The following is a 72,089-nucleotide window of genomic DNA, read 5'->3' as shown; positions in this document are numbered from 1 at the left end:
CTAGTTCATCCTTTTGAGTGTTCTTGAGCTTAGAAGTGACATTTATGGCATTTTGGTGTGTTTTCAAGAAGAAGGAACTTGGAGACAAAGCATTTGTTTAGGTTGAGCTTCTAGATCCAGATTCTTCATCAACTTTGTAAGCTTTTGAAGGTAAAAAGTTCTTAACTTGATGATTTGTTTTCATTGTTAGATTTTAGGGCTTGTTTATGAGTTCATTTGGTCCCATGGGTTCCTTTTGTGAGTTTGGGCAACTCCAGAAGTTATAGGTCTTAGATCTCAGTCCCTTTGATGTTTTAGATGCATAAAAATGTCATCTTGTTGGTTAATATGAGTCCATGCATGAATTTAAGTCCTTAATGTGAGCTTTGCTGGAAATGGGCTTTTACCTTAGAATTCTAGATTTGGGATTTAGTCCTACGGTTATGTGTTATAACCTATTTCTGATTAGGATGATTTGTTTATGTTGAGTGTGGGATCTTCCGGTTTGTTAGCTGAGCAGTTAGTTATTATCAGCGGATTGAGGTGAGTTTTCTCACTGTATCAATGGGTCGAAGGTACCAAGGTCGGCTTATTATTTGTGATATAGGGTGATAGCTATATTTATGATATGTGTATAAACGACCAGGATTTGGCCCCTGGAAACTGTATGAAAGACCAGGATATGGCCCCTGACATCTGTATGAAAGACCAGGATCTGGCCCCTGGCATCTGTATGAAAGACCAGGATCTGGCCCCTGGCAACTATATGGAAGACCGAGATTTGGCCCTCGGCATGGAATTACTTATAATACTATGGTGTGGCCTATAGCACTAATTTATTTATGTAAGGTATGTGGTACTTGGGGAAACTCACTAAGCCTTTGCTTACAATTTGTATTTATGTTTTCAGGTACTTCCAGGACTAAGGGAAAGGGCCCAACATGATGGCACAACATTCTCCCCTCACCATTTTATGCACTTATGGATATTCTTATTCTAATGATTTGACATACTTATTATGTAATGGTTTTTTGAACAATTTAATGACTGTACTTCTTGTTTAAAAATGAAAATTTTGATGGGTTTTTGGTCATAAGAACATCCTATGTGCTCATACAAACCCTAATGCTTGGATCTAGGTTTCTCTATTGTACATGCAAGTTATCCAAGACTATAAACCCTAATTCTAGCATACAAGTAATCATATTAACATAAGAATGGGTTTAAGATATTACCTTGATTGTTATGTAGCAATAACAATCCCAATTCCTCCTTGTATTGACTTTAGAAAGCTTAGAGTCACAAATGTCACTCCTCTAATGGTTCACAAACACCAAGAGCAAGAGGATGAAGAGGAGAGAGGATGGAGGCTGCCCAAAAACATGTGAAACCCTAGAAGGATGCTTAGCCACGTTTTTGGGTTATAAGGGATGTATATATAGTTAGGCTATTAGGGTTATCTAACAAGGAAACCCTAATTTGGATGCTTAAGCCCTAAGCAACCCATGGATCCCTTTCCTTAAGGCCTTGGACGATTTCTTATGGGCTTCCCCCATAGAATTCGTTCACTCCTTAATATAAGGCAATCCATGGCCCAAATTGCAATTATCTTATAATTACAATTTCAGTCCCTTAAGTTTAATTAATCTCTTTTAGTCACAAAACTAATTACTAATTAATTATTGACCAATATTAATTAAACAATATGATTTCTCCTTTAATATATTATTCTCATAATATATTAATAAATCATATTTAATCCTTTCTCTCCATAATTCATCCTATCAAGTTGCTTTGGTGAAGGCAACCCAAAAGGACCATGCACCATCGGGTCAAGTACATACCAAAATAGTTATGGACTTAGACACTAATCCAACAGTCTCCCACTTGGATAAGTCTAATAACTATTATGCATATGACTTCAGATCCTGATCTGCAATCGTAGCTTTCCAAAGCCGCTATCAACTCTGATCCTATCAGATACGCGTGTCCTTTAGATAAGGGATCATATATTCCTCCATTCTAGATATCGTATGAGATGATTTCTAATCATTCTCTTTGTACTATTTCTCGACTTCCGATTTATGACGACTGACTAATTGAACAAATCAAATTAGCCCTAGCCCGGCCGAGCATTTAAGTTTGTCATCACTAAATCATCGAGGGGCCCAAAGATATCGCTTTATCCTACTTTGGATAAAAGGAACGGATAAACTTTGATTCAATGCTCGCTTGCACTTACTCACCGAATCACACACAACAATATGTTTTATGACACCAAGTTACTAGTGCGTTTACATATTATCAATGTGCAACCGATTCACAAGATACAACTCACACATCTCGGTTTCAAGAATATAAGATGTTATCGTCTCACCAATCACTCGTGATACAATCCATGGAGTGATCCAAGTGAGCGTGGGTTTAATCCAATGCTCAAATCATATTCTTAAGCACTCACGAACATTACAGCAAACCTTTGCTATGTCTAATACGCTCTAGACAATCTACAAACCAATTCATGACAGTCTTCATTCATACTTACTTCCAACGTATGACTAACTGTGGTCCGTTTGAATAATTCGATTATTCTTAATAAACTCAATTATTCTGGAAGTCAAAACATGCAAAGTGAAACACAATAATAATACTAATCCCATATGGCCTCAACCCTTTGAGCATAAATAAAACACCTTTTATTTATCACCATATCGATTACTCATTATTTGTCGTTTCGGGTAATCAACTTCTTACTTGAATTATTACACTTGTCCCATGCTCCTAGCATGCGCACAATGTTTACCTATGGTTCTTACTTTGTGAAATAGACCAAATTGAGCACATTTCCAATCATTCTCATTTCACAACTCCAAATCCTTTTTCCATAAGTGAAAGAATATCAAATTCTTTCTACTTATAGAATATGCTAGATTCTAACATTTTATGCAATGATCCTTTCGTAATATTACTGCACCAAAGTCACAAAAACTATTGCCAATGATATTACAAAGTTCTCTATCAGAGATTGTTACAATACAATTTCTTAGATATGATGTCTCTCACTCAAAGTACTTTCCTTTGAACATCCTTTTGCATAAAAGTTTCTAATCTAGTCATAGGTTTTCAATATTTAATTCCCAATATGGGCACGTTTCCATATTTTCCATATGACAACTCATTCTTAATAGAATCTTACCTATTCATAATAATGTCGATATGGTCCATCCAATATGGAAACATTTCCATATTTTCCAATACTATACTTCCAACTACTCATAAGCGACCAATCCTCGGCGAACTTTGGATTGTCCTTTGATAGTTGTTTATTTTAGCCAAAACCGATTCTTGTCCCTTTTCCCTCTAAATGCGCTAGACATTTGGAAAATTTTAGAATGGTCAAATATTATAGCATTTGCAATCGATCCCATGCCCGAAGCGTATGGGACACAATGCATAATGTCTTACATAAAGATTTGATACTTTATCAATCTTCCGCCATAATATTTCATTTGCTATGTTCTCAAAATTTGAATTGTGAAGAGGAATGCCGTAATCATAATCGAAATTTTAAGAACACACTATGTACCTTTGACTAAATTTATTAACATTCCACAACCTAAGCCTTTAGATTTGAAATGAAGCATAATATTCTCTCCCTTAATTATAGCAAAACAACTTTACAACCCTTACGACTTTTCAAGGTATAACTCTTGTTTTCTATAATTAATATTGCCAACTTGCAATACGTGCCTTAATAATCATACAATCATAACATTTATGCTCCCACTATCATGATGATTATTATAAACATAACACTTATGCTCCCAGTAGCTTCTACATGTATTCATAAACATCTTAACTTTCAGAAAAAACAATACCTATTGAATTTCATAAGTCCATGTTTCTAATACTTAATGCTTTGATAACCTTTTATCAAGGCCTTTTGAACTTATACACCTTTTCCTTAGATAGTTCATATGTGTGTCTAAACAATTAAGACTAATTGCCAAACCTCACAATTCAAATCATGGAAAGGGATACCGTAACCATGATCGAATTCGAGAATGCAATTTTACAATCACTATCTTCTTAAAATCTTTCTTAGTGAAAGCATTTCCTCACAATCATTTTCATGAAGGAGGAAATATTATGACACTTAGGTTTAAACAGTGTATGTGTTCCTATCCATGTGAATTTGTTAAAACCAAAGTTTATGACAAATTCAAACTCATATGGATCGAACTTTCTTAATTTCGATTTCTTGCCTTATGGTAGCACAGCTGCCCACCATGTCTTCCAAGTAGTTAAGCAGCTCACCTTTTCTTATCAATGTATTTTCCATTGATCAAGGTCCTTGCCTTTTATGCATTCAAATGAGAACTCATAGGACTCACATGCATAATTAACTCGATTGGATTGGCACATAAACAAAATAATGTCAACACGATAGGTTGTAAACCTCAACTCGTGTGCTAGTGATGATCGATAAGGTCTATTTTGATTTGTTCTTGAAACCTTTCAAGACCATTAAGACTCCCATTAACTCCTTGACATATAATATTCTCTTGTCAATAAACATTTCTTGACAAACAAATATTCAAGAGTTAGTGTAGTTTTTATCAAAACACTTCATAAATTGGTCCTAGTTGGTCTTTGTCTTATCCAAGACATCACAACTTTCCGCATTTGATGAATGTTATAAACCTTCTTAATACTTATCACTCAATGTCACAATCTTAACTCTAAGACTTGTTTTGGAACGAAGTATGATTGACTTCTTGATTTAACCATTTCTTCAATTCTTGAATCCTCTTCTTAGACATGCAATTGTACCAAGACTCTCTTAGAGGATAAATTGAGATATGGTTCTTAATCATTAAGACCTATCATAAAGCATAAAAGTTACTCTCCCTTCTTCTTAGAATGGAGAAACTTTTATCTTTCTGCCTACTTGATTCTTCTTATTCGTTTTGCTATTGATTTGAACCCTTTTAATCAATTCCGAATTATACTTAATCTTATAAGTATAATCATATTTACTAAACTTTTAGTAAATCATGACGAATATCTTGTTACTCTTATGGTGGACTTTTATCAACACACAACTTTGTGTACTTGATCTCCCAGTCCTTCACTTGACACTTTGTCAATGAATTAGTCTAATTTCCAAATATGAAATTTCTCATTCATCGTGCAACCAAGTTGCATGATTCCAAGTTTATGTCCAATTGAACCTTGGGCGATGAGAAACTCTCCCTATTTGGTAAATTCTTGACATTTCCATAATTAACATAAATAAGAATCATATCCATTCTTTGTAGAAATATGCAAACATCAATTTTCATAACGATTTCATTGCAAGGAATTAAACAAATAAATAAATAAGTCAAATCAAAATTTATTTTATTTATAAAAGCAGCGGAAAACATTTGTCCTTACAATGCAAAATCCATTGAAAACTATGTATTTCAAAAAGAAAATTTCTAACAACTCTATCATAACTATCTAAGCTCAAAATCTAATCTTCAAGTCCATGCGATCAAGATCCATTTCTTATGATTAGATTCATCTTGCTCTTTCATCAAGCTTCCTTTCTTTTCACCGATCCTGCAAAACATTCAAATGCAATCTTATCACATCATGTATTAAGAATCAACGAATAGGAACTTAACGAAGTTAGATAGTGGATTTTACCTGAAGCGCAGCCATACTCTTTGACTCTCCCATCTTCTGGACTCTTCAAGCTCCTTGGGCAGACTTGTATCCAACGCCCTTTCTTTTGGCAGCAAACGCAGGTCGGTTCTCTTAGAACGTCCTCGGAAGCATGGTCGGTTGACTTTCCCAACAAATACGCTCCATTGCTTCGCCAAATCATTTCTGATTCAGAAGCAATGAGCATGTAAGTTAGGTCAATGAGGTTGTCGTCATGATCCATCATATAATACTTTCTTTTGAACTCATTATACGATTCAGGAAGTGACTGCAAAACCCAATTCACATCCAACTCATCCGGGAATGACACATCCAATATTATCAACCTATCAATGTGTGATTTCATTCCTAGAACGTGGGCACACATGGGTTTACCATCTTCATGTTTCATTTCCAATAGGGCTTTAGTGATATTGAACCTTTCAATTCTTCGATCCTGTGGTTTAGGGAGAACAATTGGAGGAGGTGGAGGAAGTGAAGCATGATTTCTTGTTCCTCGATCGAATCGTGGAATACCATCCTCATGTGGAATGCTTGTTCCACGGGATTTGGGAAGACCATAGTTGTCGAACTTAGACATCTACAAAACGGGAGAAAACGAATTCAAGTTAGTTGATTGATTGAGTCCTTAGTAAATCACCCAAATGAGATACTAAGGCTAGGACCCAACACAATATTCTACAACTCGGGAGAGGGATGCCGTAACCCAAATTGCAGAACATTTGAAGGTAAGTGAATGATGATTCACTAATTTCCACCATGAAAAACGAAAAAGAAATTTAAGTTTTAAATCTATGAAAACTCCTAGATCCTATGAGATTCATTGAACATTTCAATGGCATGTTTAAATCTCGATATGCCCGCTTGTTTGTGAATAACCATGCAAACTACATGGTGCCCCCACATGTTACAGTCACCTATTCGATGTGCCGGTAAACCACACACGCTCCACCGAACTATGACAAACATTGAGTCGCCCTTTGCTACCTTTGCTTAGAACCATTTAGTGTGCCGGTAAACCACACACACTCCACTAACGTCTTCGCAAGGGCACAAAGTGTAATTTCATGGAATTGCATCAATTCACTTTGCCTAAGTAACTAAGATTGGGAATTTGTAAAACATTTAGTTACTTTTGTAATTCATTATACTTATAATGGAAGGTTTCGTCCTATCCTACCCGTTCGGCTAACGACCCTTCACTAGTCAAGAGTGCAGTGGGTAAGAGTGGATACCCATTCAATCGCCATTTTATAGGCAATTTCCTTAAACACCCCTTATAGACCAGCTTTGTGAATGAGGCCTACTAACGGTAAGACTGACTTTTATTCATACATATGTATAATGTTAGACTTTTAATGTTATATATAGTATAGGGTGTAATTTACACTTTTAAAATATTAGGTGGTCAAATTTAACAATTATACTTTTAATTCAATTAAATTGTAAACCAAAACTTTATGGATTTATTAAGCCTCTTTTAATTATACACCTTAATTAATTAATAAAACCATAAGGGTGTGATTTGAATCCTTTTCAAAACAATACTAGGGTTTTAGAATTTAACATTCCTAATTAAACTTTTAATCAACTTTTAAATTCCAAAACTTGAGGGCAAGTTTTGAAACATTTCAAAACATTAGGGTTTAGAATTTAAATATACATCAAAATTAAACAATTAATCAAAATTTAAATTCCAAAACTTGAGGGCAAGTTTTGAAACCTTTTTCAAAACATTAGGGTTTCAACTATTTAAATTTCAAAACAACAAAACTTTTGAGGTCAAATTTAAACTATAAAACCTAAAGGGGAAAATATGAAACTATTCATAACAACAAGGATCAAATAACAAATAATCTTAATTAACATTTAATCACATAATTATCCATATTTGATTTATTTAATGATTCTTGCAAAACAATTTACCAATTTAATCAAAATAATTAATCAATTATCACATAAGGAAACAAATATTTTATTAATTGATAAATATCTTCAATTAGATCAAGAATATACTCATATATATCAAAAAATCGGATTAATATTGATCTAATATGATAAGGCAAGTATCCTAAAGCAAAAACAGCAAGAAATCCCGGTTTTCCCTCTTACTGACCAGCCGACTCGTCGAGTCAGGCATGGACTCGTCGAGTTAGCATGAACTCGGCGAGTTCATCTAGAGACTCGGCGAGTTCAGCAAGCAGAACCACAAAAAACGGATTTTTTTTCAACATACAAGGCATCAATACAATAGAAACCAATCTAGGTTCTGATACCACTGATGGGTTTTTAGTCATAAGAACATCCTATGTGCTCATACAAACCCTAATACTAGGATCTAGGTTTCTCTATTGTACATGCAAGTTATCCAAGACTATAAACCCTAATTCTAGCATACAAGTAATCATATTAACATAAGAATGGGTTTAAGATATTACCTTGATTGTTATGTAGCAATAACAATCCCAATTCCTCCTTGTATTGACTTTAGAAAGCTTAGAGTCACAAATGTCACTCCTCTAATGGTTCACAAACACCAAGAGCAAGAGGATGAAGAGGAGAGAGGATGGAGGCTGCCCAAAAACGTGTGAAACCCTAGAAGGATGCTTAGCCACGTTTTTGGGTCATAAGGGATGTATATATAGTTAGGCTATTAGGGTTATCTAACAAGGAAACCCTAATTTGGATGCTTAAGCCCTAAGCAACCCATGGATCCCTTTCCTTAAGGCCTTGGACGATTTCTTATGGGCTTCCCCCATAGAATTCGTCCACTCCTTAATATAAGGCAATCCATGGCCCAAATTGCAATTATCTTATAATTACAATTTCAGTCCCTTAAGTTTAATTAATCTCTTTTAGTCACAAAACTAATTACTAATTAATTATTGACCAATATTAATTAAACAATATGATTTCTCCTTTAATATATTATTCTCATAATATATTAATAAATCATATTTAATCCTTTATCCCCATAATTCATCCTATCAAGTTGCTTTGGTGAAGGCAACCCAAAAGGACCATGCACCATCGGGTCAAGTACATACCAAAATAGTTATGGACTTAGACACTAATCCAACAAAATTTTATCCTGGTTTTTAGGCTATTACAAACCTGCCATATATATTACACAAAGCTATCCTAGTCTATCACAAAATTATATACTAACATAACTATAACACCTTTTTTCCAGAGTGGGTCGGTTTAGGTCATTAAGGAGTCTAAAGCATGATTTTTATGGAAAAATAGGTGTCACGACATGACCACAGGGAGGTCACGACATGACGAGTTAAATGAGAAGCGTGTTTCCAGGAAGCATGTCACGACGTGACATGAGTATGGTTACATTGGGAGGATGGTTGTATCCCAAGCCCATGATCTTTTAGGATTTCCTTCGTATTTAAACCCCCATTAACTCGAATTTAGGGTTCCTTATCAGCCTCTATCAATCTCAAACCTCAGAAACCCTAACCATAATCCCTATTGGTGATTCTTGGCTCACTTTGGTAGTTTTAATGCTCTTTGGAGGAAGCAAAAGGATATTTGGTGCAAAAATCAAGCAAGAAAAAACTTTTCATCCTTGATATCACCTTCTGGACCATTTTTAAGGATTTAAGTTTCTACCTTTATGGTTTATTTCTTAAATCTAAGTTGTTTTAGTCCTTTTTCGTTCATGGTTTTGATTTGAGTAAATGGATGGAATAAAGTTGGAAACTTTATGGCCTCCTAAGTCCTTAAAGCATCATCATATGGATCTAATAATTGGATGTACTTTGTAAGCCTTTCATGATAATTAGATCACTTTCTTGCCTTTTGACCTAGATTGGGTAGAGGACATGCATAGGGTAGCTTGTCCATAAAGTTGTCATTTGTATGAAGATTTGGAGTCCCCTAAAGCTTTTTGCCTCAGCCTGTGGTCACGACGTGACAATGGTGGATCTTTCTTCTATATTATCCTATTATGTTCACGACATGACCAAGGAGGGTTCACATCATGGTGCCTACTGAATGAGTTGTCCGTGAACGAGTTGGTTGAGTTGGTGTGTGACCGAGTTTGGAATCGGGTTAACTATGTTCTCACAATGTGACCAAGGGCTGGTCACCACGTGAGGTTCAATTGCTGGTAACATTGGTTATTGGCTTTGACCGTTGACCATTGACTTTGTGACCAGTTTGACTTTTTGACAAACTTGAACGAATTGAGTTATTGATTAAGGTCCTATCATGTTTTGGTGTAATTCGGCTCGCGACAGAAATCGGTGCATAGAGTGAGCATGTCACAGTGTTTCTTGGGTCTCCTATTCATGTGAGTTTCATCACTATACTATGTATTACAATGTATATCCTTGTATGTTATGATATAGTAGTAGTATGTTGGTTAGAGTACCAGTGGGTTGGTGATCGTCTAGTGGAGTGACCTAGGGGTTGTATGTAGTCACGTAGAATAGCCTAAGAACTCTTGATCTAGGATTTCTTGCTTGTTCCTTGCTTGGTTATGGATCTAGAGTGGGATCTCCTATTCGAATGTCTATCTAACCTATGGTTACATATAGTTATGAATTCCTTAGAGATCTAATAGTAGTGGTGCAGTATTGTATGAGGTCGGGTAGGTGGTAGTGAGCTGTTAAACACGAAGACTAGGGTAGTATGTGTTTTGTGCTTATGTGATTACTTGATTACTTACTTGTTTCATATTTTGATATATTATTATGGGGTGGGTTGAGGCAGTCATGCTTTGTGTTGTAGGCCAACAAACACGGGAGCAATCCGGTCATAGGTTGAGGGCCGTGAGCGCATTCTAGTCTTATGTTGTGGGCTCGAGGTAATCTGGTCTTCGTGTTGTGGGTCGGGGCAATCCAATCTACGTGTTGTAGGCCCGGTTTGCATGCATTTTATGTATAGTGTGGTGTTTGGTATTTTGAGAGAACTTATTAAGCTTTGGCTTACAGTTGTAGATTAAATATTTTTCAGGTACCAGTGATGATCGTGGGAAGTCAAGGGTGTGATTGTACACATTCATCAGCAGCATTAGAGATTCCACGTTTATTATATTACTATGATTTTTAAACAAATGTAGTTTGGAACAAATAGTTTTCTTAACTTGGATTCTATAAATGTGAAGTTTTAATTTAATTAAAAATGAAAATTTTTGTTGTGAAAATGGGATGTTACAGCAATCTCCGCAAAGAAAGGGCTAGCACAAACCACCTAGTAACATGTCGTGTGGACAATACTACAAAAGTGAGATAGATGAGCTTCTCCATCTCTAAAAACCTACATCATATACAAATAATACTTAGATCGTATCTTGAATCATTACTTGAATACGTATATCATACTATACTTTCAGAAACCTTCTTGTATCATCATGTTGTACACACACCTTTTCTTATATGATTATATAAGCATTAATTCATACATACATTTTCATTCATCTTTTCATAAATATATGAGGGTATGTATGATTCAAATATGTTATTAGGTTTACACAGACCAACCATACACATTACCCTAAACTAAAACTTATTTTGTGTTTTAAACACTCACACCCAACCATTCATTAAGTGCAGATCTTTATTTGGTGGGATTTTAGGGAAAAATCAAGTAAAAATGGTGTTTCTTAGTTCGAGGCACTAACACAATACTAAATAATTTGAGGGTGTCAAGTATTGTCCCAGCAACCTTCAGTCAGATCTAAAATAGATCGATACTCTTAGAAAAAGAAATAAACTCATTATTTACAAAAATCATGCTATATGTGTGCATCTGAAGACTTAATGCATTTTGAGGTTATATTTGTTGGAAAGAGTGTCCAAAGTCATTAACTAATTGTTGATATTTCTAATAATAATAAAGTCATCTTGGTTTTCCCTCAACACTCAAATTAAGTAGAATAAATAAAGGAGTAATTAGTTTATTAATTAAATGTGTTTAATAATTTATCATAAACTAATTGGAAAATATTTTTGGGAATTAATTAATAACTTAATTAATTAAAGGGTTGAATCTTAATTAACAAATAGTTATTTTTTTTTAAACGGCAAATCTAATAGATTTAAATTTAAATGTTTATCAATATTTTTCAGATACCGTGTCCTTGCAATTAATTAGAGTTAATAATAAAGTATTAAATATTTAAAGAGCTTTAAATTTACCTATATATATATATATATATATATATATATATATATATATATATATATATATATATATATATATATATATATGAACTTATCTATTATATGTATAAAACATTTAGAACATGTGTCTTCGTATGTTTAAGTATTGACATTGTCAGTCATACCATGACTAAGATCACTCACTATAATGTAGATGTTTAAGGAGATATCTTTGATTCCTAATAAGGTCGGCAATATACTTCGCTCTTACCTCCATTACCGCCTTATTCCATTTTAAGAATGGAGTTACTGGAAGGGTTTTATACTGATAATGGTCAAGTTAAAAGTATTAACGGGATCAAATTTTTAGTGGCTAAATTGAGTTAAAAGTAAGACTTCAATGATCAAATAAGTCAAAACTCCAAAAGTATATGTTTGCTTAACTTTTTGTTAGATTTGAGTAACAAACAAAAAACGAAAATTTTGAATTGTTCATCGGATTTCGGACTTGCATTGAAATCTGTAATGTTATCTTTTTCAAACTCCAAAATTTCAATCCCGAAACCAATCCAGAATGATAGCCTGAAATCCATAATGCCAATCTAAGTCCTAAGATATAATTACTTTTCGGATTATGAAAAAACAAAACAACCTTGGAAGTTTGGGGGAAAACTCAATTCAATCATCTTGGAAAACAAGGAAGGTGGGGGGAGAAGAGATGATATACAGGAACATAATTTACTCTTCTGTCCGGCGACACTATTCGGTAGAATCGTCGCCACTTTGTCGTCGCCAATCTCATCTTCCGTAAACAAGTAATTACTTTTCTACCATTTTTTAAAAACATTGGGCCAGTTCATTTGGAGTTTTTCTATCTTTTTCTGTAAACAATTAATTCCCTAATCTTTCCTCCTTTATTTCTTAATAAGTTTTTCTGTACATAGATCACTCAAAACAGTTTTTGTTAGACGATTAAATTAGATCAGAACCAACGCCTACGAATTGAAATTATATATCAAACAGAATGATTTTTATTTCATAATCGAATCTCTATAAATTATAGAACTATGTGCTTGATACCTTTTAGAATCAAGGTAGTTATCAAGCACTCAAATATTATAACCTTTGATTACCCGATTTCTAGGGTTTCTCTCGGTTACATGTTTAGCCTGTAAGTTTATATCTTTTACATGATCAGTTCAACAAACTACCCAAGAACAAGCAAGATCTTACACATGCTACAAATTAAAAGTGCAAGTGGTCTCAAATCTCAACTCACAATGATCAAACATCTTATGAATTAACTCATGCAATAAGTTTCATACTTTTTTTACTACTTATGACTTCTTAAGCTATATTGTTTCTCTTGCAAATAACTATCTTTATTCATTACAGTACAAATACACACTTAAATATACAACAATCCCCACAATTTGATATAAATGTCTTTAACTCTTAAATCTTAACAACCTTTTATTGACACATTCTCCTTCCTTGTCTATTTCCTGTGTCTTGTGAAATCCGAACTTAAATTAAATGGCTTCTAGTAGGTAGAGAATAGAGACCCTTTATTGTAAACTTGTATAAGTTCATAGTATAACAGATCTTTTAAGGGCTCTTGATGTTTAGAATCTTCTTGTATTCATCAGATAGCATCAATGTAGGGGTTGGTATTGTGGAAGGAGTGAATGTAGGGATTTCATCATTGCTTTCAAAAGTTGTTGATCGGCCTCTAATCATATCTGCTTCTCCTTTGTTGTTCATGACAAGAATGTTGCATGGTACTTTCTTTGCAATAATGTATTCTATGTGCTTCTTGTTGTGGTGCCTGTGAATGAAGCATTTCTACAAGTATTAGTAGATATTATGGCAAAAAGGTTTCATGTTTTTTTTATTTTATGTAACAAAGTAGCTTTTTAGATGAAATATGTGAGCATGTTTTGTTTTAAGACCAAAATATGGAACATTGTAACCGTAAATTGGTTACCTAATGATATTGCAATATGTTTGTTTGTGCAACAACGTTTCACTTCTTTTACAAATTTATGTAACAATGTTTCACCTATTCACTAATTTATACAACAATGTTTCACATTTTTACTGATTTATGTAACAATGTATAAATGTATCGCTTTTCTACCAATTTATGCTACAATATTTTGTAGTTTTAGTAGTTTATGCAACAATGTATCACCTTTTTACCAAATTATGCATCGATGTTTCATTTTTTATTAGTTTATGCCACAAAGTTTCACCTTTTTACCAATTTATGCTACAATGTTTCATTTTTTTTACTAATTTATGCAACAGACACGAATTATGCAACAATGCTTCAACTTGTTAAATATGTTGCTAGTAATATGATGTATTTTTTGGTTCTAAAACAAAATATTTGTGCCTGGTTCGTTGCATAAAATGAGGAAAAAATGAGACTTTGTTGCATAGAATGAGAAAAGTTAGAAATTTTTCTGAAAATCCTAAAATATGATTCCATGTACCTGTCAAAAACAACCCATGTTGCATAAGCGCTTGTGATTTCTTCAAGAACAAGTAACCGTTTTGGGAACCCTTGTCGAATCTCTATCCTTGGTGCAACCTTAATATTCAATGTGAGAGGACACTTTTAACCCTTGTATTTTCCCATTAAGTATCGACCGGATAAATGATGTTTTAAATAAATAAAAAAAATTAAGAAAATAACTACACTTGTGTGAAAACACGGAAGGGAGAGATAAATCATAGTAAATTAGTAAAAAAGTTATAGAAACATATCACTTTCTTAACTCTCTAAATCCGGGCATTCTTTCTTAATTAAGTCAAAAAGAAAAACATACATACAACTTATCAAATTAAGTCACGTCATATCAAGTCAATTAAGTTAAATAATAATAATAATAATTTTATTATTATTAAGAAGAAAAAAAAAAAAAAAAAAAAAAAAAAAAAAGAAACCTAGCTAGTGGTAAGCTCACCCCATATTCTATGCAAAGATCAACTAGTTGTTGAGCCTTTTGACACCTCACATCATTTTTCCACTCTTCCGTATCTTTCATACTCAATAGATCTTCAATATTCAATGTCCATATATCCGTATCCGTCTTGCAAGAAACTACAACCACCACAACATTTGTCAGATAACCTTAATATTCCATAACTTTGAAAAAAAAATACATCAATCTCGCAACCAACATGAGAAAAATAAATCAACATAACATTATATAAGGAAGAACATACTTACAAGCAAAAGTTAACCATGGCTTTACACCAAGAAGAGTAATTGTACAACAAGTGCGAAGTCCAATATTCTTGAGGACCCACTTAAGGGTCTCAACCGAAAACTCCTTGGTTGCGTCCATCACTATGACCACATGTTTCCTTTCAAATGGTTCTTGTGACTCTTTTGGACCGAAATCATGACCTAGACATGGCCGGTTGTTTGATGGTGGTTGTAGGCGGTGGCGGTGGCGGTGGCGGCGAGAACGGGAGTGGCGGTGAATGTGGTTTTGCCATTGCATGTTTATGGCGGCAATCATGTTTATTATTGAGGTAAGGCTAGAAAGATGAATTTAGGTTGTGAGTGTGGAGGTTATAGAGTGTAACTTTTGTTTTGATTGGAAATGTTAAAAACAAAATAAAAACAATTAGTTTGACATGAGCAAGAAAGATAACTTAGTTTTTAGTAATCAGAACATAGGTTTTAGTGGTCAAACCATGTAGTAATTTAGGAAAATGTACAAGAAATGTTCTTAGTAAAGGGAAAAATCCGATCTTGGGTTGTTTTTATCTAGGTTATATGATAAAAAGACAATTGTAAGCACTTGGCCATCTGGTTTTCGAAGAGTTAAATTAAATGTACGTCGACCTTCAAATTTATCATCGAAAAATACAATTTTTAACTTTATTGTGAGTAGAGAAGATAGACAAAATAAATGTTTTCTATTATTATTATAAAAATAAATTATTAACTAGTTTGATGGTTATGAATGTAAATTTGTAATACATTTTAAAAGCCGATAAAATCACAAAAATTTAATAATCTTTTCGCCTAAATTTGTCTTGATTTTTTGCATCGAAATTGACAAAAGATTGACAAGTGTAACCTCAGAAGGATCCAGTACATATAATATCTTAGTCGGGTTCCATTAGTTCGATTTGAAGACATATACTTCCGGGTTCGTTTTAGAGAATATGACTTATTAAGGTAATTAATTTAGAGAATATGACTTATTAAGGTAATTAATTTTTCGGTATGTTCACATCTGGGTAACTATCTTTTTTTTATACATATTTAAGTAACAAACTTGTTGGAAGTGTTCACATATGACCATTATGACCTGCTATAGCAGGTTAAATCCTAGATGTGAACAATTTCAACAAGTTCGTTACCTAGATGTGTACAAAAAAAATAGTTACCCAAATATTAACAACACGAAAAGTAAAAATTAAATTACACGAATGGTCCCTATGGTTTGGGGGAATTTGTGTTTTTTGTCCCTAACTTATTTTTTTAACTTGGATGGTCCTTACTGTTTATTTTTGTTGCGTGTTTGGTCCCTGTCTTACCTAAAAAGACTATTGTGCCCTTATTAATTTATTTTTTAATTAAATTTCTTATTTATGTATTTATTTTTTACATATTTTAAAAAATTAACAGACCACACATATTTGTATCTCCTCGGATGATCTCTACTGTTTATTTTTAATTAATTTATTTTTTTTAACTCGGATGGTCCCTACTGTTTATTTTTGTTACGCGTTTGGTCTCTGTTTTACCTAAAAATACTATCTTTCCTTTATTAATTTTTTTAATTAATTTTCTTATTAATGTATTTATTTTTTATATATTTAAAAAAATTAATATACCCCACATATTTGTATCTCCTCACCGTAAACCTGAAACCACATTTGAGAAATTTAATTTGGGTCTTACCGGTCACCATCTCATCTCTCAACCTCCCCAACTTCTATTTATTTTCCATCTTTAGTAACATCGACGTCTTCACCATCCTTCTTTTTTTGGTACTTCAACTCTGGCGAACCAACACCATAATCTACTGTCTCTTCATCTTTAGTGGGTTGTGGTGTTGATTCGACGAAGTTGAAGGACCGAAAAAAAAGTGATGATGAAGACGTCGATATCACTAAAGATGAAAAATAAATAGAAGTTGAGAAGGATGAAAGATGGGATGGTAAGGAGATACAGATATGTGGGGTCTACTAATTTTTTTTAAATATAAAAAGCATAAGTACATAAACAAGAAAATTAATAAGGGCACAATAGTCTTTTTAGGTAAGACAGAGACCAAGTTCTTAACAAAATTAAACAATAGGGACCATCCGAATTAAAAAAATAAATTTATTAAAAAAGAAACAATATGGATCATCCGAAGAGATACAAATATGTGTGGTCTATTAATTTTTTTAAATATGTAAAAAAATAAATACATAAATAAGAAAATTAATTAAAAAATAAATTAATAAGGGCACAATAGTCTTTTTATGTAAAACAGGGACCAAACGTGCAACAAAAATAAACACTAAGGACCATCCAAGTTAAAAAAAATAAGTTAGGGACCAAAAACATAAATTCCTCCAAACCACAGGGACCATTCATGTAATTTAATTTTTACTTTTCATTTTGTTCATATTTTGGTAACTATTTTTTTTGTACACATCTAGGTAACAAACTTGTTGAAAACGTTCACATCTAGGATTTAACCTGTTATAGCAGGTTATAATGGTCATATGTAAACACTTTCAACAAGTTGGTTACCTACATGTGTACAAAAAAAAAGATAGTTACCCAGATGTAAACATACCGAAAAGTTAATTACCTTAATAAGTCATATTCCTTATGTTTTATTGCTTTGAAGTTTTTTGGGGGTCTTATGTTTGATTTGAAGTTTTAAAATCTAGGTTTTTTGTTTAGATGTACATGTGTTTTATCATCTTCATAAAATAAAATAAAAAATCTTTGTTTCTTGCACTGTTGTAAAAATCCCGACTAACACCTGATTAATCTCCGATTAATCCCTAGGCGTTACTCGACTGATTAGAGGGCGTCTAGCGATTAATCTTTGCATACATAATAAATAGAACATTATAAAACGATGAAAATTTAACATTTTGAAGAAGTTTTATTTCAATGGAAACAATCTGAGACATGATTAGTTTTGTATTAATCATAATAACCTATTTTGTTATCATATTAGTGGTATTTACAAACTTTTATATGATATTAGTCATATTTAATTTTTTTAAATTCAATAAATTAGCAATTAATGGTTCCCGATTAATCTCCCGAGAAATCTCCACTTAGCCGATTAATCCCTTGACCCCAGTCCACAGACTAACTAACGTCGAGCGTTTTATACAACCTTGGTTTCTTGACATCTCTTTAACAAAATTTACTTGTAACTTGTGAGACATCAAATCTTATACTTGTATGTAGGATGAGCATCAGTCTACCATCAATAAATAAATGAAGGGACTTAAAACATTTAACAAATAATCAAACTTTTTTGTTTGTGATATCCTGTCCAATATAAAGTAAAGAAGAAAATAAAATGACTAGACACATTTATTATATGACATAAAAATATTAAAAAATGCAAAAAATGCCATCAACAATTTGAAATATAAAAATAGTCTTTCAACTCTCAAGGATGTAAATATATTTCCTGTTTTCATCATCACCTGCATACTTTTATATAAGAATAAATGTCCTTCACTTAAACGGAATCCAACCAACGACACTTTGCATATGTAGCTCTCTCTCTACATCTTAAAAACAACACGAAAAAGAAAAAGAAAAAAGAAAAAAAAAAACGATAGCAGACACACATGACAATATTTTTTAAAAGAATTTCCGGCTACAAAAATACGATTATAAAAGGAAGGTGACCCTCCAAACTCAAATAGAATAGGAGAGAAATTTTACCCTTTACATAATATATTTTATATTTATATTTATCAGAGGTATTTCTGTAATTAACACCACGCCTCCTTCCAATCTCAGTCTCAGAGGATCCGGTCTTGGAAATCGTTCATGAAAGTGGAGGCAATGGAGCTCAGCTTCTTTCCTGTTTCTCCTGCTATGTTCTTTAGCGATGACATATCCTGTTGTGCCTGATATTATCATAATAATCATAATCATTAAATAATTAAATAAATAAAACCATTTGTTCAATTTGTTCGTTTTTAAATAAAATAAATACCTGGAAAGAGAGGCGGTTGATGAGGTCACTAGCACTGAGATCGAGGTTAGAATTGTCGGAGTCATTACCAAATAAATCAGCACTTGAGATGGATGCGGACCCCTACAAACACCGATTAAAATTAATACTGAAATAATTTTTAATTAAATTAAGTTATTTTAAAAGTATTCATTAAAAAATAAAAAAGAATACCGAAAACTTTTGTAGGGAGACTTGAGTATCAGTTTCGGATCTGTTTTGGTCCCCAAAATATTGTGCGGATGAAATAGATTTGGCGTTAGAGAATTTCTTCCTTGCTTCATCACTTTCCTGTATCTATTATATAATAATTCAAAATTCAAAATTAAATATCATTGCTGACCTGGAATTATGATAAGAAGGAAAAAAAAAAGTAAAATAAAAAATTTAATATCATTGCTGACCTGGACTTTTGATGAGGAGCTGCTTTTCTTCGAAAAGCCACTCTCCATTCCATATTCAGCAAAGAAACTGGACGACTTAGGTGGCGCCACATGGCTCAGCTTATTCGTGCCACCTGGGCCCGCCTCCACGGATTCACTACTGTCCACATACTCAAACCGTGAAATCTGAGGTGTCATGTTCAAAGCTGATGACGATGCGTTGTTACTTGCTGACGTGGAGGACACTTGTACAACTGGCTCTTCTGGCTTCTGATCATACAAGCTCTCACTTGTCTGCATCAAATTCATCATCTCTAAAGTAAATCCCAAAACAAATTTAAAAAATCAAAAGTACTAGTAAGAGTAAATTACAAATTTGGTCCCTGTGCTTTACTCAAAATCATAAGTTTGGTGCAATGTTATTTCTTTTACAGTAAATTATATTTTTGGTCATTGAGTATAACCGACTTTTGCGATTTTCATTCCAAAAAATGTTTTCTATTGCAATTTTGGTCCTTATTTGAGGTTGTATCACTTTTTTGGGACCAAAATTGCAAAAACCAGTTATACTCGGGACCAAAATAATCAGTTTACTTAGGGCAGAGATAAAAATGTTACAAGAACCTCAAATGTGGACCTCAAATGCAAAAAAGTAGTTAAACTCAAGGACCAAAAATGTAATTTACTTTCTTTTAGGACTTGCATTTCCTTGTCAGGGGAACTAAATCCACACCCAGATTCAAACTTCGGGTAGATTTCAAAAAATGGACCAAACTTGTGATTTTGAGTAAAGCACATGGACCAAATTTGTAATTTACTAATAAATTTATTAAAAAAAAAACAAAAAATAGTCATAAGGGTAAATTACAAATTTGATCCCTCACAAGTCACAAGTTTGGTCCATTTGTTGAAATCTTCCCAAAGTCGTCCCTAAGTTCTTCACATTTTGTTGCAGATTTGGTCCCTGTGCTTTACTCAAAATTGCAAGTTTGGCCCAATGTCATTTCTTTCAAGACTTTCATTTCATTGTCTGAATCCACAACAAAGTGCAGAAATGACAAATTTGGAAAGATTTCAAAACAGGACCAAACTTGAAACTTTGAGTAAAGCACAGGGACCAAATTTGTAAATTACTCTATTATTAACTTTTTTACCTTGGTGCTAAGCTTTCTTGCACCTAGGCCCCCTGTCTTTCCAGTCTTTTTAGCACCACCACCAATGGGTTTCTTGACAGAAGGTGCACGGATTGATGATGGAGCTGGTTTCACTGGAGCAGAGCCATTGGTGTCAGGTTTTGATGCAGGTGTAGGTGTAGGGTTCTCTTTTAGGGTTTCAAAGGGCTTGAAATCAGTAGAAGGTTTATCAAGAGTTTCAACAGGTGATGATGGGAAGCTGTTGGCAGCATCTTCTGCATGACTTTTGGCAACTTCTTTTGAAAGTAATTGTTTATATAACTCAGCAGCTCTTGAGGTGTATTTGGCTTCAATTTTCCCTCCATCTGTCCAACCATGTTGCTTGAAGAACACTTGAGCTCGATTGTTGCCCCCAAAACTCATCATCTTTAATTGATCTGGTGTCCATGAATCTAAATTCGTTGACCTGTAATGTAAAACTTCAAGTTAGAATTCTTTTGATTGTAAGAAGTAGAAGATCTTTCCTAATTTACAATATTGACAACATCTTTTTCCAACTACAATACCCCCTTGCAAGTTTTGTTTTTTGTTTTGTTAATAGTTTAACAAACCAAAATTATCATCCAGCTTAAAAAAAGTAGCCTCCTGATGACAGTTAAAAGTCAACCAGAATAGATAGGATGGCCAAAGGAAAAGATCACAGCTTTCTTAGTCCCTAATTCTCAAGAGAGTTTTCCCACTAAACTAACAAGTCCTAAATTACTCATTGGTTATGCAACGTAATAAACTAGTGTGGAAGCCTTATGCTATTCAATTAAGCTAAAAACCTGCTATAAGAATTATGTAAGATGACTAAGATCCTGGATCGATTCATCATTTCTATAGCAGAGCAATCAAACACTCATACTTAGGCAATGTATGATGAGAATTGCTACATAATCAAACAGACCGATGGCAAATAACCTACAAATGTTGAATTTCAAAGACTCGAGATATGATTTAGTAACTTCATTTCAAATTCGCAAGACCTAGCTGGTGCGCCCAGTGATAACTTATGAATATAGTAAAGTTCAATTGAAATTAACTGATAATTTTGTACTTTTAAGATAAATCTGAGTTGCGTCCGCTGTAATTCATTCTAGAATCAGATTACCAATCGATCGCACAAGTGCACCCTACAAACATCAACTACATGGAGAAGGAGATCACCTAACGAAGCTGATATGAACACCGAGGCTACGATGTGTGGCAGAGCAATCAATACAGAGAAATATCCCGTAGGTTACCGATGCCCAAGTTGGATTCCTCGCGTTACAATCAAAACACATCTGATACAAACACGGCACAATAAAAACGAATCAGATCAATTCAAAACAAGATTTGGAGAAACCAAATCACAGATCTGAAGAAACCTAACATTAACAGACAAATCAAATCCAAACCTTATTCTCCGATTTGGCTTTCAGCTTCCTGAAAACGGCGTTTTTGTCGGTGAAGCTTTCGGAAGCCATTGGAGAAACTGAAAGCAAAATCTACAGTCCCCAGGAGGAGTTTACCGAATCTAGGGATTTTGGAACTCCTCGAGGAAACGATAATCGATGAAGGGGAAATTAAAGAACGTGAATGTGAGAGAAATGTGTATGTATTGAACCGCTGATTGTTGTTTTCTGCAATTTTACGTTTTAAAAGGGGAACAGGAAGGGTGAGGTGGTTATTACGGAAATGCCATTGGGATTGGTATTGCGTTGTTGTCTAGTTAGTTAGGTGGAATGGCATAAATGCCCCCACTGTTGTTGATGTCTAGACTTGAAGTGTTTTTCCACCCAAAATATGGGTTAATGGATAATAGTTATAAGTTTATGTCGTGGTTTGTAATTAGTTTTTAACTTTTTTATGTGTTCCATTTGTCATTAATTCTAAAAATACGTTCTAGTTAGTGAAGCGTGGCTTTATCAACATGTTGTTGCCCTGCGGTCGTTGATAACACATTTCAATTAAATGCATGTGTCTTTGAAAACCATCAAAATTCACCCTACAAAAATCACATTTTGCAAAACATGTGATTTTCATAGTGATTGAGAGGGTAAGAATAAGGTTTTCATAGTCTTTCCTCCAAGACTTCTTTGTTGCATGTAAGAAAAGTTATGTTAAACGCTTGGAATATTGAAACAAACTATAGTTGCAAGGTAACGTGTTCTTATTGTTGAACATGGTTGTACTTAAAACAAAGGATATAAAGGAAAACATAATACTAACTCCATCGTGATTTGTCGAGGAACCATGTATATTGATTTATTGCAACATAACAAACATATAGATCGGAAGAAAGATATCACACAATCTTGGATGATCTTGGGAACCTAAAGAAGGGTTCATCTATCATGTCTTCATACCAAAATAACAATCCACTTCTTGTGGATGCTATCCCACATAATTAACAAGCAGGAACATCAACTCGCATAACTTATAGCACACCATGAGATGTATGTGTGTGTGTTTATTTTCTTCAATTGACAGCGCCAGCCAAAAGAGGGAAAGAACTCGTGAATTTGGATTAGGGGTGAAAGAGTCAGAGTCGTGCTTTTATTCTTATCAGTTGACTTGCTAATTTGAGTATTACAAGATGAGTCTCCATTCATTCGAATATTAATTACAACTTAATCCCCAACTCTTTCTATTTTATGATTAAACAACCACACAATTGATGAATTAAACAACTAATCCATCATTTAATGGTTCTTACCATTTAGAAATTGATTCTACTTTATGTGTAACCTAATAGGCTCATTCATCGTTATCAATGTTATTGAATTTTTATGTTATTGGGTATATTCCCACAAACTCCCACTTGTACATGGCACAACAATTGTATAATATGAAATACCTTTCATACAGGCTAAAAGAATTAAAATTTTACTTTAAAAAAATCATTAAACCATTCTAAAAGTCATAAATGCGAAATTAGGGGAATCTCATCGTGATTTAATGAATTTTTTATTCGAAAATAGGTTTAAATCATTGGAACAAGTTTAATTTCATCATTATTTCCATGAAAATCGAATCACACATTATTTTCAACATTAATAGAGCTTTAAAACTTCAAATCATCACTAAAGTCCATAGTAAACGAACAATTGAAGATCTCATGGCGTTTAGGAATCTAGATGTTAAAAACATCACTAAAACTTATTAATAATTGTTGGTGATTTTAGTGTCACTGTGTCATTTTATGTAATTGGAACTAACATGTGAGCTAAGGGCTTCATAATTTGTACTCTAATATATGTATGGATATATGCGGAGTGCACGCATGTATAAAGTCGAATTAGAAGCTGGTTCGACGACAGGTTGGGGTCCGGGGGCAGCGCCCCTTTGGTGGGGTCGAGGGGCAGCGCCCCAAGAGGTCTCCAAATGTTACATATGGGAACACAGTGGGAAAATCGAATTCTTGATGGTGATTATGGTAAAACTAACGAATTCGTTAGTTTTGAAAACCCTTGATTTCCTCTTTAAATTCGGGATTTCCCTTATTTGCTTCAAAAGCAACCCATGACGGCCAACACTAAGAGGCAAACCCTAAATCTCATTTATTATATAAACGACTCTTCTCTTTGAGAAGATACACACAACCATTAGCTCTCTTTTCTTTAGACAAACGTAGAATCTTTCTAGCAATTTCGCTTACGATTTTTGTGCCTAGATTCGTAAGTATCCTCTTAGATTATGCTAGGTTGAGTTTCTTGCAACCCGGGCATAGGGTAGAAATATCAGTTTGAAAAGTGTTCACACGATCTAATGGGTATCCAAATCTCCAACATAAACCCTAATTCTTCCAACAATCGAACTGATATTTGGTGTTTCTGTAGATGGTAGAATCAATCCCCGAGATGACCATGAAGTTTACAAAGATGGAGAAGTTCGAAGGCATCGATTTTAGGCACTATAATAAGAAGATGCACTTCATCCTGACTACTATGAAAGCAGTATATGTGTTGACTACTCCAAGGCCAACAAAGGTTGAGGAAGGTGTTGTTGAGACGATTGGAGAGATAAGGAGGAGACAAAAGTGGGACAACGATGACTACATTTGCAAAGGTCACATTATGAATGGTATGTCTGATGCTCTATTTCATATCCATAGTGAACCCTTGTATGCCAAGGAGTTATGGGACACCCTTGAATTGAAATACATTACTGAGGATGTTTCTAGCAAGAAGTTTCTGGTTAGTGATTTTAATAATTTTAAGATGGACGATTCAAGGTCAGTCACTGAACAATACAATGAACTCCTTGGCATATATGGTCAGTTTAAAATGCACCATATGAATATGGATGAATCCATTGTTGTGTCAAGCATCATTGACAAACTTCCTCCATCCTAGAAGGATTTGAAACATAACTTAAAACATGAAAATGAGGAACTGTCTTTGGTTAAACTTGCAAGTCATATTCGTATTGAAGAATCTCTTCGTGCAAAGGAAAGTGACAAATCTGATAAACCCAAAGGTAAAGTTGAATATGGACAACCCTCGGTTCATATGTTTGAAAACAAACCAAGAAATTCGAACCACAAAGGAGATGACAAGCTTTGAACTTTATACCTCAAAACCCATGAAATGAAGGTGCTAAAGTTGGATCTCTAAGCCCCCGTCCGAAGAATAAGTCTCCAAGCTTCTTCTTCTACCACTTCAAGATGCACAAAAACCTAAAATGGTCAAAACAAGAGCACCACACAAAGGCAAGGGATGAACAAGGGTTTTCAAAGGGTGGAGGTTGGTTTAAAATGTCCATGAGGTGAGTTAATGATGCTTAAATATGACACAACCCCTAAAAATTAGGGTATGGCCCTGGCCAGCGTACGCCCAACGTAACCCTCGTAGGCCTAATGTATGAGGTTCAAACCCGCGATCAACTCCAGCTAGTACGCCCCACATACTAGCCATAAGGACCACAATGCAATGTTTTACAATATAAAGTGTCAAATGGAAACATACCAAATTCATGTGTTACAGTTCTCCAATTAGGTTAGTTCTTTGACTTATATATAGAGATTATTTTGATGGTTTGTAGTATTTGACAGTTGTTTGTTGTTGTTTTAGGGCAAAGAGCAAAAATAATTGGATGTTAAGTTCTTAATCAAAACATATTCCATATGTGATTTTTTTACCTTATGTTTTCTTTCATGTATTATTTTGTTTATTCGAGTAATGTGTAAATACTTTTGGTTATGATTCCTTAGATTTGACTTGTTAATATGTTGATGAACAATGTATCATATTCCTTTAAGAATGTTATTTTTTTATGTATTTTAGTTAAAATAGTAGTTTTTATGACATTTGTATATGTAATTTCTTATTGTATTTTAACATAAATCAACGTGACGTGCATATGTTAAATATTCTGACATATTTTTGCAAGAGTATATTCTAAACTTTTAAAAGTTTTTGTTTAATATTATTGCAGATTCTTTTAAGAACGAGAGTGTATTATAGCATCTAACCTAATAAATGAAAATCAATTTTGCCAAATGTCATGTTCTCATTGAATTTGACACATGTCATTTTCTAAGAGTTTTTGAATTATTTTTTTTTCACTTGTCATTTTCTTGTATTTTTCATTTTTTTAATTTTATTTTAATGAGATTTATATATGTAAAGTAGACCATTTTATTAAATTTCATAATAATGCTCTACAACCTTTCAAATATCTTACATTATTATTCAGTTACTTACTTTAATTATTATATTCTTTTTATTTATGTAAAATTATTACTTTAAAAATACGTGATGCTTATAATTTTATACTAAACTTTTTTTATAAACTCGTGTATTACACGGGTCACACGCCTAGTAATATATTATTCAGACATGCAAAATAAAAGGAGAGTTGATTTCAATTAAGAAAAAAAAAGGTTGCTAAGACATACATTTTTTTTCTTTTTTGCTTTCTTTTGTCATTTGTCATTGCATTTTTTCAAGAATCGATAACATAAGCCCTATAATTCAATTTTATGGCTGACATTCGTACAAAATGTCATTCTGTCACACCCCCAAACCGAGATGGCGGAAACATTCGGGGGCGGAGGACGTCATGTACAGTATCATAACAATGCACAATAGTAAAACAAGCAACAACATTCATTGCATTAATAATATAGTTTATACATGTGTGTTATGTGTATAGTTTGTAAGACACCAAAAATATATCAAAATAAAAGACGAGTCTTGAACATGCTCCGTCTTCTCAAAACCTGGTCCAATGTGTATGTCTACTGGTGACCTGAGAATACAAGTTATTTTGAAAGAGAGTATCAGCATTTAAGTTGGTGAGTTCATAAGTATTTTTGTGTCAAAAGTTTTGTTTTATAAAAATGTTTGTAAGTGTTTGATGAAAATGTTTGTATACTTCCTAGAAAATCCTATATTTTCTACTAAAATGAAAAGTAGTCTTCTACCAAGACTCAACTGTTTTGTATGTTCTATTCTTTTGAATAAAGTGTAAAATATAAGTTTGTACTTGAAATAATATAAATGTAATGTTTTCTATATGCGTAAAACTATCTTTATTCTAAAAATAGTATGCATTTCTCGTCTGGGAATATCATTGTATGAATGAAATGGAAAATGAAGATTTGCAGTAGTGTTGTATAAAATACACTACTGAATGCATTAACTACCATATAAACCAAACTGGTTAAATTAGGTTAAAATGTGATAAGGTTATAACCATACTTGATAGACTATTATAACACACGACGTTCTTCAGGCGTCAAAAAATGGTATGACATTTGTCACCCGTAGACCTGCAGGTTCCACTAAAGCTGGTAGCAAGGTGTAGAATGGTCAATCCCGTATAGATCTATACACAAACTCACGCTCTCCCTCCAGGAGACTCTGGTTACAAAATGTGATATAGCAATGATATTGCTACGCCATGAAATAGTATCTCACATTTTTGTTATATTGTTCTTGTTATAGTATGTATGTTTCTTCTTGTTCTTGTTATAGTATGTTTTGTTATGTATAATAATAGTATGTGCATACTGACTCATGTATGTTTCTTTGTTCTAGAAATAGTATGTAGTGATCCTCTGAACTATATCTATTATAGTTTACTAGTATGTTTGTTTGAACTATTACTGATTTATAGAAAAGACTCAATTGTTCACCATAAGCAACTAAGTTAAGTATGTTCCTTAAAAATGGGGTTTAATATTCGTATATGTATTTAATAAGTATAACTATGATTTAGCCGACAGTCGGACTAGTGATCCTACCCTAAGCCCACAACCAAAAAAGGAACATGGTATTCCGCAATAGTCCTAAGTCCGTTAAGGCATAATTATACGTAAATAGATATACAAATATGATTTTGATAATAAACAGCAATCTAAAATAGTTTCAAAAGAGTTTTAAAGTGTTTTTAACAAGTATTTGAGTATAAGAAATCCCTTTGTTTGATGTTTTCACATGTAAATCATTAACACAATTATATGAAGGGTTTTGAGCATTCTAACACTCCTATGGTGTACATGCAACCCGTGACAACCCGAAATTTCTATTCTGTACAAACATATCAAGTCAATAGGAGTCAGATCGGTTGTTGTCAATTTTCAGACTTTTTAGAGTAAGTTTGAGTATTTCAGGATTTCACACTTTAGTGATAACATGAGAGAGGATCTACTAGGGTTATTGTGCAATGCAGTTATTCCAAAACTCTAAGAAATTAGAGTTCACTGCTTGAATAAAATATTTTCTAACAAAAACCCTAAATCTGAGAGTATATATAGAAGATTTAGTCATTATTTTCACTTTTTCCAAAACTTCTCAAGATCCAAAACCATTCTCTCTCAAGTATCATCCAAAAAGATTTTCAAGATCTTCAATCTAGTAAGTGTTTCTAGCTTCCTTAAGTGATTATATGCTTAGATCTAGTGTTTTAAAACACTTCTAACCGTGAAATCATTCCAAAAAGGTTGATTCTTCCTTTTCACCAAGAACACCAAGAACACACACTAGTGTTCTTGGACTTTTAGCTCATTTCAAGCTTCCACAAAGTAAGTACTTCTATCCTAGAGTCTTTTAAAGCTTGCTATACATCTTTACATCAAGGAAATCACCCAAGAACACCAAGAACTAAGTGTTCACGGTTCAAGAAGTTCTTGAACCGTAAACACCAAGTTAAGGTGCCTTAGGGTGCTTTAGTCCATCACAAGCCTTTGTAACAAGTCTAGATCCTTCCTTGATGTATTTGTCACATAAAAAGCACAAGAAAACACCCATTTTTATGTGTTTACGGTTTGGGGATCTCCCAAAACCGTAAACACCTCAAAAGGTGTATAAATGGCCCATACTCTTCCCTTCTGCCTAGAATCCAACCTAGTCTATTACCATGAAGAGTTTAGAACTTGAAAACATCATAAAACCATGTTCCATAGGAGTTTACGGTATTAAACTCATGGAGAAATGGTCCATGGACCGTAAAATCCATTTAGGAGTGTATTGATGCTACACAAGACTTCCTAAGGCTTAAACATGAAGTAGGAATGCTTGGATTGGCTTAGAAGTCTTCAAACAACAAATGGTCAAAAGAGGGTGAGTTTATGACCGTAAAACCTCTTACTATTGACCACAAAAATGTAAACTCCCTAATGGAGTGTTCCTTGAACCCCAAGCACACTAGCCCTTCCCTACAACACTTAGATGCAATCCTTGAGACTTATAACACTTATATAAGGTGTTTAGCATGTATTTACTTGTTTATTTGTTGTTTAAACACTAATTTGATACATATATGTGATATTATATGTTAACTAGGATCATAGAGTGTGTTCAAGACTTCACTTGACACCTAGCAATCCTACATCTTCAGTTCATCCGTACCACTCACTACAGGTGAGTTCATACCCCTTAATCAATGGTTTAAATGTTTTTAAATGCTTTTATGGGGGGATACAAGTTAAATACTTATATTTATTACATCAATCACATGTTATTAATAACTACAAAACAAGTGGTTTTCTTACTGTTCAAACTGTTTTACTGCAACCTGATTTACTAAACTGTTTTACTTCAAACTGTCTTAAAAACTCTTTTACATATCAAATGCTTTCACGAAACTTCTTTCATACTTTTATATTGTCAATTACATGCCTAGATATGTATAGTTATATAAGTAATGTTTGAAGGACTTAGGAAGGCTAACCCGCCTTATTTCCTTTTCCCCGTTGGGATGTGGTCTGGTAGGATATCGGGTATCTGTTCGAAGGTCGTTTAACTATTAGTTATATATCATGTGTACATATATAGTCATAAAGGTTCTTCTAGTCAATTCAATACCCTAGGTAGCAGGGGTATACTCACATGTTCATACGTACAAGTTATATTACTAGTAAACTACAATAGGCATAGTTTAGGGTTTTACTAATACTAACACTAGAACAATGAATCATACAAAGAGTCAGCTCATATATGAGTCATAATACATAGTGATGAGAAACAAAACATAATACACAGTGATAAGAAACAAACAATAATACATAGAGATGAGAAACAAACATACATGCTAGACAGAGAAAGAACACACAATACAGCTAGCACATACATTACATATACTTTACATTCAGTTATGTGAGCCATTAAACGGGTCATGGCGTTACCTGCCATGATCATTTTTGTATCCAGAATCTCCATAATTGGGGAGCATATGAGTTTGCGTATAGATCTATACTGGATTGACTATCCTACACCTTGTTGCTCGCTACAGTGGGACTTGCAAGTCTACGGGTGCCAAATGTTATTTCTTACGGCGTCTTACATCGTCGTTTTACTATTGAGTCGGTAGCAGGGTACAGGCCGATCACATGGTACTTTAAATAATAATTGATTTAAGGTAGTTAGTACAACGGTAGTTACTTAATACAACACTACAATACTATAATATTTATCCCATTACATTCACTTCGTGAACATTCACACGATGCACGATAATGTAAAAACTATATTTTTGGTTAATGATAGTCGGATTTGGGAAAATACACACTCTTACAAGAGACACACACAGTTACTAGATGCCTTGGTAGAAGGCTACTCTTAGTAGGAAACATAGGGTTTTCTAGGATAGTTCAAACAAATACAAACTTTACAAGACTTATACATTACATCTTACAAAACATCTTACAAATGCTTTCATACAAACACAAACATTAATATACTTATGATCTCACCAGCTTTAAAGCTGATACTCACTTTCAAAATAACTTGTATTCTCAGGTCACCAATAGACAGGTACAGGTGCCAGGCTTTTGAGAAGATGGAGTTCGTTCAAGACTCATCTTTTATTTTGATATGTATACTTTGGTGTCTATAACTTTAACAGAACACACTTGTATGAAATTATATTATTAATGCAATGGATGATGTTGTTGCTTGTTTACTACTTTGCATTGTTGTGATACTATACATGACGTCCTCCACCCCCGAACGATTCTGTCGTTCAGGTTTTGGGGTGTGACACAACCCTACAAACCTTGGATCTATGTTTTCTCTATTATACATGCAAATATGATTTTTTTCCAAGGTTCTCATCCTAACTAGCATACCATGAGGTACTCGTAATATAAAAACGTAGTAGGATGACATACCTTTTCTTGTGGTTGATTCCTAGGAGCTTCAAGAGCCTAGCACCAATAATGTGGATACCTCAAGTGGAATCACAAATCACCAAATCAACTTGGAGAGCTTAAGAGAATAGTATGCACACCAGAAATCGGCCCACTCTTGTTCACTCACACACTAGTGTCATTTCATGTGCCAATGACCTCTTTATATAGTATGGTGGATTAGGGTTACTTCCATGTAAACCCTAATACCCATGACCTTTCATTTCCATAGGATCCATGGGTTAAAAACTCCATGGACTATCCATGCAAGCTTAGCCCATCCTAAATGAACTTGGCCCATTATATATATATATATATATATATATATATATATATATATATATATATATATATATATATGTATATATATATAATAGTCCATATTGAATTAGTTCCTTTTGATCACTAAATTAATTCTAAATTAATTATTGATCAATACTAATTAAATAATATGATTTCATATTAATATATTATAACTAATAGTATATTAATAAATCATAAATACACTATTCTCAAAAGAGTATCCATATAAATTGTTTCGGTGAAGTGCAACCCAAATGGACCATGTCGGGCCGGGTCAAGTACATACCAAATATAGTTACGGACTTAAACACCTTATCCAACAGTCTCCCACTTGGATAAATCTGATAACTATAGTTACAAGTATGACTTTAGGAACCGACCAACAATCGTAGCTCTTAAAACTCTGTTGAACTATGAAGTGCCATTTTAGATAAGTGATCATATAATCATTTGTTCTAGATATCAGTCGGACAAATACATGGAACAACATCGTACTTATTGTCCAACTGTTTGTTTCCTGATTTCCGATTTATTTGACATAAAACTAAACTGAACACATCAATTTGGTTCTGACCGGGCCCGAAACATAGGTCAAAACAAAATCATCAAGGGGCCCAAATATCTATTTTAATCCTCTAAGGACTAAAAGGAACAGATAAACTTCGACTCATATGCTTGTTCTACAACTTGTTGAATCATACACAAAGGCACGTTTTATAACATCAAGTTACTGATGTGTTTTCGTACAATCAATGCACAGCCAACTCATAGGCAATAACTCATATCTCTAGGTTTGAAGACTTATATGATATTAACATCTCACGATTACTCGAGATAAATTCCATGAAGTGATACAAGTGAGCGTGGGATTAATCCAATACTCAGAACTTATGAGCACTCATGAATGTTGTAGCAACTTTTGCCATGTCCAACACCTTAGACATCTACAAGCCCAATTCATGACAATCTTGATTCATACCTACTTCCAACATATGACTGACTGTGGAGGGTTTGAATAAAGTAATTATTCTGGAAGTCAAAACATGCAAATTTGAAACAATAGTAAACGATTGACACAAGATAGCAACACCTTACTTATAAATAAACATCAACTTTTATTTAATCATCAAATGTCAATTACATTTTACAAGTTTCAGAGCTATATAATCTGTAAAACTAATATTGTCATTCAGCCCGATGCGCCTCGCATGTTGCAAATGTCTAACCCTGGTCAGTCCCTTCGTAAGGGGATCCGTTGGGTTCTCTTCTGATGATACCCTCTTTGCCACGAGGAGTCCTTCTATCTTGTGTCTTATGAAGTGATATTTTCTGTTAATGTGCATGGATTAGGGATGAACAACGGGCCGAACCCAGACCGGACCAGCCGAAGACCGAAAACCCAAAGACCGAAAATCGTGAATTACCTTACCCAAAAACCGGATCGTTTTTGGGTGTAGCGCGTCCGGGTTTGGTCCAGTCCGGTTCCGGGTACTAAACCGAGTTTCGGATTTTGGGCCGAATTAGACTTTAGTAGTGTTGTTTACGGTTTCGGTCCAATCCTGTATTGGATTAGGTGTCTAAGCCCATAACTATTATTGGTATGTATTCTACCCGAGAGTAACATGGTCCATTTGGGTTGCATATCATCAGGACAATTTGTTAGGATGGACTTTTGAGAGAAGAGGTTATATATGATTTATTAATATATTATAAGTTCTAATATATTAATATGAAATCATGTGTTTTAGTTAGTATTGATCAAGAATTAATTTGGAATTAATTTAGTGATCAAAAGAGACTAATTAAAACTATGGGGACTAATTATGATAATTAGTTATATTTATATGTGTTGGGCTTATGATCCATGTTGGACCAAGTTTATGTATGGATATATAAAGAGTTGGGGCACATGAACCATGGATCATAAAATCCATGGATATGGGTTTGGGTTATACCCATGACTCTTAGAATTTCAACACATATAAATACATATGTTATGACCTAAAAACCGCTACTTTTAGTGTGTATGCATGTTCTTGGAGTTCGTGAAGGTTTTAGAGTGCATAGAGATTCTCTCTCAAGTCCTACCTTTGTCCTTGATGTGTTGTGACTTCATTTGAGGCTTCTACACTATTGGGGCTAAGCTCTTAAGGCCAAATGCATCAAGACTTCCAGCCATAGTAAAAGGTATGTTACACTATCTAGTATTGTATGTAGTTTGTATGACAATTGTATGCTAGTTATAGGCTTAATACCTTGGAATCACCTTTGCATGTATAATTAGTGAAAACATAGATCCAAGGTATTTAGGGTTTTATGTGCACCATAGGATGTTGTATTATACCAAAACCCAACAGTGGTATCAGAGCCATGGGTTGTTTTCAATTATACTTGATGCAAACAGCTGAAAAAAAAAACAAATTTTTTGCTGTCTGGACAGCAGACTCGACGAGTCCAGTGTGTGACTCGACGAGTCCATGAACGAATGCATCCAACTCGTCGAGTTTGTTCATGCACTCAACGAGTTGGACCCCCTGACAACATATATTCGTGTTTTTTGGCCTGTTTTGGATTAGAATAATTACCACAAAGTGTTTTTGTTCATAAAATTTGTTTTTGGTACTATGATAATGTTTATTCTCATCCAAATAAAGTTATAATCAAAGTTTCAAGTTTTATACATGTTTATATGATGCATGAAAATTGTTGATTATGAATGTTCATGTTTATGAATTTGTTTAGATTAATAGAAAAAATTATGTGATAGTTCTTTTCAATCCAAATTAATCTAGAAGTTGGTAATAATATGTGTTTTTTGTAACTTGTCCTCAAGTTATTTGAAAAGTCACATTTATGAATTTTAAAAACTCATAATATTGCCATAGGTTACAAAATGAAGAGTTTTTTTTGTCATAAATAGTTTTATGAACTCCATAACTTGTCCTTTATGGATGTTCAAGAGTCTGTTCATTAAAGTTTTTTTAAGACCTTAATTAAACTCATAAGTTATGAAAATCCAAGGGTTTTAAAAAGTTTCAAAACTTGCCCTCAAGTTTTGGAATTTGTAAATTCACCCCCCATGTACACTTTAATTCCAAAACCCTTGAATTTTAAAGTTAAAATTCAAACTTTATGGACTTCATTAAATTAATTGAAGTGTTTAATTGAAAGAGTTAATAGTTCCATAATGGCATGGTTTAAGTTTAATTAAATTAAGAGTATAGTTTAATTATTAGATTAAACCACCAAGTATTTTAAATGTGTAAAATACAACCTTATACTATTATAATATTAAAAGTTAATATTTATATATATGTATAAGATTAAAAGTCAGTCTTACCGCTAGTAGGCCTCATTCACGAAGCCGGTTTATAAGGGGGTATAAGGTTACTACCTATAAAATGGCAGTTTAATGGGTGTCCACTCTCACTCACCGCTTCCTTGACTGGTGGAGGGTCGTTAGCCGAACGGGTAGGAAAGGGCTATAATTCTCCCTTCATTAAAAGTTTAATGATAAATACTAAGTAACTAAACACTTATTAAATTCCCAATCTTAGTTACCTAGGAAAATGTGAATTTGGTGCTAACTCATGAAATTCACACTTTGTACCTCACCAAGTCGTTGGTGGAGCGTGTGTGGGTAACCGACACACTAACTTGAACTAGTAAGGATAACAAAGGGTGACTTAATGTTTGTCATAGATCGGTGGAGCGTGTGTGGGTAACCGGCACATTGATTAGGTGATAATATTAAGGGTACCAAGTGAATTTGCATGGTTATTCACACCTTGTTTTGTGATCCTCGACATCCCAGTCACAAAATTTGAGAGGGCACAATCGAGATTGAAACATGCCATTTAAAAGTTCAATGAATCTCAAAAGATCTAGGAGTTTCAAATCCAATTAAAACCTAATAATTTATTTCATTCTTCATGATGGAAATTGGTGAATCGTCATTCGCCTACCTTCAAATATCTTATAGCTTGGATTACGATATCCTCTTCCAAGTTATAAAATATTGTGTTGGGTCCTAGCGTTAATATTTCATACTGGTTGTTACATTAAGGACTTAAAAATCAACTAACTTGAATATCTCCCATTGTAGATGTCTATTTTAGACATCTATGATCTTCCCAAATCTCTTGGAATTTCACTTCGTCTACCCCCTCCAATTATTCTCCCTAACCCACAAGTTCAAGGTCACTCAAGCCCTGTTGGCAAGAAAGGTCTATGTGTGATCACATCTTGGAGATGAAGTCACATATTGACAAGCCGGGAGAGTTGGGTGTCAGAGTCTTGAGAAAGTTGGATGTTCAATCACTTTCTAAGTTACACAGTGGGTTCCTTTGGGACTACTATGAAACAGAGTATGACATGACCCTTTATGATTTTATCTATTTTCTTGGTGCTGCTGAATCAGAAATGATTTGAGGACTAGTAAAGCAAATTTGATTAGAAGATCAACTTCCTAAACCTTCTATTGCCAAAGGAAGGGGCATTGGTTGCGAAGCTGCCTAATTTACATGAACAAACATAAGGTTGGTAAAGTCAAAGAGTTTGACTCTACTTCGGGTAAAGTCCACTATCTAACTCTATTAAGTTCCTATTACGAGATTCTTATTACATGATGTGACTAGGACACGCGTTGATGTTTTAAGAATCAAAGAAAAGAGAGGAATGTTAAAAGAAGTATATGATGATTCTGATCGCGAAGATGGATTTCGATCGCATAGTTCGGTGATTAGAATTTTGAGTTGTTGCTTAAGAGTTGTGATAGATTGCTTAGGAATAGATAACAACAAATTTTTCATATGCATTTGCATTGTAAGGATAAGTTTTTCCGCAAGTTTTAAATAAAAGATAAGGTTTTATTTTATTTATTTTAAATATCCTTATAGTGGCATTTGTGAAAAATGGTTGTTTATATGATTCCATTGATAGCAATATTGGAATAATTTACCAAATAAGGAAAGATTCTCATCACCCAAGTTTCAATTGGATCGAAACTTGGAATCATACAAGTTGTATGATGAATGAGAATTTTCATCTTTGGAAAATTAAGTCAAGTGAAAGGACTAAGGGATCGAGTACACATTCGTGTGCACTGGTCAAGTCAACCACAAATATCGATAAGACTATTCTTCATGATTAACTAAAGTTTAGTAAATATGGTTATTCTTACAAGTTTAAGTATAATTCTGAAACATTGGAAAATATTCGATGTATGGCAGAACGAATGAGAAGAATCAAATTAGGCAGAAAGATAAAGGTTTCTCAAATCTGAAAAGATGGGAGAGTACTTTAGTATCATGTTTTGTGATCATCTTAATGATTGAGAAACCATATCGTAATTCGTCCTCTAAGGACATCTTAGTGCATTCTTATGGCTAAGAAGAGGAGACATTAATTGTTGGAATGGTTAATCAAGAAGATGAGTCATACTTCGTTCCAAAAACAAAGTCTTAGAGTCATACTCCAAGATTGTAACTTGAGTGATACATCTTAAAAAAAAGGGTTTATTACCACTAGTCAAATGTAAGAGTAAAATATTTTCTACTCTTGTACATTTGAAATTGGCAAGCTGTGATGTTTTGGATAAAAACAGAGATCAACTTAGGCCAATTGTGTAAAGTGTTAGTCTTGATAAGAATCCGCACTATCCCTTGAATATTTTTTTGTCAAGCAATGGTTCTTGACAAGAGAGTCTTATATGTCAAGAGGACAGTGGGAGTCTTAAAGGTCTTGAAAGTTTCAAGAACTAATCAAGGCTAAAACCTATAGTTTTTCACTAGCACACGACTTGAGTTTTATAATCTATCGTGTTGACATTTATGTGCCCATTCCAGTTAAAGTTGGCTTTGCGTAGGAGTTCTGAGAGTTCTCAATTGATTGCATAACAACTTGGAAGCAATGGCAGGCCCTTGTGCTGCCAGATGGCAAGAAGTTAAGACTGCACAAGTTCAGTTCATATAAATTTGAAATTGTCACTAACCTTTTCTTGTGATTATGGTCTTGACAAAATTAACATGGAAAGTAACAAATACACCATAAAATATAAGTGTCATAAGGTTTCTCTCCGATTCATGAAAATGATGGTAAGGAAACGCTTTCACTAAGTAGATTTTAAGTGGATAGCAATTGTGATATTTGCATTCTTAAATTCGTTAGTGGAGCATGTGTGGTTAAACGGCACACTAGTATGGACTTGTGAGAAATGGAAAATGTCTAAACAATTGAGACTATGATTACGGCATCCCTTTTCATAGTTCTAAAATTGTTTAGGCACACATGTGAACTATCTAAGAAAAGGTGTATGAATTTGATAAAGTCTTATCAAAGCATCTCGTATCAGAAAACTGAACTTTGTTAAGAAAGTCAATAAAGTATTGATTTCTAGAAGTCCAGCTGATTTTTGAGTACATGTCAAAGCTAGTGGGAACATAAGTGTTATGCTGATAATCATCATGTTAGTGGAAGCATGATTATTATGTTCAGTATTGCAAGTTAGCAATGTTAATTATAGAAAACAAAAGTTTCAATTCGTGAAGTTGTAGGGATTGAAAAGTTGTTTTGTTATAATTAAGGGAGAGGAAATTATACTTCATTTCAAATCATCTTAGATAGTGAGATTTTAATCATGTTTAGTCAAGTATATATATGAATTTTATGTTGGAATGGTTCGAATTAAGGAAATTCTATATATATTGTGTTTTCAAAATTCGATTATGATTACGGCATCCCTCTTCATAGTCAAATTTTGAGAACATGGAAAATAAAAAATATTGTAGCAAAAGATTGGTCTAATATCAGGTCTTTATGTGAGAAATCATGAATCGTGTCCCGTGTTCTTCGGATATAGGATCGATTTCATGTGCTGTAATATTCATCATTTCTAAATTTTCCAAACGCTCGGGGCATTAAGAGGGGAAAAGTCTAGAATTGGATATGACTAAAATGATTAAACAGTTGTCGAGGACAATCTAAGGTTTACCAAAGATTGGTTGCTCATGGACAGTTGGAAGTATAAGTGTTAATTTTGGAAGTACCATATTGACATATTCTGAAAAGAGGTAACTCTTGTTCAGAAGTGATAGTCATAATGGGAATCTGGAAAGGTTTCCACAGGTGGAATTTGTTCTTTCAAATTTGTGTAAGATTAGAAAGCTTAATGCAAGAAGGATGTTCAAAGTAATGTACTTTGAATTTGAGACTTCGTTTCCATGGAATTGATCTCCATTGGAATACTCTGTAATGTCTGTTGACAAGTCTTTGTGACTTTGTGCATGGTCATAACGAGAGGATCAATGCATATAAGTTTAGAACCTAACAAATTTCGTTAAATGGTAGGAATTTGGATTTCCTACATTTACGATAAAGATTTGGGATTGTGAAATGAGCATCGTTGGGATCATGTTCAATTGATCTATTTCACAAAGTAAGGATCATAGACAAACATCGTATGCATGCTTGGAGCATTGCATGACTATTGTTTTAATTTAAGTATAAAGTTGATTATTTGAAACATTATACAATGAATAATGAGTAATCAATATGGTGTTTAAATAAAAGGTGTTTTATTTACTCTCAAAGGTGCTTGGGACCATAGAGGATTAGTATTATTCTTGTGTTTCACTTTGCATGTTTTAACTTCCAGAATAACTAGGTTATTCTTTCTGAATGACTAAGTTATTCAAACCATCCACAGTCGATAATACGTTGGAAGTAGGTATTAAGGCAAGACTGTCATGAATCGGGTTTGGATATGTCCAAGGTAGTGGACATAGTAAGAGTTACTACAACATTCATGAGTACTCTTGGAATAGGGATTCGAGTATTGGATTCAACCCACGCTCATTTGAATCACTTCATGGATTTTATCACGAGTGATCATGAGACGATAATATCTTATATTCTTCAAACCTAGAGATATGACTTGTTGCATATGATTTGGTTATACATTGATTGCACGTAAACATATTTGGTAACTCGATGTTATAAAATGTGCCTTTTTGTATGATTCAACAAGTAGTAGAACAGGCATATGAGTCGAAGTTTATCCATTCCTTTTACCCTTGGAGGGATAAAAACGATATCTGTGGGCCCCTCGATGATTTGGTGATGACAAACGTAAGTGCTCGGCCCGGCCTGGACTGATTTGATTTGTTTAGTTAGTCAGTTGTCATAAATCGGAAATTAGGAAACAACAAATGGACAGAGAGAATGATTACAATCCATGTCTCAGTCCATATGATATCTAGAATGGAGGAATATATGATCCCTTATCTAATGGACATGTCATTGATTTGTTAAGAGTTCGACAGCGGCTTTAAGAGCCATGATTGCTAGTTGGGTTTTGGAGTCATACGCAATAATAGTGTTAGACTTATCCAAGTGGGAGATTATTGGATTAGGTGTCTAAGCCCATAACTATTATTAGAATGTATTCGACCCGAGAGTAACATGGTCCATTTGGGTTGCATATCATCAGGACAATTTGTTAGGATGGACTTTTGAGAGAAGAGGTTATATATATTTATTAATATATTATATGTTCTAATATATTAATATGAAATCATATGTTTTAGTTAGTATTGATCAAAAATTAATTTAGTGATCAAAAGAAACTAATTAAAACTATGGGGACTAATTATGGTAATTAGTTATATTTATATGTGTTGGGCTTATGATCCATGTTGGACCAAGTTTATGTATGGATACATAAAGAGTTGGGGCACATGAACCATGGATCATAAAATCCATGGATATGGGTTTGGGTTATACCCATGACTCTTAGAATTTCAACACACATAAATACATATGTTATGACCTAAAAACCGCTACTTTTAGTGTGTATGCATGTTCTTGGAGTTCGTGAAGGTTTTAGAGTGCATAGAGATTCTCTCTCAAGTCCTACCTTTGTCCTTGATGTGTTGTAACTTCATTTGAGGCTTCCACACTATTGGGGCTAAGCTCTTAAGGCCAAATACATCAAGACTTCCAACCATAGTAAAAGGTATGTTACAATATCTAGTATTTTATGTAGTTTGTATGACAATTGTATGCTAGTTATAGGCTTAATACCTTGGAACCACCTTTGCATGTATAATTAATGAAAACATAGATCCAAGGTATTTATGGTTGTATGTGCACCATAGGATGTTGTATTATACCAAAACCCAACATCCTGTACCAAACTAGGTTCCGTATGTTTGTTGTTTACGGTTTCAGGTTTTGTTTGTCATGTCACTCTCTAGTATAGCATTTCAAATTGTAATCTTATTACGTAACATCCATCATTCGTATCTTTGTTGTTTGCACAATTCAACTAAAAAAATACATAAAAGATGATGAATACAATGGTACGATGCGAGACTCTAATTAGAATACGTGCAAATGAGGTGTATGCAAACAAATAAAAACGTTAGTAAAAAGTCACACTATTTTATTAAAAAAAAACCTACACTATTTATATATAAAAAATTTGCACTTAACATCACTATTTTTATATAAAAAAACTGCACTATTTTTATAAAAAAAAAAAATACACTTAACAACATTATTTTTATTTAAAAATCCTGCATTATTAAAAAAAACTGCACTATTTTTATTAATAAAAATGTAGTAGGAAATAACTTTTGGTTTTTCAAGAAAAAAAATCGACACTATAATACGATCAAGAGAAGAGGCCGAAACCAAAAAAAATTGACACTATAATGTGATTCACAGGAGAGGCCGAATCAATTCAATCGGACAACATTTTTTTATTTTGGTAATTCTCGCTTACTGTTTGTCGATCAAAAAAATAAAATAATTTTTGGTTTTCTGGTTTGGTTCGGGTTAAATCATTTAATTCGGGTACGGTCCGGTCCAAACTTGAAACCCGATTATTGATAAAAACCAAACCCGAAAACCGGCCCATTAATACGATAATTCGGTTCTGTCCGGGTCCGGTCCCGGGTTTTTTCCGGTTCGGTCCCACGGGTCGTTTGCTCATGCCTCGCCTTGATCTGCCATCATCCCTTGGTTCCTTGGCTAAGGCAATCGCATTATTGTTGTCATAGAAAATCTCCATAGGCTCCTTTATAGTTGGTACAACTCCAAGGTCTCCGATGAAGTTCTTCAACCATAACGCCTCCTTCGCCGCTTCACTCGCTGCTATGTACTCTGATTCACACGTCGAATCAGCTACCGTCTCCTACTTTGAATTTTTCCAAGTAATCGCTCCTCCATTCAGAGTAAAGACTAAGCCCGAATGAGAGCGAAAATTATCCCTATCAGTCTGAAAGCTAGCGTCACTATACCCCACTACTCTTAAGTCATCACTCCCACCAAGGGTAAACCCAGTCCTTAGTCCTCCGCATGTACTTGAGAATGTTTCTTCACCACAGTCCAGTGAGCCTTGCCAGGATTCCCCTGATATCTGTTGATGCTCAAAGCAAAGGCCACATCAGGGCGGGTACAAGTCATAACATACATGATCGAGCCAACAGCGGAAGTATATGGTAATCGAATCATCTCAGCTATCTCAGCCTCTGTACTCGGGCTCTGAGCCTTGCTCAGTTTGGCATTATGTTGGATCGGTAAGTCACCTGTCTTGGAATTCTGCATGTTGAACCTTTTCAACACTTTGTCCACATAGGTGCTTTAACTAAGTCTAATTAGTCTTTTACTCATTTCTCTCAATATCATTATCTCTATGATATATATATATATATATATATATATATATATATATGCAGCTTCTCCAAGGTCCTTCATAGCGAAACACTTCCCAAACCAGGACTTAACCTCCTGCAAAGTTGGGATGTCATTTCCCATAAGTAGTATGTCATCCACATACAATACCAAAAAGCTAACCATACTCCCACTAGCTTTGACATATACACATGATTCATCTTCTCTTCTCAAAAAGCCAAACACTTTGACTTTCTCATCAAAACAATGATTCTAGGTATGATTCATGTAAACATCCTCAGCCAACTTTCCACTAAGGAAAGCAGTTTTGACATCCACTTTCCATATTTCATAATCATGAAATGGAGCAATGGCTAGCATAACCCTAATAGACTTAATCTTTGCTACTGGTGAGAAGGTTTCATCATAATCAACTCCATGAGTTTGAGTGAATCCCTTTACAACCAGTCGTGTCTTATAAGTGTGCACTTTCCCATCCATGTCGGTCTTTTCTTGAAGATCCATTTGCACCCGACCCTCTTATGACTCGGTATATTGCCAATCAAGTTCCAAACTTGATTGTCATACATGGATTGAATCTCGGTGACCATAGCCTCTTTCCATTTAACAGACTTAGGGCCTGCCATGGCTTCCCTATAGCTGTTAGGTTCATCCAAATTTACCAATGTACTATCACTGATAAATGTATCACCTTCCGCGGTAATATGGAAACCACAGTAATGCTCAGATGGATTCCTAACTCTAGTGGAATGCCTCAGGGGTACAGACTCGTCAGTTGGTTCAACATGAGTTTCCTCCTTAGGTTGATTGCTAGGGTTTGAGGTTCATTCACCACTTGACTCTTGAATCTCTTCAAGATCAATTTGCCTCCCGCTGTTTCCTTGGTTTATAAATTCTCTCTTGCGAAAGACCCCCCTCATTTCCACAAAGACCACATTCTCACTGGGTCTGTAGACGAGGTAACCAAAGGATTTATGTGGGTAACCGATGAAAATACACCGCTCACTTCAAGGTTCGAGCTTGTCGTGAGCCTTACGTCTCACGAAAGCCTCGCAACCCCAAATCTTGATGTGGTCTAAATTGGGAACTTTCCTAGTCCACATCTCGGGAAGTGTTCTGGCAACCTTCTTAGTAGGACTATATTAAGGATATGGGCAGAAGACTCTAAGACATACCCCAAGAATGAGATTAGTAACGAAGCTCGGCTCGTCATGAAACGAACCATGTCCAACAATGTTCGATTGCACCTCTCAACCACACCATAAAGTTGTGGTGTTTTGGGAGGTTTCAATTGTGAAACAATTCCACATTCCTTAAGATAGTCAAGGAACTATGTACTAAGATACTCTGATCGGATCGAAACATCTTAATGTTCCTGTCCAACTGATTCCCTATTTCATTCTTGGTCGCCCTCTACTAAATACTGCTAGGGTCTTAGTTGATGTTCGTGAATCCAAGCTTACATTGAGGGTTGGTGACGATGAGGAAGATTTTGGAATACAGGATGGATTTCAAGGAGATGTTGTTGAAGGAGAGGTGTTTAATATTGATGAAGATAATGAACTTGAAAATGAAATTTTTGGACTTAAAAATTTGGGTTGTTACAGCTCTGATACCATTGAAGGGTTTTGAGCATTCTAACACTCCTATGGTGTGCATGCAAACCTAGAAACCTTGGATCTATGTTTTCTCTATTATACATGCAAATATGATTTTTCCAGGGTTCTCATCCTAACTAGCATACCATGGGGTACTTGTAATATAAAAACTTAGTAGGCGGGCATACCTTTTTCTTGTGGTTGATTCCCTGGAGCTTCAACAGCCTAGCACCAATAATATGGATGCCTCAAGTGGAATCATAAATCACCAAATCAACTTGGAAAGCTTGAGAGAATAGTATGCACACTAGAAATTAGCCAACTCTTGTTCACTCACACACTAGTGTCATTTCATGTGCCAAGGACCTTTTTATATAGTATGGTGGATTAGGGTTACATCCATGTAAACCCTAATACCCATGACCTTTCATTTCTCTAGGATCCATGAGTTAAAAACTCCATGGACTATCCGTGCAAGCTTAGCCCATCCTAAATGAACTTGGCCCGTTATATATATATATATATATATATATATATATATATATATATATATATATATATATATATATATATATATATATATATATATATATATATATATATATATAAGAGTCCATATTTAATTAGTTCATTTTGATCACTAAATTAATTATAAATTAATTCTTGATCAATACTAATTAAATAATATTATTTCATATTAATATATTATAACTAATAATATATCAATAAATCACAAATACAGTATTCTCAAAAGAGTATCCATATAAATTGATTCAGTAAAGTGCAGCCTAAATAGACCATGTCGGGTCGGGTCAAGTAAATACCAAATATAGTTACGGACTTAGACACCTTATCCAACATTGTATTGTGTTCTACTTGTATTCTCCCCTAGAAGCATTTTAAAAGCATTTAAAAGCGTTAAAAACTGTAATTTGTAGGGGTATGAATTCACATTGTGGGAGTGATTCGAATGAAAGTTTGATATTGGATGTTCGATTTCACAAGCTAGTTCCCGGGACGAAACAAGTCCTAATGGCAATTTATGCAACATAATGGCATTCAATTAGCAATTATAACCTCTAAGGCATTAGAGAAACAACCTAGGATGCAAGAATCGCTTACAAGAGAAGTGTTATAAGCAAATATGGGAGGTTGCAAGGAGTTCACGACCTGAAGAAAGGTTCACGGACCAAGAACACTTGATGTTCTTGAGTTCATGGCCCAGTGATCTTGTTTATTAAGAACACTAGAGGATCCTTAGCAATATCTTGAAGAAGAATCAAAGGAAATGGATGATAGCTGAGAGGAAATTGTTCTTGGTTGAAGATCATTGGGAGAAAGCCTTGTGTTTGTGGTTAGAAAAGGAAGAAGTGAAGTAAAATCAACTAACTCTGATTTATATAGGAGGGGAGGTTCACGGCCGTACACCAAGGGTTCACGGCCCGTAGCCTGTTCACGGCCTGAGCATTGTTTGTGGTCCTCATTTCCAGAGGCTATCCTTCCAAAATACATAACACTTAAGTATGCTAGATTTATACACTTATAAATTTCATTACCCTATTTATAATAAGATAATAATGTAGCACCCGGTTCCTGGTATGTATTTCATTCAAGTATTTTTCACATTTTGGACTGAGACTCGGCGATTTGATGGCCCAAATTGTCGAGTAGTAGCGGTTTGGACCCGGGGGTTAAGTGACGGACTCGTCGAGTCGGCGGCAAGACTCGACGAGCAGGCTCTGGCTGGGCAAAACCCTAATCTAAGGGTTTGCACCTTATTTAAACGACCTCACTACAAGAAAAAGACCCTTTTACGATGCGCAAACCACGACACTCGTTGATTTATGTTATGTAAAAGAGAGTGACTTTAAAAAAGTGTCATCTCTTCAAAAAATTTAACAATAGAGGACACGCATTATTGCGTGCCCTTAAATTAGTGTCTAACAAAAAAAAACACGGAGGGCACCTATAATAAAATGCGCGTCGTCTAAGGATGTCGCTTTATAATTTTTAATGGAACGCGCGTTCCATCCTTTAACAGTAATGGGAAATGAAATTCTGAAAAAATTAAAAATCCCGCCTTCCTTTTTTTTCTCCTTTCCCTTTTGCCCAAATTATGGACGCTCCTTCCTTCCCCCTCCCGACATTGACTGCTGCCTACTTCTTCCCTCACTTCTACCTACTGGAACCACCATATCTCCCACTCGATGTTGAAATTGTTAGAAAAAGCCCTAATTATACTCTCAAGTCTAAATACAGAAAAAATAGAAGATGGTGAAGAAGTAGCAGTAGAGGAAGTGGAGGATGAACAGTCGAAAATGGAAGGAATGGCATCAATAGCGTTGTTACTAGATGGGTCAATCTCGGGTCATTTTGTTCAGCTTTCCGAGTCCGTTTATTACCAGATGGGTCAATCTCGTCTTTTCGTCTCGACTTCATATCTCTCTGTAAAGCAACCGACGACCCCCACACCACCATCTGCAAACCCTAAGCCATCGTCACTACCATTGAACCCTAAAAACTCATTCACACTCCACTAGATTGGGCTCTCATTAATTGGAAATCCGCGCTGAATTTCTTTCTACCCATGGACACGATTTTCAATAATGCGATAACAAAAACGATTACGAGCCATGAGAGAGCGTACACTAAGATTGATTTATCGTTTTGGACGACTTTGAGGTGGTAAACGATACCGTATTGGTAAATGAAGAATCGGAGAGAAAGGAGGATTTCCGTCAGACGACCGACTGTACCGGTGGATCGGAGGTGGTGCCAAGAGAGAAGGAGAAGAAGACAACGGAGACCTGGAGGTTCATGATTATTAGGTCACCGAGTGCAGTTCTGAAGCCTCTTTCGAGTCCGATCTCCATAATCATCGGTAACGCCATTAAAATACCAAGTTGAACTACAGATTGAGAAGCCATGGCTGCTTTCAAAGCTTTATCTCCTTGCATCTTTGCTGATTTCATAATCGCTTTTTCTAATCCACTTAAACAGAGATATAATCTCCCCTATAAGAACGCATACACAGTAAGCATCACCATCTGAAACATAAGATAATTTGTCATTTTCTTTAGACACTTACACTGTTAGACACATATACATATATATATATATATATACAGATATTAATTAATTTACCATTGAGCTAACGTCGTCCTACTTCCTAGATGGTGTTTGTGTGTGCGCGACAAGACTGAACAAAAAATGGGAAAGAAAAGAAAAAAGGAGCAGAAAGATAGAGAAGAGAAAGTGTTGATAGCTCTGTTAACGAATGTGGAGTCTCCAAAGTTGTTGATATCATAGACAACATCATAAAGGATCCTTCAAGGGCACAATTGCTAAAGTTTTTCATGTCTGATGGAGATCTTTCAAAAGAACTTGATGACAGGTTTGGCTCTCAGTGTGGGGATATTTTGGTCTTTTTCGATGCATTGGATAATTGCAACTCTGAATCAGTTAATGTGAAGGTCCTTACTTTCTTTGTTGATCTTTTTTCTGGAGACACATGCCCTAATTTCAATCCAGATTTACAAAAGAAATTCCTTGACCTGGATTTGGTCCACAGAAGAAGGATTTCTTGAAAGTCTTACACCTACAGGGTTCAAGGTATGCTTTGTTACAATGCTATTTATGTTTTACTTTTTTTGTTTGACTTGATGGGCTTTCTTGGTTAACCACTTAATCTGGACAGCTTAGTGTATCAAAACACCAACCCTTCCCCTACTTGCCCTTAATATTTTTTCCACCAACTTCTCTCATGTTAAAATTGATGATGATTATGAAATCTGTTTGTTGGGATGTAAGGGTAAAATGGTCATTTGGTCTTAGGGGCTGTTTTATAGTTGCTAACCATTCACCCACTTTACCATACAAGACTTGATGGGAAAATAAAAGAAAAAAGAAACAGTCCCTGAATTATTTGTATTGATTCATGATTGATACCTTGTGTTTTCCCATTCCAGGTAACAGTTTCCAATTCGAATCCAAACATAGTAATGGTTGGATTTCGTGTCCATGTGGGGAACACATTAGCAAACCATATACCCTCTGAGATAACAATTTTCCAAAGAGTTATAAAACTAGACGAAGGCATGAGGTCATGGTATGACGTCCCATTCTTCATTTATAAATCTTGCAGTAAATGAAAGAGGTGCGGATACAACTGATAATGATAAGAAAACAAGGTAAAGGTTGGAATATAGAATGGAATGGAATGGAATGAGTCATTCCATTCCATTTCTTCCCTCTCTATTTTTTTTTCTAATGATCAAAGTTCTTATTTTTAATATCAGTTTCCATGTTCTCTTTTATACTTGATGCACCTTTTATTTGCAAGCTTGGCCTGTGCGTACTGCAAGGCCTGTTGCTTTCAAGCTTGTTGCTGATACCCCTCTTCTTACTGGATAGGTAAGTTTCAAATCTTTTTGTTGTGGATTTCTTATAGTTTCTTTTTGTGGTGGATTTCTTATAGTTTACTTAGCTTCTTAAATCAAAGAGTATAAAGCTTTCCTAATGTGTTCTAATAATTAAGAAAATGGTGTTTTTTTGAAAAATGCTTCTCAATTTATCTTATTAGGAAGAATGGAGAACAGGCCTCAAATCATATGTTTTTTTTCCAGTAACTTCCACTTCCTTCATGGGTTTGTAACAATACTGATGGACTCTGCTATTTTGTTGTATGGTGTATTACCTTGGATATAATTTGTTTTTACAGTTTTCTCTTTTTATTTAATTTAAATTTGGATATAAGTTTGTAACACATGGGATTTATGATTGCAGCAAACAATCTTTCTTTTCTTTCCAGACATGATTAAAGGCATGTTTTTGGCTGTAGTTATTGGACCACCTGTTGTGGTTACCATCATTTTAATAGTACAGGTATTATTCTATCTCTGAGAAATTTCATTTGCCATGTCATCAAAAGCTGCCAGATAGACTATTATCTTTCATGTATGAGTTGGTTCTCAACTTGTAGAAGAATAACGTAAAATATTTTGGCATTTGAGTGTAAAAAATAATATTTGAAATCATAAGTTCCTTAATAATACTTTATTGTGTTACATGTACTTTATTACTTACTCATAATATATAATTCAATCTGATTATTGATTATGTTTGGTGAGATCATGTTCTCTGTTCTTGATGCTGCATCTGATAGGGAACCAAAAGTGAGGACTTTTTTTCCCCTGACACTTGAAATAACAGGGTAAGGAGAGCATTCTAAACATTCTGGAAACTTTAAAAGAAGAGGGAAATAGGGTCTTGTTCAATGCTTTAGCTGTGTTTGCTCTAAGGGAGATCAACTTATCAAAAGTAAGTTACTGTTTCACCCTTTTATTTAATATTTTTGTGATTGAATGAAAGTCTTAATGAAAGTAATTGACAACCCTTTCTCTGTAAATGATGTTGTGATTGTGGGAGAGGTGTTGTGTTTTTCTCTGTTGCTAGGTAACCTTCTCAACAACAACATTCTACTTAAGCAGGTGAGTAATCAAGATTAAGGGAGACTTGTAATCATGTTTGACATTCCTTTCCAGTAAGAAACATAGTTGTATGATTATTTGTTAGTTGTATAGGAATGTATAACCCATGTTAGCAATGTATTATTTTTGTTTAACATTTGAATGATTCTTTGTATGACATTACAATTTGTGCAATTTATTTTATTTTTTGAGTATGAAATTTTATTTTATATTATGCAATGGATTGTATTTTTTGTATATGGTATTTTATTTCTATTATGAGAAATTAAATGCAAATTTAATTTAAAAATTAATAAATATATAAATTTATTTTTTTTAAACATTTAAATTTATGATATGCAAAAATGTGTGTCATCTTCATTTATGACAGGGGCTTTCTTGATACGCATTGTGTGTCATTAACACGCGCGTCGTAAGGTTACGACACGCGAATGCGTGTCATCTTCCTTTATGATAGGGCTTCCTTGATACGCATTGCATGTCGTAAACGCGCGTCGTAATTGCGCGTCGTAAATGAGCGTCGTCTCTCTTTATGACAGGGCCTTCCTTGACACGCATTTGCGCGTCGTCTGAGCCTTTTACGACGCGCAATGAGCGTCGTAAAAGGCTGTTTTTCTAGTAGTGCCTTATACGGCCTCCATCGCCCCTTTATGCTCCTAGAATACTCCATTTCGAACCCTAACTGTGCTATGAAAGATCTAAGGGCTTTTTGATGGGTTTTGGTCATAAGACATCCTATGTGCTCATACAAACCCTAATGCTTGGATCTAGGTTTCTCTATTGTACATGCTTTGAATCCAAGACTATAAACCCTAATTCTAGCATATGGAAATCAATATTAACATATAATTAGGTTTATGATATTACCTTGATTGTTATGTAGCAACAACAATCCCAATTCCTCCTTGAATTGGCTTTGGAAGGCTTAGAGTCACAAGTGTCACTCCTCTAATGGCTTACAAACACCATAAGCAAGTGGAGAAGGTATAAGGAGAGAGGGGAGGTGTTGAATTCGTTTCTAGGACCTCTTAGGAAGGCTTAGACGAATTCATGAGCCTTGGGGTCTTTATATAGGGTTAGGATTAGGGTTTCAGTCCTTATCCTTATCTAGTTACTTGCCCATCAAGCAACCATAAGATAAGCCTTGAAAATCCCTATCTTTTGGACCTTGGACGATTTTAAGGATATCCTTATCCTTGAATTCGTCCATCGTTTAACAAGGATAACCATTGCCCTATTTTGTAACTATCACATAATTACAATTCAGCCCCTCTAGTTTAATTAATTACACTTGATCACAAAATTAATTCTTAATTAATTATTGACCAATATTAATTAAACAAATATGATTTATCCTTTAATATATTATTCTTATAACATATTAATAAATCATAATAACCTCTCTCTTTATTTATTTCTCCAATCAAGTTGCTTTGGTGAAGGCAAACCAAAAGGACCATGCACCATCGGGTCAAGTACATACCAAAATAGTTATGGACTTAGACACTAATCCAACACTTTTTGGTGATTCTTAGTGGTTTGTGGTGGCAAGAACGAAGGAAAAGGTGAGGAATCAAGAGGAGACCAGAAAGAGTCAAGCTTGTGCATCATCTACAGTCCTTGGAAGGTATAAAGTCGACACCTTGCTCCTTCTTGCATTAGATCTCTTTTTGGGGAGATTTAGGGCTTTTATAAGCCATTCTTTGTGACCAACCATGGTTGCAAGCATGGTTGGGGGTTGAGGCTTAAGGTCCAGGCTCCTTAAGAAGTTAGAAGGCATAAAGGGACTGCCTTTGCACTCATGGAAATCCCCATGCAACTTAAGAGCTTCTTTTAGGGTCTTTTTAGCTCATAGTCCCATGCATGTACGTAAAGTTCGTAACTTTACGTGCTAGATCGATCTTAGGAGCCTAGATCTATCATTTGGTCAAGTGTTGTACACCAGTAATCGAGAAATGAGTGTTGGATGACCCCGACTCGGCGAGTCCAAGGCTTAATGTCCCCAAATCTGTTAAGGGTCGAGGGGACCCAGTTAAGTGTTAGAAGGGTTTTAGAGGGTCCAAGGGAGTGGCCCAACATATTGAACTTAGCCATAGACCTAGAGTTCATAGGACTCGACGAGTGCATGAGCAGACTCGACGAGTCCAAGGCAATCTCCCACCCATTGAAGATGAACTCGACGAGTTGTTCGTACAACTCGGCGAGTCAAGGTCAAGACTAGTTCATAGGATGGGGATGAACTCGACGAGTTGTTCATACAGCTCGGCGAGTCGGATGAAGGTTCATTCGAGGTTATTTTAGAAGGAGGATTCGTCGAGTCGTTGCTAAACACGACGAGTAGAAGCGTGAAGAAGGTCATATGAAAGGATAGGGACTCGACGAGTTGGCGGCCCAACTTGGCGAGTCAGGTCAACTGAAATTTGACTTTAACTTTGACTTGTTCAGGGGTAAAATAATCATTTTACCCTAAGAGTAGTTATCAGTGTCTGATTAAGTGTTTTATGGATTTATAGCCGGAGGATCACCGGAGCAGCAGTCAGACATCTTTCGATCATCTTTTCAGCAGTCAACCTTACGAGGTGAGTTACCTTCCAGTAGCAGTGGGTCTAAGGCACCAATGCCAGCCCACCAGTAGGAGTCGTATATTAGATGATTGTCTTTGTGATATTCATCTAGGTTTGCTACTACCTGATATGTTATGTGCTAGTATGATATGATGTTATGTGCTAGTAGCAATAGGGGAGACCGTCCCCAAGATTTATGGTCGATAGGGCTAAAGGGGGGTAGTCATACCCAGTCATGCTAGATAGAATACGATTATGTGTTACGTGTTATGTGGTAGTAGGAGAGGGGTGAAATAGTCCCCAGTATCCGGTCGAAAGGACCGAAGGGGAGGCCAACACCCAGATATGCTAGGCAGTATCTGGTCGAGAGGACCGAAGGGGAGGCCAACACCCATATATGCTAGGCAGTATCCGCTCGAGAGGACCAAAGGGGAGGCCAACACCCAAATATGCTAGGCAGTATCTGGTCGAGAGGACCGAAGGGGTAGGTCGGGTACCCAGATATGCCTGACAGTATATGCATGTTATGTGATTATATGGTATGTGGTACGATGGGGGTACTCACTAAGCTTCGTGCTTATAGTTTTCAGTTTTGTTTCAAGTACCTCTTCAGTGAAGGGGAAGTAGCTGGCGCGGTAGCTGCACATCATACACACACGTTGGATTTCCACATTATGAGATTCTTGAGAATGTACTCTGATTTATTTTACTTTTGACAAAATGGTTTTTATGGTGGCATGTTTTGGATTATTGACATATTGGTTGTGACATGAGATATCATTATGAATGTTTTTATACCGATGGTTTTTATGTTATAATTCATCTAAAAACGAAATTTTTGGCCTTGAATTTTGGGATGTTACAAATAAAAAGAAATAAGTTTGACCTTTGATTGATAAGTTTGACTTTTGCAAGATAGAAATTACGGGTTGTCACACATTCTAACATAATGTTATTATGACAAAATTTCATTATTATCCATTCTTATTTATAATATTTATTACATGATTTTCAATAATTATTCTTAGAAGAATGATATCCTCATTTGTAATACTTGTTACATGATTCTTAAGATAATATGTCAATGAATCAGAATGATTTTTTTTTTCATACAAATTGTTATTCTTGATAATATATTGTAGTGTTCTTTAAGAATGCTATTTCTCCAAAACTATATTGAATATGACGTTAAGAATAAAATTGGTTATTACGTTATAACTGAAAGAAAAAGACAAAGATGAAAAAAAACACGGGAAGCAAAGAACATGAACTTGTATTTCTTGGCATATTGACGGGACTTTTCCAACTTATATGCCTTAGTAGTCCTGAAATAACAACACATGCCCTAGGGTACATTAGGGGATCAAATCATCTGATAAACCACAATTGAATACAATCGAGATCAACACCAAAAGATATGACATAGGATGAGATTGGTCCACGATGTGACAATTACCGCTTTGCTACCACACCCACAAATCATCATTTTCTTGGGTTTCATTATCATGTGCTTGATGTTCGTAAAATTAGAGAAGAAGAAGCAACTAAGGAAGTGAGTTTAAATTATAAATAGACGACAAAAGAAGAGGACACAAGTGAAAAAAATAATTTTATCTTCATGTGAGGAGCACATGTAACAAAGCATTTCAACGGAGTTAGGTCCCGTTTGATAGTTGTTGATTGAGAAAGTGTTGAATGGGAAAGATCTGTCTGGGTAAGAAATCCTGACTAGGTAAGAAATTATGTTGTTTGATTGTACATCTAACTAAATGTGCTTACTGATGAAAAACGACTCTTTTACCCTGCTACTCTACACAGTGATGGAAGAAGTTGCTGAAGAGTTATAAAAACATACATTTCAAAGCACAAATTTGATTCAACATTTAGAATAAAAAACATATAATATTTTTGTACCCAAAATACCCCTTCTACCTTTTTACGGTGTTTAAACGTGGATCCAGCTAATCCCACTACCTGTGTAATCATGATTACAAGAGGGGAATCAATCAAAGTTTATGAAAATTGGTCATTTCAAAGTTCATCTGCTATGGAAGTTTATATCATACCATGGTAAAAAATCTTGAATACCATTAAGTGAATCATACTCTCTTTAAACATCTCAAACCACCCAAAAACAAGCTCAATGACAATTTTAATTTATGTTTTTTTATTTATTTATGTTTTTGTTAAACTGATGATGTATAGAATACACATTGATTTAAAACTGCGGTCCAAATACACAAATGGACAACAAATATCATCTACATCTTAATTTATGTTTTTGTCAAATACACACATTGAGAATATGTTGACCTTTTATGGTAAAATAAGACCTTTTTCAAAGAAGACGAAAATCAAGAGCTATGAAGAGTACTGGGTTAAATTACCAAACAACTTTAACAAAAACAAAGCTTTAATCTTAAAAAAAACATAAATGTATAACCCATTTTATTGCTAAAGTCATAATATCACAAACTTTCGATGATACAGAAAGGAAGATTTGGCCATAAAAGTCAACAAATTATATTGAATTGGGGAACAAGATTTTGAACTTACTTCTTCATAAGTTTCACCCTTGGCTCTCAAAAGAACAAGAAAAGCACTTATCAGCGATTCATTGGCATCTTGCAATAGAAAATCAAGAGAGTCTGCCTCCGTTAAGTTCTTTCTAACAATCAACGACTCAATCAACTACATCCAACAAAAATTAAACAATTATACAACAAATAATTAAAGAAAACATTAACCCATGAACAGAAACCTGGGAAAAAGATGTTGTTTTGGAAATCGAAGCGGTCACCGGTTTCAGAAGTTGCGTCTTCAAAAGCCCTGCGCTTTACCTCAATTTCATGAAAATCAATTTTATGAATCCAATCCATACAATCGATTAAAGAAGAAGACGACCGTTGGTGTTGGAAGGAACCGATCAATCGGTTGAAGAGGATAGCGAACATGCGTTAAGGGGCAAGGGTAAACTGCTTTTATTTTTCCAATCAATTTCTTTTTCTAGCGGACCGAATCAGATCGTTCTTAGCGAGTTAGACGCCCAAAGTTTGGATGAACAAACACTTTTTGCTGACCGAGTAAAAAAAAACGTCTGACCCGACTCGATCAGACGCATATCAAACAGGGCCTTAGTCTCACGGATCACCGCTTCAACTTTTTGGAAACACAGGATGATATGTGTCAAAGATTCAAACTTGGACTATAAGTGCATATGCATGTAAATAACAGGGACCAATACTTCAACTTAAATTGGAAAAACTAGTTTCAAATCGCCAAAATATGAGGATTTGACCAGTGATTGCAGAAGGCGGGAAAGGGGATTCTGCAGCCATTGCTCTTCGAAATATCTACCAAGTTCAAGCAAACCCTCTCTCCACCTACTCCAATCCGAGCAACCATGGAGAGAATCAACGTCGCAGTGAGAGCAAGACCGCTGTCGTCGGAAGATGCCAAGAGCAGTCCTTGGAGAATCTCCGGCAACTCGATCTTGTTCGCAAACCCTACCACCAAGTTTGAATTCGGTAAGTTTTCGTTTCTAAAGCCGCACGATTTTGACTGATGAGGCGGTGTGCGTTCTTTGGCTGAGTTATTCCTCCGGTTCCAGTATCAATGTGAATTTTAATATCATTATGATTTTCCTTCACGAAGTTTGGAATCAACTAACAATTTCAATTTAGAACTAGTCCATGTACTTCCCGAACAAGTGCGAAAATTAATTACGACTATAGATGTCAAAAGTAGGGATGTAAGTTATCCGAGTCTAAATCAGACGATTTGAGCTCGATTGCGTTGAACTTTGAGTACACACGAGTTGAATTCGAGTATACATGGACTTCCCTTGAATATTTACAGAGCTATTTCAGTTCGAAGATCAATGTTAAGTTTAATTTCTAACACTTTGCTTTTTTGGTGAATTACACAGACCGGATTTTTAGCGAGGACTGTAGAACTGTGGATGTTTATGAGTCAAGAACTAAAGCTATTGTTTCAGCAGCTATTGGTGGATTCAATGGTAATCTTGTAATATCTGGTGATTTATCAATGCGACCTTCCAACTTATCTGTCTTATTACCTTCTCTTTAGGCACTGTTTTTGCATATGGACAAACAAACAGTGGCAAAACACATACAATGCGTGGGTCTAGTGTTGAACCAGGAGTCATCCCTTTAGCAGTACATGATCTATTTGACAAGATACAACAGGTAGCTTTACCTCTTTTGCAACTTTCTATTATCAACCATGTGAAACATAAAGGTTCCCTTTTTTCCCTCTTATTATGGAAAAGAAGTTTCAAGATCATGAAATGACATCCAAACTGATACAATGATGACTGCTTAATGTTTTTTTTGAAGGAAACGGATCGTGAGTTTCTTTTAAGGATGTCCTACATGGAGATCTACAATGAGGAAATCAATGATTTGTTGGCACCAGAACACCGAAGGCTGCAAATCCATGAAAGCATTGAGGTAAAGTTAAATGTCTTTTTTGCCCTCTTTTTGGTATATGCTTGTTTTTTCTAATTAGATTTTCACAAGTAGCGTGGCATATTTGTTGCTGGCTTAAAAGAAGAAATTGTTACTAGCCCAAAACAAGTGCTTGAATTTATGGATTTTGGTGAAGGTAATTACTTTCTAGTTTCTACTCATGTATTCACATTTTATCTACTCCTACTGTTTTTATTTTTCTTTATAGTTTTAAAGATCTAATTTTCTACTTGGTTATTTGTAATCATAATTCATAGCTCATCGTCATATTGGGGAGACAAATATGAATTTACACAGCAGTAGGTCTCATACAATTTTCCGCATGGTATAATATTCTCATATTCCTCTTAAACTTTTTTCTACTTAAACCTTTTTCAAGTTCATTAAAAAAGGTCTCTACCTTTATAGATTATTGAGAGCAGGGATAAAGTTGAAGACGAATTATCAGAGAGCTCATGTGATGCTGTTCGTGTATCTGTTTTGGTATTCTTTTGTAACCATTTTATTTATTTCTTTAATATGTTTATTTTCCTTATTTATTTATTTTAAAATTTTCTTTATTTGTCATCTAAGAATTTGGTAGACCTTGCGGGTTCAGAAAGAGCTGCAAAGACTGGTGCAGAAGGTGTTCGCTTGAAAGAAGGGTCCCACATCAACAAAAGCTTGATGACTCTTGGAACTGTTATTAAAAAGCTAAGTGAAGGTGCTGAGAGTCAAGGGTAGGTTCAGATGTCCCTGAGGGTAATTTAGTAATTCCTAAAACTATTCTTATAAATTATATTGTATTGTTTAATACAGGGGTCATGTTCCCTATCGAGACAGCAAACTCACACGTATTTTACAGCCTGCACTTGGTGGGAATGCAAATACAGCCATCATATGTAACATTACCTTGGCACAGGTGAACCTTATAGCTTAAGTTTATACAAATAGTGTTGGAAGATTTAATTTTTATAGTATAACTAAATAAAACTTCTAGTTATTTTGAGTTTTTATGGATAAGATTATTAAAGGGTAAGAGTAAACTTACTAGATGAGGTTCTGAAACTTGTTAATAGTCCATTTTTTTGATTGGTATTGTACTACTGTATTTCAAAGTGATTACTTTAAGTTTCAAGATATTTCAGTGACATTTATTTTCACACTAAAGTATTCCATTAAGGTTTCTATCTAGCATGTAAGCAGATCATAATTCATAACTAGTTCTGATTGTAAGAGTGTTGTTTCATGTCAAGTTAGGTGTCACAAACATTGATATCTTTATATCTTTTTCTCAAGTTTCAAATACATTTGTTTAATGGCAGATTCATGCTGATGAGACTAAAAGCAGCCTTCAGTTTGCAAGCCGAGCTTTACGTGTCACTAACTGTGTTCATGTGAATGAGGTTATTTCTCAACACAAAATGACATAATCTCATATTAGTATATTACTCTTTTCTTTAAGTCCCTATGCTCTTGATTTCATTCTATATTCCTTGCTATTTGGTAGATTTTGACAGATGCTGCTTTACTAAAGCGCCAAAAGAAAGAAATCGAAGAGCTTCGAGCAAAATTACAGGTTTGCCATTTGACATCCATGCTCATGAAAAACTGTTACTTTAGCCATTTAGTATGACACCAGACACCCTCCCTTTAAAGTACTGATCACTATTCATTATTGGCATAATCTTTTTCTGTTTTTTTTTCTGTTTTTTATACAATCTTGTAGGGTTCTCATTCAGAGCACTTGGGAGATGAGATTCTCAACTTGCGGAATACATTGTTGCAGGTGGATAGAGCTTTACCTTTACATAAATTCATACACATACACATACATATACATACATAAGTATATAATAAATTAATAACAATGTAATGTAGAGTGAATTGGAGAGGGAGCGAATAGCTCTGGAGTTAGAAGAGGAAAAGAAAGCTCAAGCTGAAAGAGATAAGATGCTGCAAGTGCAAGCAAAGAAGATCCAGAACTTGAGTTCTATGGTTATAAGTTCAAGTAGAGATGAAGTTCCTTATTATCACAAGAAGGTTTGATTTCAAAACTTTCTGTTTTTCCCTTTTTTTTGATTCTAATAACACGTTTGCTCCAAACTTTTCCCAAAAAGGAAAAGAGGCGTGATACTTGGTGTCCAGGGAAACTTCCAAAAAAGATGATGAATGAGGTATCTGTATATATATATATTCTATTTCTACCAGATGTTTCCTTTTATATGCTATAAGAGTATGCTTTAATTGTATGTCATATTATGCAATATTCTTCAGTTACCTTCCACTATCCCAACACAAGCTTCTGCAATGAAACCTGTTGTTAGAAGTGAACGTGAAAGAGGGCCACTTCTACCTTTTGAAGAACTAGTAAATGATAACACCTCAAATGCATGCAATCAGGAGAGAGATCGTAAAAGTGTGTCTTTTTGTGACTTTGGTCTTCCAGATCAAAGATCACTGATGCATGTCACAAGCAGAAAAAAAGCATCTAACAGGAAAAAAAGCTTACCCATGGTTAGTTTTTATTGTGAAAGTTATTGGTATCCCACAACTTATAAGGGTTTCACAATTCTTACACAATGCAAGATTTGCTTTCAGGAAAGTGTGGAATTAACAGAAGTGAAAGCAGAATATGAAAAGTTGTTAATGGAATTTGAAGCTGAGGTTGTTATCCTTTTTGCTTCTCTTTTTATGTATAATCTTAGTATGTTTTGTTCTCATATTGTTGCTATTTTTTATGTTGAAGAGAACAACGAATGAAATACAAATAGACTACTTAACAAGAAGACTTGCGGATGCTTTAGATAATGAACATAAGATTAAATACACATCCGATACTGATAAAAGTTCAATGGAAATAGAGGCGATTCTTGTTATTAAACAACTTCAGGAAAAGGTTTGTCTTTGTCCTTTATCTTTCACCCTTTTTAGATGAGTTTTGATGAACCACTTCTTCATTTTGTAATGCAGATCTCAGTGTTGGAGATGGAGAAGGAGAAGGCTTCAAGTTTGGAGAATTTGGATCCTGTTGTAGATTTGGAAACAGAAAAAGATAAGGATGCAATTGATAAGTATGAAAAGGTTTTGACTTCATGACCTTATGATGGTTTGCTTTTTTTCTTTTTGTTATATATTTTGCTATTCTTGCTTTAATCAATTCATTTGGTATCTTGTAGCTATACAAAGAGCTTTTGGTTGCACAGGAGGAAGCCCATTTGGCTCATCAACAACTCACCTCTTCAATGGTATTAGTGGAGAAATTTTGAATACTAATTTACAATAACTCTCAACATATGATACTCATGCAATGCTATATAGGATGAAGACTCTGAAGCATTGGCAAAGTTATCAACAAACATTCAAGAAATCACATTTGAGATTCAACAGTCAAAAGCCCTTTTTGAGTCTGAACATTTTCAAAATCATAGTGCTCTATCAGACCTTATTGCTGTGAGTAATTCCAAGTTCATTAAGCCTTTAAAATTATAAGCTACTATGTGATTACTTACACTTTTTGCTTACTTTTGCAGGAGGTCAGGTCTTTCTCTTCTCATGACTTTGCTCAAATAAAAAGACTACTTGGTGACTATGAAAAAGTCCATTCTTGCATGAAAGCTAAAGTAGATGAACTTGAATGTGAAAAGGTATGTTCCATTTTGCTTCCTTATTTCCTCACATGTTGTCAAAATGACAATATCGATAGTTACAATCTAAAATAGAGAAATATAGCTAAAACATTAAACACTTGCAATCGAAACAAGGATTGTTTAAATGTAATTTCTTCTCTCTCTTCACGTTGTAATGCAGATTTCAGTGTTGGAGATGGAGAAGGCTTCAAGTTTGCAGAATTTGGATTCTGTTGTTGAATTAGAAAAACAGAAAGATAAGTATGAAGAGGTTTGACTTCATGAGCATATTGTCTTCTTTTCTTTATCTGGTGTAGATGGTTTACTTTTTCTTTTTTTATATAAGTTGGTATTTTTTTTCTTTAATCAGAGTTTATATGGTATCTTGTAGCTATATATGGAGCTCTTAGCTGCAAAGGAGGATGCCAATTATGCTCATCAACAACTTACTTCTTTAATGGTATCTACTAAACTGAATTTTAAAGTATTAAACTTAGCCTGATCGAATGAATTTTTTTCCAATTACTCTATACATGAGTCTCATACAATGCCATGTAGGATGAGGACTCTGAAGCATTGGCAAAGATATCAACAAACATCCAAGAAATTACATTTGAAATTCAACATTCAAAACCTCTTGTTGAGTCTATCTCTATCTCTATCACTTCAATGATGGATGAACATTTGCAAAGTTGTAGTGCCCTATCAGACCTTATATCTGTGAGTAATTTCAAATTTATTAATCCTTTAAAGTTATATGCTAATACTTCAAGGAGTTATAGTTTTGCTTTACATTTTGCAGGATATTGGATCTTTCTCTTCCCATGACATTACTCAAATAAAAAGACTACTTGGTGACTATGAAAAACTTCATTCTTGCATGAAACTGAAAATAGCTGAACTTGAGCATGAAAAGGTATGTTCCATTTTGCTTCCATATCAACACCAATCTAAAGATAAATCAACAACACTGAAATCCTTTTTGAATCTTCTAAAACTACTCACTAATTTTTCTTCACATTGTAATGCAGATGGAAAATTTGGATTCAGATAAGTATGCCAGCAATAAGCATGAAGAGGTTTTGTTTTTCTTTTCTTTTATATAGTGAAGATGTGTGTGTGTGTTTTTTATATGTTTGTATTCTTGCTTTAATCATATAATTCGGTTTCTTGTAGGTATACATGGAGCTCTTGGCTTCACAGGAGGACACAAAATTGGCTCATCAACAACTTACTTTATCAATGGTATTCACTACAACACTTAATGCATGCATCTTCCTATTTTCATAAATAATTCTTACTTGAGATTTGAGAATGAATATTAGTTTCATAATTACTCTTAACACACAAAGGACTCACACAATGCCATATAGGATGAGGACTCTGAAGCATTGACAAAGCTATCAACAAACATTGAAGAAATTACATTTGACATTCAACAGTCAAAAACCCTTGTTGACTCCATCACTTCAATGATGGATGAACATTTACAAAGTTGTAACACCCTTATTGATGTGAGTAATTTCAACTTCATTATACCTATATATTTATTATTTATACACTAATAAGACTCTAAGAGGTTTTACAATTTTGCTAACTTTTACAGGATGTCAGATCTTTCTCTTCCCATGACTTCACTCAAATGAAAACACTACTTTGTGACTATGAAAAACTCCATTCTTGCATGAAAGCCAAAGTAGAAGAACTTGAACATGAAAAGGTATATTCCATATCCATATTTCTTTTATAATCATCTTCAATTCCTAACAATTCTGACATTCCTCTTTTGCAGCTTCTTATGTGCAATCAATCTGAGGATCTTCAAAAAAGGCTAGAAGAAGCTTGTTTAAGTGGTGAAAATTCATCACAGGCTTTAACAGTATGTCATTGATTTCTCATTTTTAATAAAACTTAATGTTCTCCCTTCCACTGAACTTTATTTATGTTTTTCAGGAGCTTTCTGAACGATATGAAACAGAAACAAACGAATTAATTACTGAAATCAGAACACTAGAAAATGAGATAGGACATTTATCAACTTCTGTTTTGGCTAAAGAGAAGGAAAGTATGAGAAAAGACCTTGAGAAAACAAAAGCAAAACTGAAAGAAACAGAATCAAAGTTAAGAAACACCATTCAAGAAAAAACAAAGCTAGAGGTAGTAACTTAACTTATTTCTTCATCTTTAATGTGGTAATCAAGTATTAACCGAATTTACCATTTTACCCTCCGTTTGTAGGGTGAAAAAGCATCTGCAGAGAGAGAAATAAAACGTTTGCATAGTCAGAAAATGATTCTTGAACGTGATATGAACAAACGTGAGTCAAGGCGTGATTCGGTTCTTGATAGAAGCTCAAATATTTTTGAACCAAGAAAAGGGAAAGGACTTGTGAATCATGTCGATCAGGTGATAAAAATTTGTTTTCAATTAGATTAAACTTAAAAGGAAAATTACTCATAAAAAATGTTTCTTGTTTATTTGTTTCAGGAAGAGTATAGAAAACTAGAAGTGCTTGCATTTGATATGGAGAGAACTATTGTTTCTCTAGAAGAACAATTAGCAACTGCTAATGATGAAAGTCAACAAGCAGTCATAAGATCTGAAAGTTTAGTACAAGAAGTAGAAGAATTATCTGATAAATTAGAGTATTCAAACTCAGAACTGGAAAGATTTGAGGAAATGGTTTCAAGTCTTGTGAGTTTTTCTAAAATAGTGTTTGGTATGATTGAATCAAGGAAGGAATGGAATTGTTCATTCCTTAGGAATGTGATTCCATCCATTTTTCTTTTTAAAATTCTCATATTGATTTTTTTTTTTAAAACTTATTATTGTTTCAGAGGGCAAACTTGGAAGAAGCAGCAATTAAAAATCAGAATGCAGATAGCTCTATTAGTATGTTGATGGAGGAAAAGGAAGAAATGGCTATGGTAATTAATTTGATAAATGTATTTATTTTATTTTTAATCAACTTTATAACATTTTATAACGGGAATGCAGCAACTTACTGATGCTCTTCTGGCAATTGAGGAGGAAAGGGCAATATGGTCCACAACACAAAAAGCTTCAATTGAAGCCATTGAAAGCAAATCAAAGTCATACAATGCTGAGATTGCTTTGTTAACAGATAAAATGTCAGAGGTAATATTCAAAACAATTTATCAAAATCAAAAACTATATATAATAAAAGAGAGATTTAATAATTTATAATTTTTTTTGCTTTAAGGTGAGGAATGAACTGGAGGCTTGCAGAGAAACATACAATATCATCAATGAAAAGCTGGCTGTTTCAGAAGAAAAAGTGGAAGTGGAGAAATCATGCAGGTTTGCCCCTATATCCTTTAGTGCTCTTCAGGTTTTAGGGACAAGGGCATTTTCGTCTTTTGACATGATTAAGTTCCTGATACAGTATGGAGAAATCACTTGAAATTGACCGACTGAAGAATGATCTTATACTGCTTGATGATCAGAAGAAAACATCAGAAGATGTAAGTTTTAATACTTTTTTATTTTTCTAATTACGATATATAACCTTGTAAGGGTATTTTTTGTAAGTTCATAAAACTGAAAAAAAAAAAGATTTAGAAACTGAAAAGAAAACCAAGGATCAAATTTTTACTGGAAAAACAACAAAAGTTTCAGATGGTCAAATAGTCAACAGTTCTGTGTATCTACAGAATTGACTGAATCATACATTGTAAGGGTATTTTCGTAAATTTATAAATTTGAAAAAAAAGGTAAAAGATTTAGAAATTAAAAAGAAAACCAAGGGTCAAAATTTTTATCAGCAAAATGAGAAAAATTTCAAATGGTCAAATAGTCAACAATTCTGTGTATCTCCAGAAGTTACTGAATCAAATTGTTGAGATCACAAAAGAAAGAAAAGAGTTAGTGGCTCAGATTGAAGAACAACAACTGCTCATGGAAACATGTAATGACAAGGTAAAAAGTTAAAAACCAAAGCCGTTTGATATTTTTGGAATTTTCACTTAATTTTTTTTCTTTATATTTTTTTAACAGCTTTTGAATGCGAAAGCTAAAGTTGAAGAGTTGACCATGAAGCTATCCACCTTAGAAGCCAAAACACACAGTGTAAGTTTTTTTTCTCTTGAAAAATGTATTTTTTTTGAGTGTTTAGTAATCATGTTGACTTTGACTTGAACAGGGTAATATAGAGAAAGCGAAGTTGAGAATGAGATTAAATGGAGCACAAACAAGGTTGGATGGAATGAGGGTGAGGTGTAAAGAAGAAATGGAGGAGAAAGAGTTCATGAATAAAAAGTTTGAAGAGGCTACAAATAAGTTAAAGGAACAGTTGGTATGTTGTAGAACTGAAAACATGAACCTTAAAAAGCACCTTCTTCTCAAAGAGTAATCGTCAATACAATATATATATATATATATATATATATATATATATATATATATATATATACATTTTTTTGTAAATGAAATCAAAAACCACACGTTTGGTATATCATTATTGTGTTTGCATAATCATCTCCTAGATGGTTAAAGGTAGAGCTTTAGAAGAAGGGTAATAAAAGTCTTTATCTGTTTTGTAATGCAAATAGTTCTACTTTGGTTATGGATGCTATTTGTGAAAAGACTTGAAATGTGATGGAGAAAATGGAAACATTTATAATTTTATATCACCTGATATCTATTTTCATATTTCATCTAGAGTGGAATTGAGACGAAATTTACAATTTGTAAATGAGAAATTAAATTACCTCTTATTTTTTATGTCTATAATTATTCTTACCCATTAAAATTATGACAAATCATTATTCATATTTATCTTATTTGATATATTCCTAATATAACCTTAATGAGTTAATTAAAAAAATATGGAATGATGACACTTGTCATAATTTTATTGGGTAGCAACATTTGTAGGTAGGGGTGAGCGCGGTGCGATTCAGTGCGGTTATTAGCTAAAATCTCACCACTAACCGTAAATGCGGTTAATTCATTTTCAAAACCGCATGGTGTAGTTATTTTTGCGGTGCGGTTTTTTTTTTTTTTTTGTGTTGCGTTTATTAACTGCATGAATTTGGTGTCGCTATTTTGTGTGGTTTTTAACCACAGTTTAGAGCTCAAACGGTTTTAAGAGTTCAAACATATTACTTGTAATAATATAAAAAACCTTAAGGTATAAGAAAATTAACTTAAATCACAAACAACTAATATCTTAAAAAACATCAAACCAATAGTAAGTAATAATAAATATCTTAAATTTGTCTAATTTCCCTATTTTTCAAAGTTATACATGAAATATTTGTCTTTTAGTATTTATCAATCTTTCATCCATGAAACCTGTCTTATTTTTAATATTTAATATATTAATAATTAATAATTTTTTTTTGTATATAATATATACGGTGCGGTGCGGTTTTTTTTGCGGTTTTTGAAAACCAATAACCGCACCGCAAGTTTGCAGTTTTTGGAAAAAAAAACCTCATCATCGATTTTTATTGTGGTTGCGGTTTATGTGGTTTTTGCGGTTAATTTTTGTTGCGGTTCGGTTTTTGTCAACCCCTATTTGTAGGTATAAAAAGTAGGAATTAATTTAATTTCTCTTTGTAATAATATAAAATCTATAACCAGGACTATTTAATGTCTACTATAATATTAAAACGATAACTAGTATTTAAATAAACATAAACATAAAAAGTTCACTTCATGTGCATAAGTAAATTGTATCAGGTTTTTCTAGACATAGCGTTGAGTCTGGGTGAATAATTAACTTAATCTTTTCTTTATTCAAGATCAACCTGTTTTACCACAAATCTATATTCGTGAATATTATGAGGTGATTTTGGCGAACTATTTTCTACAATCAATAGTATATATATATATATATATATATATATATATATATATATATATATATATATATATATATATATATATATATATATATATATAGAGAGAGAGAGAGAGAGAGAGAGAGAGAGAGAGAGAGAGAGAGAGAGAGAGAGAGAGAGAGAGAGAGAGAGAGAGCGAGAGCGAGAGAGAGAGAGAGAGAGAGAAGTTCAATTGAGAAAATAAAAAAAATGTTGAGAATGGGGGAATCATTCTCAGCCAATCATTTATTTTTGCCGCAAAAGCCTCCAACGTACAAGCGGAAATGGGAAAGGAATACACATGTGTTTTCCAACAAAACATGTTTCCTTAAACTATGCTAATCATTACTTTAATATATACAAAACATTGTTTTTTTTTTTTTTTTTTTTTTTTTTTTTTTTTTTTTATAATTTTGAAGGAACTATTTTTATCGAAAAATAATTTTAAATATATCAAAATTCATATTTTTTTATTCTCTATAAATAGATATTCATATTGATATAGTTTTAATATAAAATAAAAAATTTATTTATTTATATTTTCAGCTTTTGTTATTCATAAGCAAATAAAAACGAATCAGATTTTTACTACAGTACATTCATTATTCACTTATGAATAAAAAATATGATTAATTATTTTTACAGTTTAAGTATCATTCATATATGAATATAACATATAATAAACATAATATATATTCATATTTAAATATTAGACGATACATTCATTTGTGAATATTATATAATATATTCATTTGTGAATATTAGATGATATATTCACTTATGAATATTAGATGATATTTTCATATGTGAATATTACATAATATTACATAGTATATCACATGTGAATATTACATACTCTATTCACTTGTGAATATTAGATCATATATTCACTTATGAATAATAGTTGATATATTCATATGTGAATATTGCACAATATATTCATATATTAATATTTACAATGTGTTTTCACAAATATATATAATTTTTATATGTTGTTCACATATAGATAGCATATAGACTTGCATATTTGTCTTGTATTTTAATAATCATATATCGACTCAGGTGAGAAAACATATTTATATGTGAATATAACGTTGTAATTTAGTTGATGCATTTCATCAAACAGTTGGAGTACATACAAGTTAACTTTTTTAAAAATATTAAAAATATGATACTTTGACTATTTAAATCTTACAAAATAGTAGATTGACAGAGAATTATATGAAAATTTTCAAACAAAAATGATTTGATCTTTTTATAATCTTAATTTCGATGTTTTATTTGATTATTGATGTTGAATGAATGATATGAATTGAATTTTTTGTTGATTATCGACGATGTTGATCTAATGATGTTGGGAGTATAATTAATCGTTGATGTTGAAGATATGCTCGTATTCAAGTAGAATTGAAGGTTGGATTGAAAAAACAAAAAACGAATTTTTGTTGTCAACAGTTGAATGGTGCTGATAAACGTGTTATTGACGAAAATCAATTATTGATTAACACAGGATAACGTTGATCGACGATTTAATTGAAGAAATTTGGATGATTGTTGAATGTTGGAGGAGAAATTTGGATGATGAACGATCTATTGGAATGAATTTCAATTGTTATCTAATTTTCTACACTTACGTATTTGTTATTGAAGGCTATTATATCATATTTACAAGTTTGTCACCGTGTCCTTTATGTTTAGAGGCTATTTAAATGATTGGCTGAGAATGATACACTCATTCTCAACTTTTTTTTTCTCAATTGAACCCTCATATATATATATATATATATATATATATATATATATATATATATATATATATATATATATATATATATATATATATATATATGGGAAAAGTGAATATACCCTTAAGGGTATATAAGCTTAGGTACCCTAAACCATCATAACACGTCGTTTTGTTTGTAAATTCATTATACTGTTCATAAACTTCAATCCCTAACTTGATTTACTTTCAAAATTTCACTATTATCTTCCTACTACATCACATCTTTTTGCCCAACACCTACTATACTATATATATTATTATTGAAAATGAAAATAATGTAAGAGGACGATAAATATGAAATTTATAAAAATCTTGGAAATAAATCAAGTTAGAAGTTGAATTATAGGAATATTGGATAATTACAGTGTATATATATGATACAAAACGACATAGTATGATGCGTTTGGATACCTAAGCTTATATACCCTTAAGAGTATATTCACTTTCCCCTATATATATTAACTTAATTCAATTCATGAAAGTTTTACGTAGACAATATGTTTTTTTTATACAAAATAAGTATATATAACGACTAAATATGTTTTTTAAATGTGTATAATAATAATAATAATAATAATAATAATAATAATAATAATAATAATAATAAGTTCTCACACTTTATACATTTTTATTAAAAATCAACCTATAATTAACTAGTTATAACTAACTTTTTAAGAAAACAATACAATTTCAATGGATAAAAATACTTCAAAAACTAAGTAGAGTGGCTATATGGTAAAATGGAGTTTTTTTTTAGGCAATCCTATATATAAACTTAAAGAAAAGGATGCATGTAAACTTACCTAGCCTAGTCGTAGATGTAATGCTATTTATTTAGGAGATCATTGGTTCGATTCTCTAAAGTTTATTTCCCTGTATAATCGATTGTTATAGTGGTTATATATTGATCCTTAAAGCATATTGACACTAAAACATTTCCACCTTGGTGGTAATCACAATGCATTTGAGATCATGAGGGTGTGGGTGTGACAACATCATGACAAAAATAAACAAGTTTCTCAACGCACTTAAAATCATTGTAAAGACAAAGCTTGCAAAACTTACAGACTTTTATGTCAATAACCTCTTAATAAATGTTGTCTATATAAATATTAGACTTTTATGTCAATAACCTCTTAATAAATGTTGTCTATATAAATATTAGGGATAATGACTTGAAAGGGTAACGAACTTTCGACTTTTGTCACATTTAGTCACTAAACTTTTTTTCGTTATCTATTTGCCATTGAACTATTGAAACTGTTCACATTTTACCCTTATGACCGGCAACAAAATCGAAAGTTCGTTTCCCTCTAAAAAGTTCAATGACTAAATGTGAACAAACTTTCTCTTGTATTACGTTTTAGCAAATTATTTATTTTTGTTAAATTATAGCAACATTTGTTGATGAAGAAATCTATGAAAAAAAAAAAAAAAAAAACAAACAAAACCCTGAAAATATATTTAAAAAAAAAACACAAAAAACCAAAACCGGAATAAAAAACCAATGGTTTGACATTTTCCAAAATAAAAAATCAAAATTTCCAATCTGATTTTGATTTTACAAAAAAATGAATCATTCTCACTGATGTGAATTATGACCATTGGTTTGGCATGCAGAATTTGTGACATCCCATGAATATGTAGTCACAACATCATCTGAACTCGTAATTCATAGTAAGGGGTTAGAGTATCATCGCATGAATACGTAGTTACAACATCGCCTGAACTCGTAATTCATCACCTACAGGTTATGGGCCTGCTGGTGTTTCCACTAGGTTGTCTAGAATAGTCCGTGGTCGCCATCTATACTCTGGTAGATGACTACATCGCCACATTGCCGGTTAAGGTTATGGTATCTCCTTTCATCCTACATCACATATTCATCATCATCTATTTACCTAATTATCATCACCTTTCTATCATCACCTATCTCTCATCATTTTATTTCATCACACACCAACTATTTCATCTACCCATGTTTCATCCGCAACATATTTGTAGATATAAAATAAATATACCATTTAAATCTTTTAAAACATGTATAAAATCGTTCATCCAGCATAGACAACAAGTATTCAAATAATATGCACACATAACACGTAATTTATATAAAATACTTCATATCTACTTGTAAGATGAAAATAACTATATATACCATAAAAATCCCATAAATGCTTCCTAACTTCGAACCCCAAGGTTTACTCTACTAAAGCTTCATATTCTCGACTCTCTGGACCTAGAAGGGTCCAGATCTATCACACCAAAAAGCTCAAGATAGGTCTTCCTCTCACTCTACACACTCAAGCTCGCTAGGGTTCTCACTTATGGGAAATGTAGTCGCAATTGAAGGCCATAAGTGCCTTTAAATATGGCTCGGGCCCAAAGATTTAGGGTTTCCGCCAACAGCGCGGACTCGTCGAGTCCATTCATTAATCCGAGTCATCAGTCGCGACCTTACTCGACGAGTTGAGGCGTCAACTCGTCGAGTCTCTCTTCTTAAATCAAAAGAAAAATACTTAAATTATGATACCTGGAAATCCGGATGTTACATTTTGTTTTTTTATTTCATAGATTTCTTTATCAACAAATGTTGCTACAATTAAACAAAAATAAATAATTTTCTAAAACATAATACAATAGGAAGTTTGTTTACATTTAGTCATTGAACTTTTTAGAGGGAAACGAACTTTCGATTTTGTTCACATTTAGTCACTAAACTTTTTTTCGTTATCTATTTGCCACTAAACTATTGAAACTGTTCACATTTTACCCTTATGACCGGTAACAGCCGGTCATAAAGGTAAAATATGAACAGTTTCAATAGTTCAATGACAAATAGATAATGAAAAAAAGTTTAGTGACTAAATGTGACAAAAGTCGAAAGTTCGTTACCCTTTCAAGTCATTATCCCTAAATATTATTTTGATAGTCTACTCCATGAAAACATACAAATGGATAATTTTTAAATGCACATGACCTATGTACGTATTTTTTTTTTCAAAATTTTGAATCGCTTGAATAATAAAATTAAAAAAATGCAAGCTAGGAGCTAGCAAGGAACCAAAAAAAAAAAAAAAGACAAAAGACAAAAGTTAAGGGTCCAATGTATTTTAAAACCATGCAATCCAATTCCTAGAAGCCTTTGAGTTAAAACCAATTAAAAGAATACATCATAACTATATCTATAACCGTATCCTTACGTTGTTTCTTAGACTGAAAAACTACCACATTACGATAACACCAAAGCACCCACGTAACCATATAGCAAATCGAGGAAAAAAATATAACGCTTCAAAGGCGCCAAATGTATAGAATAGATCCACTCAAACATTCCTAGCTTCAGAACACTCAATTCCATCCAAAGTCAAAAGAATGGAATGAAATTGCTCCTCTTAATCAACATGATAACCGTGACAAGATTTAATAATCTTAACCCACATGATTTATTTATTTATTTTAACCTATGTACATGATTTATTTTGTAGATTTGTATATTGAAGAATCAAGTCTATGTTAAGACATGCAAATTGCAAACATTGGCCAAAGCATAAATCAATTTCTTCTTTTCTTCTTAATATATTTTGAGAGCCACGACGAAAGAAAAAAAAAATCCTGGTCAACAAATTATCATCGAGTTGATTACAAAGAAAGATGCATTTTGGTAATAATCTAAATAATATAATATCAATCACTAAAACAAGAAGTAGGGAAAAAAAGTGTTCACAGAATGTTGTGTTTGCGCTCTAATGCATTGGTGATTCTTGTAATGCAGTATTCTGCACTCAATGGATAAATAGAAACTGCAAAAACCAAAGTCACGTGTCAAAAACATATACCATTTTTTTTCCATATATTTTAACGATGGGAAAATGTCATAAAACAACCCAAAATGTATGCATCATAATTCATACATGTAAGACATGAATGAAGTAGATGTAAAGATTATGTTTAATACCTCTAAAAGATTAACAAAAAATACATTTAGAATATACTTACTTGAAATAAAATACTCTATAAAGTCATTTTTGATTTTCCCATGAGCCATTGCACCGACCTAAGAATAAATAAGTTAAAATATCATCGTTTAAATAGTAATTTTCAAAAATAAATCCTCAAAAACACTTCATTTAAACTAAGATGAAGAGTTTTATTTCATTAAAAACTCTGCAATTTTTCTAATATAGTTTTTATTGTTTTGGCAATTTTTACAAGAAAGATAGTTAATTTGCAACAATAAACATTATACAATGGTATTCAAAAAGTCAAGACAAAACTTCAAAAATGGTCCCTGTGGTTTTCGAAAATATCAAGTTTAGTCCCTAAGTTCAAAAAACCTCACAGATGGTCCTTGTGTTGTGGTTTCAAAACTTTTAACATTTGGTCCTTCCGGCTAACTCCGTTACCATTTAGCTGTTAAGTAAGGGGCATTTTTGGCATTCCACTACACATGGACCATTTATGAGGTTTTTAATTACATTTTTTAAAT

The 72,089-nt window shown here is 33.7% G+C and overlaps 4 protein-coding genes across 5 annotated transcripts; 2 read left to right on the top strand and 2 right to left on the bottom strand.

The window, feature by feature from the left end:
* Nucleotides 1-13,180: 13,180 nt before the first annotated feature.
* LOC111918080 (uncharacterized) lies at nt 13,181-15,006 on the bottom strand. The gene is made up of 3 exons (XM_023913736.3): nt 14,783-15,006; nt 14,309-14,406; nt 13,181-13,638 (listed from the first exon to the last, which is right to left on the bottom strand). Exons 1-3 carry the CDS (start codon nt 14,861-14,863, stop codon nt 13,419-13,421), a joined length of 399 nt encoding a protein of 132 aa, XP_023769504.1. The 5' UTR covers nt 14,864-15,006; the 3' UTR covers nt 13,181-13,418.
* Nucleotides 15,007-18,440: 3,434 nt separating this feature from the next.
* On the bottom strand, nt 18,441-22,228 carry LOC111918102 (probable ADP-ribosylation factor GTPase-activating protein AGD8). Its single transcript, XM_023913766.3, has 7 exons — nt 22,004-22,228; nt 21,771-21,889; nt 20,583-21,027; nt 19,450-19,722; nt 19,220-19,342; nt 19,028-19,129; nt 18,441-18,938 (listed from the first exon to the last, which is right to left on the bottom strand). Exons 1-7 carry the CDS (start codon nt 22,070-22,072, stop codon nt 18,831-18,833), a joined length of 1,239 nt encoding a protein of 412 aa, XP_023769534.1. The 5' UTR covers nt 22,073-22,228; the 3' UTR covers nt 18,441-18,830.
* A 2,199-nt stretch (nt 22,229-24,427) lies between these two features.
* Nucleotides 24,428-24,943, top strand: LOC111918136 (uncharacterized). Its single transcript, XM_023913801.1, has one exon. It carries the CDS (start codon nt 24,428-24,430, stop codon nt 24,941-24,943), a length of 516 nt encoding a protein of 171 aa, XP_023769569.1.
* Nucleotides 24,944-55,152: 30,209 nt separating this feature from the next.
* On the top strand, nt 55,153-64,637 carry LOC111918101 (kinesin-like protein KIN-7O). 2 transcript variants are annotated; one of them, XM_023913764.3, is made up of 40 exons: nt 55,153-55,397; nt 55,799-55,888; nt 55,960-56,078; nt 56,229-56,342; nt 56,415-56,496; nt 56,618-56,685; nt 56,769-56,843; nt 56,934-57,079; nt 57,159-57,261; nt 57,665-57,745; nt 57,850-57,918; nt 58,069-58,128; nt 58,221-58,382; nt 58,460-58,516; nt 58,617-58,856; nt 58,941-59,006; nt 59,089-59,238; nt 59,313-59,423; nt 59,519-59,587; nt 59,661-59,792; nt 59,873-59,986; nt 60,150-60,239; nt 60,360-60,428; nt 60,527-60,688; nt 60,771-60,884; nt 61,000-61,047; nt 61,145-61,213; nt 61,342-61,482; nt 61,575-61,688; nt 61,761-61,847; nt 61,922-62,125; nt 62,207-62,374; nt 62,456-62,662; nt 62,806-62,895; nt 62,966-63,106; nt 63,192-63,289; nt 63,375-63,453; nt 63,812-63,907; nt 63,986-64,057; nt 64,131-64,637. In XM_023913764.3, the coding sequence occupies exons 1-40, from the start codon at nt 55,274-55,276 to the stop codon at nt 64,338-64,340; spliced, it is 4,491 nt and encodes a 1,496-aa protein (XP_023769532.2). In that variant the 5' UTR covers nt 55,153-55,273; the 3' UTR covers nt 64,341-64,637. The 2 variants fall into 2 exon arrangements, with proteins under 2 accessions (XP_023769532.2, XP_023769531.2); XM_023913763.3 differs by having other exon boundaries at nt 55,154-55,397; nt 63,809-63,907.
* The last annotated feature ends 7,452 nt before the right edge of the window (nt 64,638-72,089 follow it).

Source organism: Lactuca sativa, chromosome 6, assembly GCF_002870075.4.
Source record: "Lactuca sativa cultivar Salinas chromosome 6, Lsat_Salinas_v11, whole genome shotgun sequence".
In the NCBI taxonomy this organism is placed as follows: Eukaryota; Viridiplantae; Streptophyta; class Magnoliopsida; order Asterales; family Asteraceae; genus Lactuca; species Lactuca sativa.
This window is presented reverse-complemented; position numbering and strand designations above follow the sequence as displayed.

Bases quoted from the DNA above. Each gene is read 5' to 3' on its own strand.
- LOC111918080 (XM_023913736.3), bottom strand. From the start codon at position 14,863: ATGAAAGATACGGAAGAGTGGAAAAATGATGTGAGGTGTCAAAAGGCT. The intron at 14,407-14,782 runs GTGAGCTTACCA...TTGAATATTAAG, and splicing joins ATCTTTGCATAGAATATGGG to GTTGCACCAAGGATAGAGAT. The intron at 13,639-14,308 runs GTACATGGAATC...CTTCATTCACAG, and splicing joins ACATGGGTTGTTTTTGACAG to GCACCACAACAAGAAGCACA.
- LOC111918102 (XM_023913766.3), bottom strand. From the start codon at position 22,072: ATGGCTTCCGAAAGCTTCACCGACAAAAACGCCGTTTTCAGGAAGCTG. The intron at 19,343-19,449 runs GTCAGCAATGAT...ATTATATAATAG, and splicing joins GCTCCTCATCAAAAGTCCAG to ATACAGGAAAGTGATGAAGC. The intron at 18,939-19,027 runs GTATTTATTTTA...TGATAATATCAG, and splicing joins TCAACCGCCTCTCTTTCCAG to GCACAACAGGATATGTCATC.
- LOC111918136 (XM_023913801.1), top strand. From the start codon at position 24,428: ATGGTAGAATCAATCCCCGAGATGACCATGAAGTTTACAAAGATGGAG.
- LOC111918101 (XM_023913763.3), top strand. From the start codon at position 55,274: ATGGAGAGAATCAACGTCGCAGTGAGAGCAAGACCGCTGTCGTCGGAA. The intron at 59,007-59,088 runs GTTGTTATCCTT...TTTATGTTGAAG, and splicing joins TAATGGAATTTGAAGCTGAG to AGAACAACGAATGAAATACA. The intron at 59,987-60,149 runs GTATGTTCCATT...GTTGTAATGCAG, and splicing joins ATGAACTTGAATGTGAAAAG to ATTTCAGTGTTGGAGATGGA.